General features: G+C 43.4%; 4 protein-coding genes and 1 long non-coding RNA gene across 9 annotated transcripts; 2 read left to right on the forward strand and 3 right to left on the reverse strand.

The window, feature by feature from the left end:
* The first annotated feature begins 10,306 nt into the window (after positions 1-10,306).
* Positions 10,307-18,278, forward strand: LOC125545121 (pentatricopeptide repeat-containing protein At2g02980, chloroplastic). 4 transcript variants are annotated; one of them, XR_015619409.1, is made up of 4 exons: positions 10,307-12,197; positions 15,697-16,671; positions 17,266-17,374; positions 17,713-18,278. XR_015619409.1 is itself a non-coding variant. In XM_048708995.2 (2 exons), exons 1-2 carry the CDS (start codon positions 11,229-11,231, stop codon positions 16,522-16,524), a joined length of 1,797 nt encoding a protein of 598 aa, XP_048564952.1. In that variant the 5' UTR covers positions 10,307-11,228; the 3' UTR covers positions 16,525-17,611. The 4 variants fall into 4 exon arrangements, 1 of the variants encoding a protein (XP_048564952.1); XR_007299907.2 differs by lacking the exon at positions 17,266-17,374; XR_015619408.1 differs by lacking the exon at positions 17,713-18,278 and having other exon boundaries at positions 17,266-17,611.
* A 30-nt stretch (positions 18,279-18,308) lies between these two features.
* Positions 18,309-21,289, reverse strand: LOC125545122 (uncharacterized). The gene is made up of 3 exons (XM_048708996.2): positions 20,649-21,289; positions 19,783-20,219; positions 18,309-19,248 (listed from the first exon to the last, which is right to left on the reverse strand). Exons 2-3 carry the CDS (start codon positions 20,182-20,184, stop codon positions 18,589-18,591), a joined length of 1,062 nt encoding a protein of 353 aa, XP_048564953.2. The 5' UTR covers positions 20,185-20,219; positions 20,649-21,289; the 3' UTR covers positions 18,309-18,588.
* Positions 21,290-23,278: 1,989 nt separating this feature from the next.
* LOC125545124 (F-box family protein) lies at positions 23,279-31,659 on the reverse strand. The gene is made up of 5 exons (XM_048708999.2): positions 31,219-31,659; positions 30,965-31,138; positions 24,601-24,763; positions 24,348-24,517; positions 23,279-24,091 (listed from the first exon to the last, which is right to left on the reverse strand). Exons 1-4 carry the CDS (start codon positions 31,458-31,460, stop codon positions 24,386-24,388), a joined length of 711 nt encoding a protein of 236 aa, XP_048564956.1. The 5' UTR covers positions 31,461-31,659; the 3' UTR covers positions 23,279-24,091; positions 24,348-24,385.
* Positions 31,660-33,223: 1,564 nt separating this feature from the next.
* On the reverse strand, positions 33,224-36,429 carry LOC125545123 (cysteine synthase). Its single transcript, XM_048708998.2, has 10 exons — positions 36,108-36,429; positions 35,704-35,813; positions 35,577-35,634; positions 35,229-35,492; positions 34,975-35,112; positions 34,273-34,324; positions 34,127-34,176; positions 33,979-34,038; positions 33,822-33,902; positions 33,224-33,712 (listed from the first exon to the last, which is right to left on the reverse strand). Exons 1-10 carry the CDS (start codon positions 36,342-36,344, stop codon positions 33,623-33,625), a joined length of 1,140 nt encoding a protein of 379 aa, XP_048564955.1. The 5' UTR covers positions 36,345-36,429; the 3' UTR covers positions 33,224-33,622.
* Positions 36,430-50,062: 13,633 nt separating this feature from the next.
* On the forward strand, positions 50,063-57,843 carry LOC147980553 (uncharacterized). Of its 2 annotated transcripts, XR_015619412.1 has the most exons (6): positions 50,063-50,438; positions 50,564-50,644; positions 50,856-51,041; positions 51,181-52,144; positions 56,450-56,672; positions 56,752-57,843. It is a non-coding gene; the product is annotated as an uncharacterized LOC147980553 (long non-coding RNA). The 2 variants fall into 2 exon arrangements; XR_015619411.1 differs by having other exon boundaries at positions 50,856-52,144.
* The last annotated feature ends 14,025 nt before the right edge of the window (positions 57,844-71,868 follow it).

Consider the following 71,868-nt stretch of genomic DNA (forward strand, 5'->3'; position numbering starts at 1 on the left):
ATCTGCTTAGTTTAGACATGCTTTGTGTCAATGCCATCTGTTTAGTTTCTTTATCGTATATGTGAATCAAGCAATGCCATCTTGTCTAGCCAGGCATCATATATGTGAATTTTGCAATGCCACCCTGGTTAGCCAGTCATCTTATATGTGAATTATATCATGCCATCATTTTTTTATTACGTGTTAAATTTGTCAACAATTTTAGTACATTTAATTACTCTTCCTGTGCATCAGCCATTCGACACGGTCATGGAAAAATCTGGAGTGGAAACAAGGTCTTCAGAGCAGACAATGCTATCTGACAAAGCACATGTCTTGCTGGTTACCGATAGCTCCTCAGAGGAGGATTCAGAGACAGATGAGCAGTCATATCCCCCCCCCCCCGAGGTGCATGCCCTAACTTGGCAGGGTTATGTTGCTCATATCGTGCGTATGGTATATTGCATTGCTATGTCATTTGCTTAGTTTAGACATGCTTTGTGTGAATGCCACCTGTTTAGTGTCTAATTACCATATATGTGAATTATGCAATGTCATCTTGTTACAAGACATTATGTATGTGAATTATGCAATGTTATCTTGTTGCAAGGCATTATATATATGAATTATGCAATGCCATGCTGTTTAGGCAAGCGTCATATATGTGAATTATATCATGCCGTCCTTTTTTTGTATTTGTCATTGCTTTTGTCGACAATATTTGTATATTCAACTGCTCTTCCTGTGCATCAGCCATTTGAATTGGTGATGGAGAAATCTAGAGTGAAAACAAGGTCTTCAGAGCAGACAATGCTACCTGCTGAAGCAGATATCTTGCTGGTTACAGATAGCTCTTCAGAGGAGGATTTAGAGGCAGATGACCAGTCCTATTATCCCCCTGAGGTGTATGCTCAAACTTGGCAGAGTTATATTACTCATATAATGCATATGTTGTATTGCAATGCTTAGTTTTCACATCATATACACAATATTGAATGCCATCTCCTTAGTTGACACATCATATATGCGATTTCCCTCTGCTCACTTCCTTAATATATAAATCATATATTTGAATTATGTCATGCCATGATGTTTACATAGACAGCATGTATCTGAATTATAGCATGCCAACCCATTTTCTAAAGACATAATATAGTTATATCATCTCATCCTGTTTACATAGTCATCATATTTTAAATTATGTCATTCTATCCATGAATTATATCATGCCATCATGTTTCCATCGACGACATGTTTGTGATTTATGGCATGCCAACCACTTTAATAGACACATCGTATAGTTATATCATGTCATCATGTTTACATAGTCATCATATTTTGAAGTATGTCATTCTATCCTGTTTAGTTATCCATCATACATGTGAAATTGTGTCATGCTATCCTGTTTAATTAGCCATCATATATGTGAAATTATGTCCTGCTATTCTGTTTGCTTAGACAACATAAATATGAATTATTTCATGCCATGTTTTCTTCCCTACTATCCATTGCACCTGTCTATCTTACAATGTCTGTACATTCAATTACTTTTCTTGTTTATCAGCCATTTCAATTGGAGGGAGTGATGGCAGTATCTGTGGGAGTAAAAACACGGTCTTCAGAAAAGATCTTGCTACCTGTCGATGCAGATAGAACCACGGTTGTACTTGCCCAAGAACCAGCCCCACCACACATAACCCACACTCATGCAGATTGTGCCCCTACCCAGTTGGACAGAGAACCAGCTACACCCCTTCTAACCCCAACCACAGCAGATAGACACCCAGTTCCCGTTGACACAGCACCGTCTCCACCACAGAGCACCCAAACACGAGCAGTTAGTAAGGCAACTACAGTGCCCAAATCACGAGGACCACCACTCCGAACCCGAAGTCAACGCTTAAAGCAGAAGAAGAAGAAGAAGAAGAAGAAGAAGAAGAAGAAGAAGAAGAAGAATTGTTCTCAGGTCAGGTTCCGTAGCTATGGTTCATACTACTTTGCTCTTGCATCACTGTATTTACTGATACCAACTAATTTCAAATTTAAAGGATGCAACTGCAACTCCAATGGCGCAACAGGTATGTTTTACACCTGTTTCTTCAACATGTTTGGCTGTTTGCTGTTGTAACTTGCTCTATGTTGATTTCAGTTTCAATTGAATAAACAGTTATGTTCTCATGCCATGCACATTACAAGTGTTGTTATTGCTGTGTAGTTTCCCACACTTATATTCTGTCTATGCTGCTTTGTCTTAAATAGATATGATTCGAACTGTATCTATCTTGATTTGGCAACATAAACTAGAATGATATAGACCATACAGCGACCATACTACATAGATATATGTTTGTTTCATGCTGTTATCCTGTCCACCTTACTACTGAACTGATTTACCAAAATGAGTTTCATATACTACATTGTAAACCTGAGATGTGTTTGTTTGTTTCTCTTTTAGAACGAGGATAAAATATTGGAGAAGAGTACCCTGTTATGCAATGGTAAAGGAAGTAATGCAGATAAGGTTCAAGATAGTGAGACATCCCTGTTGGTCTCCAAGAAAGCTGGTAAAAACTATATTGAAGACACTGAGACAACCCCAAAGTCCTGTCTTGATGTAGTGTTCGAGTTACTGGCTACCACTGCTGGCACCAGCTCTTCGAACTCGTTGCCTGAATCAGTTTGGCTTCTTGAGTCTCAACTTCAAGTTGAAAGACACCGATCAGATGTTATGCGACAGGAAGCCAAAGGACTGAGGAAGTCCCTACAGAATTCAGTTGCATACTTTCTGGTGCAACAGCAAGCGCTGGAGGACTTAAGCGCCAAACAAGAGAAATTAATAAGCTTGCTAAGCATCTTGCCAGCATTATGGGTACCCAGGATATTGTTTCTTGAGCTCTTCTGAAGTGGTTTCAGTTCTGGACTTGTTTTGCTGCGGCGTTTATATGCTGCTGTGTTCCCTATATTTGCACTGGTGGCGAACTTTGATGCCAAGTGGATGTAATATGTGTAATAGCCGTGATAGCCTAGTGTAAGTTGCTTGCTTATTTATTTCCTTGTTGTCTTGTTTATTTGTTTGCTTGTAGTCAGTGCAGTTCTTTTTCTGCGGTTTGCTAGTGGCTGCAATAACCTATTTTTTAAAACTAGGCCACAATAACCATGGGCTAATATTTACTGTAGTGACACTGGGCCTCCTACGGGCCATAGAAACAGTGGGCCTTCTATGGGCCGTATAAACAGTGGGCCTTCTACGGACCGTAGAAACAGTGGGCCTTTTACGGGCCGTAGAAACAATGGGCCTTCTACGAGCCGTATGATCGATTGGCCAAATATGGGCCAAATAGACCGCATTCTGGCCGTAAATGGGCTAGAGTTGGAATCGTCCATTCATGGGCCGACCATAACGGGCCATCATTAATAGGCCGTATTTGATGACGCTATGAAAACGGCCTAACGTATTAATGGACCACAAACGGGCCGACTGTAACCACGGGCTGAATTTGGCCCACAAGTAGAAAATGACAGTAATGGGCCGTAAGTAAACGAATGCTGGAAAATAGCCCAAGCATAAATGAGCTCTGAGAAGGCCGAAAGATAACATGGGCTGGAAACGGCCCAACGGAATAACGGGCCGTTAATGGGTATAAAGTGATACACTGTTCTTTACAGGCCAGTTTCACCACGGGCCGTTAATGGGTGTAAAGTGATACACTGTTCATTACGGGCCATTTTCACCACGGGCCGTTAATAGGCCAAGAGTTACATAGGGCCTCATATGGGCCGAAAGATGTCATGGGCCATACATGGGCCAGAAGTGAAAATGGGCTGGAATCATATTGGATGGGCCAGATGATGCTACTGGGCCTAATTCGAATAGGGCATAACAGGCCTTGGGTTAGTGGGCTGTAAATGGGCTATATGCGAACAGGCCGTTAACAGGCTTTCCATGGGCCGGCCCGCCACCTTTTGACCAAGTCAAACGGGCCGGCCTTTTCACAGGAATGGGCCTCTGTTGGGCCATGCCACGTGTCGACGTATCATAGGCGCCTTCTGACCAATGAGTGGATAACATCTGCCCCAGCGATGAGCCGACACGTGTTTCCTCCAGCCAATGATGATTTTACACGTGGAAAATCCCCATTGGCCGGGGCTGTTAACGGGTTATCGGATCCAAAACCCGACCCAATAGCTTAACGGCGTTCCGTTACGGTGGATGCCACGTGTCGGTCACCCTTGACGAAAGCACTTCTGTGACGCGCGATTTATCATCATGGAAGTGGACACTTCCGTGATGATAATTTTGGTAATGTCATGGAACACTTCTACAACAGCACAGGTATGACTATCTTGATTATGTCATAAAATCGTCATGGATGTACATGCATGACAGAAAAATCAACCTACTGTGACAAACACGTATCATCACGGAAGTGTATTTTTTGTAGTGTAAATCCACCCTCCATGATACCAAGGGTTGCATGATATGCACAATCCTCTATGCCTTAGTTAAGCACAATTCATTTTGTTGTTGTTGCAAAAACTGAATGAGGAGTCACTAAAAAACAATACAAATGGGTCATAGAGTTGTGTTGTCATACTAACCTTTAGGGTTTGATTCCCAATCTCAAATTTGTGGGCATGTTGCGCGATTTCCGTTTCTTTCACCACAAGTGATCAAAAGTGGATATAAAATAAAATAATAGATGAAACCGTATAAAAATATATAGAGTGCAATAGCTCAAAACATTTTTCAAACAATCCTCGACTCTAGATAAATTAAAATGAGTGGTCTTCTGTTTATGCTAAACTTTTTTACTTCATAGCAAAATATGTAATATTAAAAATTTAGCAGAGTGAGTGACAATTTAGTTTCACTAAAATATTAGCCACATAATTACTTGTTATACAATTTTGATCTCTATCATTGCAAAAACACTTCTACTCAATTCGAACTTCATACTACAAAAGTTTTTATATTATTTTTAGACGTTATATCTTAAAAATTATCCACTAAACCTAGTCGTATATTTTGGACGATAAAAAATGGCACGCACATATAAATTATGCTTTGTCACTCAAAGAATTTATGGTGTATATGTATGTGACATGGTCCATTTTAGTGTCCTTAAATATCCTGAGTGAAAGATATAATAGTTTGTCATCTAAAAAATATATTGGCTGGTTTTCAGACCTAGTACAACTGTCTATCATAGTTGTAAGCAAGTAGAAATTCCTAGGGTGCAAAATATTAAATAGAAAACGTTCCGCCAGAAAAGAATTCACACAAAGTTTATAGAATCAAGCGGTTAGTCTGCGTAGAAGTACATAGATATTGCTTCATGGTATATTATGATAAAAAAGAATGGCCTATAATATATATTTTTCTCCTTTTCTTTTCCTTATGCCACATAATTTCTTTTTTGCTATATGATTTCGAATGTGGGAAAGGATGCTAGAAAAGACAACGTTCGTTATGCAAAGGTGCATTCCCTAACATTGACAACATACATGATAGGGCGGAAGGATGTCATATATGAAAGAAAAGAGAAAACTAGGATTGAACATTTGTCCTTGGTCTTAGGGACTAAATATTCATTTGTCATTGGACCAGGAGGATTTCAGCAGTGGTAGAAGGACATAACTAGAGGGGGTGAGTTGTGGGAGGAGAAAACAAGAGGAGGAGAGTGATGACCACCAGCGAGGTGGAAACAAGGGAGGTAGCTAAGACAAGAAAGAATCGACAAAGAGGTGGGTGACTATGGGTGCGGGAAGGATATATGAAGAAACTTCAGAGTTTGCTATGTAAGACATCTTACATGTTCTAACTCTCCACACTATGTTCTAACTTCAGAGTTATCAGTTCTTTCTATTTGTGGAGTAGCACTTGGCAATGTTACCATTCCCCTAAAAACCTTTAAATCCCTACACAATCCAGTATGTTTTTATAAGTGGGCGGAGTCAAGTGCAAAATACGTGCATACATGTAGCGGCCACATATCACACACGTCACCACCGTTCCTCCCCACATTCATGTTACGGCAACTATGATTAAGGGTCTCCTCATGGACGTGGCCGATTGGCGGTCTCCGTTATTCCCCTATCCAAGGTCCGCGGAGTCTCAAGGATTGACATAGCTTTTGTCACCTCAATACCTCATGTCCCCGCTTCACCCGGATAGTAATAGCTCAAGAAGAAATATCAGAAATAGCTTCAAAGACAGATGCTATATCTGCAAAAAGAGCATCACTGCAAGAAGAGAAGGAGAAGAGATCACTTGACGCACTAGTAACAAAAGCAGAGGTTGCATTGAGAATAACAGAAGAGGTGAAGGCAAAGGTATATCTTCAAAAAGGGCATCATTGCAAGAAGAGAATGAGAAGAGATCTGATGCGGCTTGAAGCTACATCGGTATTTCCCCAAAGAGGAAGTGATGATGCAGCACAGCGACGGTAGGTATTTCCCTCAGTGATGAAACCAAGGTTATCAAACCAGTAGGAGAACCAAGCAACAACACATAAACGGCACCTGCACACAAATAACAAATACTTGCAACCCGACGTATTAAAGGGGCTGTCAATCCCTTTCGGGTAACGGCGTCAGAAATTGGCAAACGGACGTGAATAAATTATAGTAGATTGATAGATCGAAAGCCTAATAAAATAAATAAGAATAAATTGCAGTAAGGTATTTTTTGTATTTTTGATTTAATAGATCTGAAAATAAAAGGCAAATAAAATAGACCGCAAAGGCAAATAATATGATAAAGAGACCCGGGGGCCGTAGGTTTCACTAGTGGCTTCTCTCGAGAAAAATAGCAAACGGTGGGTAAACGAATTACTGTTGGGCAATTGATAGAACTTCAAATAATCATGACGATATCCAGGCAATGATCATTATATAGGCATCACGTCCAAGATTAGTAGATCGACTCCTGCCTGCATCTACTACTATTACTCCACACATCAACCGCTATCCAGCATGCATCTAGTGTATTAAGTTCATGGAGAAACATAGTAATGCAATAAGAATGATGACATGATGTAGACAAGATCTATTTATGTAGAAATAGACCCTATCATTTTATCCATAGTAGCAGCGATACATACGTATCGGTTCCCCTTCTGTCACTGGGATAAAGTACCGTAAGATCGAACCCACTACAAAGCACTTCTTCCCATTGCAAGATAAATAGATCAAGTTGGCCAAACAAAACCCAAATATCGGAGAAGAAATACGAGGCTATAAGCAATCATGCATATAAGAGATCAAAGAAACTCAAATAACTTTCATGGATAAAAAGGGATAGATCTGATTATAAACTCAAAGTTCATCAGATCCCAAAAAACACACAACAAAAGAGTTACATCATATGGATCTCCAAGATACCATTGTATTGAGAATCAAACGAGAGAGAGGAAACCATTTAGCTACTAACTACGGACCCGAAGGTCTACAAAGAACTACTCACATATCATCGGAGAGGCACCAATGAAAGTGATGAACCCCTCTGTGATGGTGTCTAGATTGATCTGGTGGTTCTGGACTCTGCGGCGGCTGGAATTGATTTTCGTCAACTCCCCTAGGGTTTTTGGAATATTGGGGTATTTATAGAGTAAAGAGGCGGTCCGGGGGGGCACCCGAGGTGGGCACAACCCACCGGGGCGCGCCTGGGCCTCCAGGCGCGCCCTGGTGGGTTTTGCTCCCCTCGAAGCAGCCCCCAGGTGCTTCTTCGACCCATTGGTTATCTTCTGGTCCAAAAAATGCACAAAAAGTTTCACTTCATTTGGACTCCGTTTGGTATTGATTATCTACGATGTAAAAAAACATGCAAAAAACAGCAACTGACACTTGGCACTATATCAATAGGTTAGTACAAAAAAATGATATAAAATAATTATAAAACATTCAAAATTGATAATATAACAGCATGGAACAAAAAAATTATAGATACGTTGAAGACGTATCAAGATCAGTTGAAGCACTAGTAACAAAAGCAGAGCCTGCATTGAGAAGAAAGAAGAAGCAAATGCAAACACACTTGTTCATACGCGCCAAAGCACACTTGCAACTTTGCAACTTAATCTTGTTCATCACTACATAGTCTTAGCAAAAGATAAGATCCCAAAGCACACTTGCCATCATCACTTACAACTAGGGCATCATTTTGCCAGAAGTAAGAATGCACACAACACCATGACACTTGCCATTATCAACTTCGTCACCACAAGGATTTCTCTCCCTAAACCCAACAATGCAATTGCCATGTGCTTAGTCATGGTAGCTGCATGCCCAAAATTTTCTCTGATTGGATACCATTTCCTCTGGTACCTCCATTTCCTTTGTTGCTAGTTACATTCATTCCCTTCTCATCTCTTGCACGCTGAAGCTCTTCTCTTCTCTTCTCTCCTCTATTGTGCTTAGTGCATCAACCACGTCATTACCAACGAGGATCTCGTGATCAACCAGATAACCCACATGCTCCAACTCCTAGTGCCAGAAATTACATGTATGTTATCAACCAAAAAATGAAAAATATCGATTTTCCTGCAGGACATGGAGCAAATTCCTTCAATTCAAACAAAGCACGTCGCTAGGGACTTGCACCATGTTTGGCAAACTTGTAGATCACCCACCTGACATGGTCGTCCAGAGTCAAAATATAGAACTTCACTAGCAATGCCATAGCCAGGGCATCCGACGAGAGGCACCCCAAATTCCCAATGGCGGAGACCTGAGCAGATCGAGCTCGAGGTAGACATGGTGAGGATGGATGTGGAGAGGTAAGCGATGGCGAGGATGGACACGGCGGTTGGCAATGGCGATGATGGAAGAGTCGATGGCCGGCGGCAGGGGATTCGAGAATTTGGGATTTGGGGAATTTTTTCACTCATTTATACATTCCCTTGGAAAGAAATATGGACTCCTCTAGACAACGCATACCCCACTTCTATTTCTCTACAAGCAGACGTGGTCCCCATCCTAGTTCACATGTTAAAATCAACAGTGAAGCGAGCATCCAAATAGAAATCCCTTTTATCATTGTGTTCCTCGTGATGAGATTTTCAAAATTAGATCTCACATGAATTTATTTTGTTATATCAAAGGGCGGGTCAGAGCGCACTATAATTAGAACACGCTTAGAATTAGTTTAGCAAGCCTATATATATAGTTTGTGACAGGTTTATACTAAATCTTGTTTTTCGACACGGTAGTTGCTTTTCAAGAATATCCAGCGGAACGTGTCTCTGCACGACGAGAAACATTCAAATGCAAGAAACATCATGTGGGATTTAGTGTTTCTCAAAATTTCTCAACGGAATGTGTCTATGTAGAAACATCATGTCGGATTTAGTTTAGAAACTTGCTTTTCGGGGAAAAAGGTGAAAGCAGAATTTGATTTGGACGCTAGGTTTGTAAGCAATGCATTTTCGAGTTTTAGGAATAGGTTTGCATGTCAATGACGTCATCTCGTTTGCGTGTATATGATATTATTTACTGCTCATACTACGTAAAAGAATGTATTTATATCCGTGGGCGCTCTTGAAATGAAAAGCCACACGGTCTTTGTAGCATATTGTTAGAAATATTGGTATGCTGAAATCGACTCATTAGTGCATGTATAATGGTTGATATGGCCGTTTTATCTTAATTCTGCCATGCAATTTGGAGAAGGTAATAAAGTTTATGTACAATGGATGATCTCTTAGGGTATCTTCAACGCTGATCCCTAAACTGGACACCACATCCAACCGTAGCCGCAAATCTCCGGTTATGTTTTTGAAGAATTTTAATGAAAGTGAACAAATTTGATGCATATTTAAACAACCCGGACGATATTCATTCATACTTGGATATTTTTTACATAAAACCAGAAGCTTTTCATCTAAACCGGAGCAAATTCATTATATTTTGACATATTTCATCTAAATTGTACTCTAAACCTAGCATGACCGCCGGCGCCCGTTTCTCATGTCCAGTGGGCAGTGAGCCTTGAAAAAAGAAGCTCCGCCTCCACAGCCTCCCGTTTCTCATGTCCAGTGGGCAGTGAGTCTCGAAAAAAGAAGCTCCGCCTCCGCAGCCTGCTTACAGCTAATCAGCCAACGATGATGAGCCCGCTAAGTTTGGCTTCAACGAAAGGGGAGGAGTGGTGGCCTCTCCTCGAGGGCCGAGCATCGGTCGCCTCCCATGCTCTACTCTTTCTCGCTGCCAGCGGTGCCCGCGGATGTGCCGACATCGTCCTCATGGCCGCGGTGCGCGGAGGAGGTGGCGATGTCATCCTCATCCTTGTCCTTGCCATTCACCTCATTCGCCGCCTTGTCAATCTCCTTGAAGGTGGTTTTCTAACTCCGCTTGATGGACGTGGTACCACCAGCAGCCATGGTGGATTTCACAGGCGGTGCAGAAGGATTGGACTCGCCCACATCCACGTCTGGCACAATGACCGTGTCGGTGTCGAGTTGCTCCCCCGCGCGCCGGTGCTCGCCGAGGAGGCGGATGTTGTAGGCCTAGTCGGCCTGCACCTGCCGGAACGCGACCCACTGCTCTTCTAACAACATCTCGGTGTAGTGAGCACATGCCTCACGCATGGTGATGCTGGCATTGGCCGATGAGGACAGTGGTGCCGGCTCGTCGTCAGCCGCCTCTTTCATTGGGGTGTCCGCGGCACTGACCTCCGGTGAGCTCGTCCATCTGTCAGCGTGCTAGCCGGCTACAATGGCGACGATCTCCTTCTTTTGCTCAGACGAGAGGCTATCCCAGAGGGCTTTGGAGGTCGAGGAGGCCATGGGGGTGTGGTGCTGAGAGGAGATAGGTATCGAAGGAGGTTGGATGCGGCTATTGTCAGGCTTGAAGTTTATATAGCGGGCGGATGGCAGACCCTATCCCGATTGATCATTTTTCTCCCTTTGATTGAGCCCTTAAAATTGAGAATATGCTCCACTTGCCGGTCGATTTCCTCTTATATGCTCATGAGCATGATCATATTCACTTCTTTGTCCGAATCTGACAAATCAAAGAACCCATCTTCAATCATTTTAGTAAGCTCCATCGGTCGGAAGCATCGGAATTCACCGTTTTTCCCTATAAAAAATCACAAAAAAACGGGATAGACAATATGTGACCCGGACCAACCACAACATGTGATCAACCACCGGCCCAGTCCATCAGAGCAAGCTCACCACGCCGGCGCACGCATCGTGAGAAGAAAAGAAAAAGCTCGCTCGCTCTTTTGGGGGAGGATCCATTTTCCCCGCATGCATCACCAGCTCAAACCGCCCGAGGCCGCCACGCTCCCGCGCCACCTCCTTGAAGACCACGTCGTGTCGCTGGTCTGCCAATGCCGCAGCCTCCGCGCGCTCCGCGGCGCCCACGCGCGCCTGCTCAGGCTCCGCCTCCCGCGCCTCACCTACGCCTTCGCGTTCTCCAAGCTGCTCGCCTCCTGCGCCGCCTCCGCCACGACCGCCGCGGCGGCCTCGTACGCGCGCAGCCTGTTCGACCAAATCCCCGAGCCAACCGCCTTCTGCTACAACTCCCTCATCCGCGCGCTCGCCACCCCCACCAACCCCACCGCGGACGCCTTCCTGCTCTACCGCCGCATGCTGCGCGCGGGCTCCCCGCCCCCCAACAGCTTCACGGTCGCGTTCGCGCTCAAGGCGTGCGCCGCGGTGCCGGCTCTTGGTGAGGGCCTGCAGCTGCACTCGCAGGCCTTCCGCCAGGGGCTGGAACCGAGCCCCTACGTGCAGACCGGGCTGCTTAACCTCTATGCCAGGTGTGAGGAGGTTGCGCTGGCCAGGAGCGTGTTTGATGGCATGGCCGAGGACAGAAATCTGGTCGCGTGGAGCTCCATGATCGGCGGGTACTCCAGAGTGGGGATGGTTAACGAAGCGTTGGACCTGTTTCGGGACATGCAGGCTGCTGGGGTGCACCCAGATGAGGTCACAATGGTTAGTGTAATCTCGGCATGCACCAAGGCGGGCGCTCTTGATTTGGGCAGGTGGGTGCATGCTTTTATAGACAGGAAGGGGATCACGGTCGATCTTGAGCTGAGCACCGCGTTGATTGACATGTATGCAAAGTGCGGTCTGATAGAGCGGGCAAGGTTGGTTTTTGATGCGATGGTGGAGAGGGATACCAAGGCATGGAGTGCAATGATAGTTGGACTGGCGATGCATGGGCTTGCAGAGGATGCGTTGGGCCTTTTCTCAAGAATGCTCCAGCTTAAGGTAAATGTTGCACTGATGTGTTTATAGTTCTGTTTACCCGGTCAACTTTTCGTGATAACCTGGCTATATGCATTAATCTGCACGGGAGAAATGCACTGACAGTTCATCTTTGTTTAGCTTCAGATTTGTAATGTGCTACCATAAACTTGACTCATGATTCTTGATGATGACTGCACTTAAGTAATTCTATACAAGATATTTGCCAAGACTGTAAAACTGCTCCACATAAAGCTTGGTTCATAATAGGGGTCTGTCCATCGATTCTATACAAGATATTTTCCAAGGTTGTGGCATTTCCCCCCTAAAAGGTGCATCCATCGTTCCCTCATCTAGTGCAATGCTCTGTTCAGAGACCAAGGAAGCTATTAGTTTGAGTCCCTGATTTCCCTGTTGCAGACTATTGCTTACCGACTTTCATGATGGAAGAAGATACCGACTTGAGGGAAGGCAGTATAGAGCAGCAGCCTAGGGATAAGCAGGAATTCAGGTTAGCTTTTCTCTTTTCCGAATCTTAGCCGCCTGAGAGTCCTAGTCTCGAGAGGGCGCCTTGACCATCCAGCCTTATCAAAGAATTGATCCAAAAGTTGTGGGCCAATAGAAGGGGAAAGATAGCAGGTTTCAGAAAGGAAATATTCCAATGGTTAGATTACCTCCATCCCAGTCAACGATGGGGATTTGTGAAGGTATCAAACTTAAGCTATCTATAGGATGGCAATTTTTTATGTAGCTTCACGCCTACCTATACCAAAGGGTTTCTATAAACAGTATCTGATGGTCAATGCCTACCTCAAAAGTTTGCATCTATAGAGTTACGAACTGCCTACGGTGAATGTTCCTTCTGCCCAATGGTCTACCAAAACTGAAATGTCTTCCATAAGATGATGAAATTGCTTTTCTACCTTCTGCCTCTGAGGTTTCCCTTCTCTTCCAGCATTCTTGAATCTGACAATCAAACTATTGCATATGGAGGACAAATCAAAAGTAGATTCATTCCATCGTCAAAATTAAACCACTAAAATTGCATCCAAGGTCAAGTATTGGGAAAGGTACAAGGTGTTTTGGCCACCCTCAATTCCGGAGAAAGAGTAAATTGGATCAAGAAAAAAATTCCTTGTTCCTATCTTTTTATCCAACTTGAGTGATTAAAGGGAAAGTAGTGGCATCCTATTACTCTAAAGGGTAAGTTGTGTTCAAGTCAATCAAAGGTTGAAGTGCAGTTACCCTTTCATTCACCTAGAATTTTGGCTTGCTCTTAGGGTGGACCACATCAGAGGTATTGGAGCTACGTTTCGCATATCCTTTTTTCTTATGATATGCTATGATCCAGTAGCTATAAATAGAAAGCAGAACCTCCTTATGTCTATACATAGGAAGGAGTCCCAGGACCGAGTCATTGACTGTGCTAACTTCATGCATAGTGTAGGAGATGGATGGGGGAAAAGGCGTCACAGGAAGGAATGATGCAATAAATCCGGATAGCCAAGAAAAGACGCTTTTCTCGATCTGTCTCTGCCCTCCCATACCTCCTAAAACAACAGTAATTTGCTTCTTTTCATTCAATTGTACCTGGACCAAGCGCCTATTTGTTTAGTACTTTCGAGTACCGCGCAACAACTTTCGAGTAAGAAAGCAACTTGGCATTATGATTCCCGGGAAGAGGATTCATATTATAGTAGGTTTGTTTTACATTTCCAAGTTCCATATTTTTTTGGAATTTTTTTCATTTTCTCATCGGCCTAGAATTGCCTTTGATTCTCCTTTTTTTGACTATTCTTTGCTGCTCCTTTTGATTTTTGTATCATTATTATTTCTTTGGCTTCTTCGTTGGGGGAATGGGTTATTATTACTTGTTGGGGAGACGGGTTACACGATGAATCATCCCCCTATTAAGTAACCAAAGTAATAATAATACGAGAATCAAAGGGAGAAGGAAAGGCAATTCTAGGCCGATGGGAAAATGAAAAAAACTATTTCCCGAAAAAAAGGATGGGACCTAGAAGTGGAAAATAAACCTACTATAATATGAATCCTCTTCTCGGGGATCATAATGTCAAGTTGCTTTCTTACTCAAAGTTGTTGCGTGATACTCGAAAGTACTAAATAGATAAGCGCTTGGGCTAGGTACAATTCAACGAAAAGAAGCAAACTACCGTTGTTTTAGGAGGTACGGGAGGACGGAGACCAATCGAGAGAAGTGTCTTTTCTTGGCTATCTGGATGTATTGGATCATTCCTTCCTATGACGCCTTTTCCCCCATCCATCTCCTAAGCTACGCATGGAGTTAGCACAGTCTATGAATCGGTCCTTGGACTCCTTCTTTCTATGCATAGACATTAGGAGGTTCTGCTTTCTATTTATAGCTACTGGATCGTAGTATTTCCTAAGAAAAAAAAGGATATGTGAAACGTAGTTCCAATACCTCTGATGTGGTCCACCCTAAGAGCAAGCAAAAATTCTAGGTGAATGAAAGGGCAACTGTAGTTCAGCCTTTGATTGACTTCAACACAACTTACCCTTTAGGGTAATAGGATGCCACTACTTTCCATTTAATCATTCAAGTAAAAAGATAGGAACAGGGATTTTTTTCTTGATTCAATCAGTACTCTTCTCTTGAATTGAGGGGTGGCCAAAACACCTTGTACCTTTCCCAATACTTGACATTCGATGCAATTGTTTACTGGTCTAGTTTTGGCGATGGAATGAATCTACTTGTGACTTGTCCTTCATATGTAATAGTTTGATTGTCATGTTTCAAGAATGTTGGAAGAGAAGGGAAACCTCAGAGGCAGAAGGTAGAAAAACGATTTCATCATCTTATGGAAGGCATTTCCGTTTTGGTAGACCATTGGGGCAGAAGGAACACTCACCGTAGGCAATTCGTAACTCTATAGATGCAAACCTTTGAGGTAGGCATTGACCATTTGGTACTGTCACTAGTTCGGCATACTATAGAAACCCTTTAGTGTAGGTAGACGTGAAGCTACATCAAAACTTGTCATTCTATAGATAGCTTAAGTTTGATACCTTCACAAATCCCCGTCATTGACCGGGATGGAGGTAATGTAACCATTGGAATATTTCCTTTCTGAAACCTGCTATCTTTCCCCTTCTGTCGGCTCACAACTTTTGGATCAGTTCTTCGATAAGGCTGTATGGCCAAGGCGCCCTTTCGGGACTAGGACTCTCAGATGGGTAAAATTCAGAAAACAGAAAAGCTAACTTGAATTCCTGTTTATCCCTAGGCTGCTGCTCTGTACTGCCCTCCCTCAAGTCGGTAAGCAATCTAGTCGGCATCAGGGAAATCAGGAACTCAAACTAATAGCTTCCTTGGTCTCTGAACAGAGCACTACAATAGATGAGGGAATCGATGGATGTGCACCTTTTAGGGGAAGAATGCCACAACCCTTCTCTACTTCATTTCGCAAGAAATCATCATAGCACTCAGTCTTTGCAAACCATTATAATAGCTATTTCCTAAATTCTCATGTTTATATTTCAGATTAGACCCAATAATGTCACCTTTATAGGTGTGTTGTCAGCCTGTGCTCACAATGGGTTAGTTGATGATGGCCGGCGATATTGGTCTACTATGCAAGAAATGGGAATTAAAGCTTCAATGGAGAACTATGGTTGCATGGTTGACCTTCTCTGCCGTTCTGGCCTTTTGGATGAAGCTTATTCATTTGTTACAGGCATGCCCATCTTACCAAATTCAGTAATTTGGAGGAATCTTCTTGTGGCGAGTCAAAGCTCGAACAGAACTGATATAGTAGGATTGGCTTCTAAAAAGCTCTTTGAGTTGGAACCGCGGAATCCAGAGAACTATGTTCTCCTATCCAATTTGTATGCGTTGAACTCCCAGTGGGACAGAGTGAGGTATATGAGGAAAAAGATGAAGGACAACAATGTTACTGTCGTTGCTGGCTGTAGTTCAATTGAAATAAATGGCTATCTGCACAAATTTGTGGTGAGTGATGGTTCACACCCTGAAATAAAGGAGATAAGAGTGGTACTGAGGGAAATAGCTGACCAGGTTCTACGATCTGGCCACAAGCCTTGGACTGCAGCCGTTCTACATGATGTTGGTGAAGAGGAAAAAGAAATTGCACTTTGTGAGCATAGTGAGAGGCTAGCCATCGCATATGGGTTGCTGAAGACAAAGGCACCTCATGTCATTCGGGTGGTAAAGAACTTGAGATTTTGTCCGGATTGCCATGAAGTGACAAAAATTATAAGTAAATCATATGGCCGAGAAATCATTGTCAGGGACCGTGTACGTTTCCATAGGTTTATTGGAGGAAATTGTTCTTGCAAGGACTTTTGGTGATTGCTTAACGTACTGAATCACTGACATTTGATTATCCAAAGCCGGAGATGTGATACCTTGAAAAGAATTTTGTTTAGAAGTGGTGAAAGGGACTTGTGCAGATACCTGGGGTTCTGATGTTACTGGAATAAACTTTATATCATTGAGGTAAATGTTTTTTTACCAGAACTAGATGTTGCGTCCTGTCATCTCCAGTGCTAGTGCATAGTGTTATCTAACCAGAAAACAAGCTACATTAATGATAGAGTGGATGTTGTATCAACCTAAAAGAAAAGGCGACTGCATTGCTGTCATAGCTTTTATAAATGTCTCTGTCCATGCATTATCGAAGATTGGTTGCGTCGCTGATTACACCATCTATACATATTGGTCAATTTTGAAACTACCATTGGATGCATTAGGCATTTAAAATGTTTGGTTAATGTTTACCCGCTTCTTTATGGTGAGTGATGGTTCACTCCCTGAAATCAAGGAGATAAGATTGGTGCGGGAGCTGACTGGGTACAGTCTGACCACGAGCCTGATGTTGGTGAAGAGGAAAAGAAGTTGAGCATAGTGAAAGAACTTGAGATTTTGCCCAGATTGCCCTGAAGTGACAAAAATAACAAGCAAATCATATGACCAAGAAATCATTCTGAGGGGCCGTGTTCGTTCCCATAGATTTATTGGCGAAAGTTTTTTCTTGCTAGGACTTTTGGTGATTGCGTAACGTACTTAATCACCTATATCTGATTATACAAGGCCCTGGGGATGTGATGCCTTCAATGGAAAACTGTTCCAGAAATGATGAAAGGGACTTCTCATATCACGGGGGTTCCAATGTTACCGAAACATATTTTACATCGTCGAGGTACTCCTCTTCTCACCAGAATTCGATGTTGCGTCCTGTCGTCTGCATCTCCAGTGCTAGTGCCTTGTATTATCTAACTAGAAAACAAGCTACATTAGTGATAGACTGGACGTTGTATCAACCTAAAAGAGAGAGAGAGAGAGAGAGAGAGAGAGAGAAGGCGACTGCATTGCTGTCATGGCTTGTTTAAATGTCTCTGTCCATTGCGTTAATAAAGGCCGGTTGCGTTACTCATTACACCATTTATAAGTCAAATCTGGAACTATCATTGGATGCACATGCACCTAAATGTTTGATTAATGTTTACTTGTTTCTTTATGTCAATATGGCCACTTCAGGGGCACCATGATGCTCAGTCCTACACCCTCCACATGGTGTGCTCCCAGCCCCAGCAGGCAACAGGGGTCCCAAAGGTCCAACACTGTGCAAGAACGGGCTTGTTCGGGCTACCCAAGGTCGGCATACTGGAACATGTCGTGTTTGCCAGGCAAAGGTGACCGAGGAACATGTCGTGTTTGCCAGGCAAAGGTGGCGGAGGAACATGTCGTGGTCCAAAGCTCTCGTGCCGTCGGTTGACCGGAACTGGAAGCAACGATCAAAAGTTCGTAACCTTATTACTTGGCTTTGACGGCACGATTGAGCTTTTCATGTCGGCACGATTGAGCTTCTCATGTGGATGGAGACGGTCAGAGATGACAGCTTGGCGCAGCAAGAGCAGACAAGAACCGAAGCTAAGATTACTGAAATGTTGTGTTTTCATTTTACACTGGGGAAGTGGTTACATCCACAGATACATTGTTACCATGGGTTACATACATCCCTCCATGTGTTACTTTACTTCAGTCATTATCTGATCCATGAAGGAATCGGCTCTTTTTTTGCAGGGCATGAAGGAATCAGCTTAACTGATGTAATAATGCCCAAACTCAAAACAGAAAACAGAATACACACGCATAGCATGCTTATTACAGAAATTACACACATAACATGCTTATATATTACATAAATAAATGAGCAAAACAGTTTTTATTTTAATAATAAGGAAAGACAGGTTAAAATCTCAAGGTCGTGCATACGTCAACCAAAGAATTTTCAAAACCATGTCCACTGATGTCCAAACAAAAGTTCACAGATCAAAACACCATCCAACATGAAAGCTTTGCTGATAACCAGAAGCGCGCCTGTGAATAGCGCAGGAGGCCCCCGCCATATGCTCAAGAAGCAAGTTGGTTCTGACTCAAGAAAGAAAACATCCCTTTGTACTTGTTAGCCACGAATTGGCGTGATAGCATGCTTATCGGCGGCTCCTTGCAGCAGCTGGAGCTACGCTTGATCTGTTCCATGGCCTTCATGCTTATCGGCGGCTCCTTGCAGCAGCTGGAGCTACGCTTGATCTGTTCCATGGCCTTCAGAACAGGTACAGGGGGCATGGCTTCTTCCACTGCGGCACTAGCCGGTGGCTGCCACGGCGATAACTTATGATATTCAGGAACACTAGTATCAGTTCTACTGGTAATGCTGCTGCCATATGCCTTCCGATGGTGAGGATCACTAGTGTCAGTTCTGCTGCTGCCACCATTGCTACTGCGGTGGGAAGGTTTCTTATCTCTTTTACTGCTGCTGCTGCTGCTGTGGTGAGAATGCTTCTTGTCCTTTTTGCTGCCACTGCTAGTGCGGCTGCTGCTGCTGCTGCCCTTTGGGGGCTTGTATTTGTAGTGGCTCTTCCTTGAACTTCTCTGGTGCGGCTTCACTGTGTGTGAGTCAGAAGTAACAGGAGGATCATATACGTCAGGGGCCCATGAAACACTCAACTTTGTCACAATTCCCCGCTTTGCACGGCTTCCTTTCATTGCAGAAACCAACAGTTCAGTCCCCTGCATATACAGTATGTTACAAATCACCATCCAAGTAGAGAACAGAACATTTAACACAAGCAATAACACTATGGGGTCATACTCATTTTCAGAATTCAGAGCAACAGCCGGACAATAATGAATGAAAAATATATTAAGAAATAAGAGTAGAAAAAAAATAACAACATCATTCTCGGGTCAATTCAAACAAATATCGAAGATGACAAGATCGTATCAACACAATCAATTTACCCATACAATGACAAGCTATGATACCTCCTAACAGGTAGAAAAAGGAGCAGCCAATCATAAGAGCAGAATTACATTTAGCTACCCGAAATTCTAAACAGGTAATAATATGTTCTAAGAAGCAAGAGTCAATATGTTAAAAACTAAGCGTCCAACACTTAAAAGTACATTTTTATATGAGGAGCCGCATAGCTATTGGCCTACTGCCAATCTTTTTGGCAAAAAGATGACAAGAAGAAACGCTTTGGCTAGCAAGATAAGACAGATTAGGAAGAGTCCATGCGTGTACTGCAATCAAATACTTACATTGGTTGAGGAATTTCCAATCTCTGAATTTCCAGTTGATGATTCAGACGCATTCCCAGCAGTTAAGGCTGACGATGTGACCACCTCAGTGTCAATATCAACCAAATCATCAGCCGAATCTGATTCTACAGAAAGTGAATCCCCATTTTCGTCAGAGTCTTCACTCAGATCTGTCTCTTCATCATCATTGTCATTATAGACACGCATCACCTCAGCAAGAGCCAAACTGATTTCCTTGACAACCAAATCATCTTTCACAGATGCTATTCCAGCTTCAGACTTTTCATCTTCAGGTAGAGCACAAGAGCTGTGCTCAAAACCTGCTTTTTCGCAGGTGCTGCGGCTGAGACATGAGCTGCTGCTCACACCTTCGGCACTGCGGTCTACCAAAGGTCCGCCCATCCACAAGCTAAATCCGAAGTTCAGAAGACAACTTCCTGCTTAGCAGGGAAAAACAAAAATTAGAATAGAACAAGTAAAGGACTTCTTAAGGACCACACCCTAGATTACTAGATGAAGTTAAGAAGCCCATACGATAGAAATAGGTGCACATATATTGCTCATATTTAAGTTCATTCGATCTAAGTCAACATTTCTGGCAAAGTAGGTAAACCAAATATTAATTGTTGTACTAAAGCAGCGAAAATTAATATGGATCAAGCGAGTAGTATTTTATTAAGCAACTAAAGCATTCACTCCATGATATAATTAACGAGTATAACTGCATAAGACAATAAATATTCGAAAGAATCGTAATTCCATCATTGATATGGACACAATTTCATTGCATTTGCAATTCCACCAGAAGAGTAAACTGGCATATTTTCACATATACTAGAAAAAATGACCAGGCAAATTTCCCATACCTCTTTCCTTGGAGAGACAGCAATCACCACCTCCAACAGACCAAATCTCTTTCGATCGGACCTGCTGATCGAAATCGAACACAGACACCAAACCCGCGCAAACGCAAAAGGCAGAGATGTAGCACCTAGCCCTCACAACCGGACAATCCTCAGGACGAGCACAAGGAGCGGATCGAACCGAAGGTCGTGGGCGACGAGGGGGAGGCAAACGTCAGAGGCAATTACTACGATTGCCAATACTACTACTACTAAAACGATGCGAGGAGGAAAGCTTGAGGCGGTGCGAGCAGGGGAAGAAGGAGTTCCCGGACGCGACGGCGCGGAGGCTGGTGGTGGGGTACGCGGCTGGCGCCGCAGACATGGTGTCCGCGCGGTGGGCGCCGCAACGCTGCGGTGCCTCCTAGATATCCAACTTGTCGGGTTCCGGCGACCGGGACGACGGCGGGCGGAGAGGAGGGAGCGGCGGGCGGGAGGGAGGGCGGGCGCGCCGAGGTCACGCCCTGCTAATGGGTCGGCCTCACCGGAGCTGAGATTCGGGGCGTCGACGGCGAGGGATTTGGGGATCGGATCAGGGCGAGCGAGGCTTGCGGGACGGGAGCGGGTGTGCGTGGATTGGCTATTGGTGCGGCGAGAGGGCGGAGCGGGTCGGGTCCCGGGGTTATATACCGTGCCGCCTGACGGGTGGGGCCAGGGTACGGGCGAAGGGAAGTGGGTGACAGGCTGGGCGCCAGCGCGTGGGGCCCGGGTGCAGCGGGGGGCGGCCGGGTCAACAGGTACAGCGCGGCGGGAAGAAGGTGCGGCACGGAAGGCGCGCCACGTCGGCCGGACGCCCGGGGAAAATTCAGACGGGGGTGGCGGGAGGGGGGGAGGCGGTTGTCGTACTCCGACTCGTCCTGTTTTGGACCGGGGAGGGGAGTGATCAAGCCGGCGGGTACGATCGGCACGGCTATTTTGCGATCGGGATCTTTTCCTGCCCTGTTTTGGGGTCACCGCTCAAATCTGTCTCGTACATTCGGACGGGTCGTCCAGTCACGTTTTTTCAATCTCAAACGGACGTCTTAAACGAGTCTCAAATGTTCGGTCTAACCGGCACTTTTTATATTCAGTCTAAATATGAGGCGGATATGGGTGACCCGGGCATGTCCGGTCGCGTCCGTCTGACAAGCCCGGCCCACCACCGCCCCATGGATGTCCCATAAGAAACCCCATCGGCCTCGTTGATTCAAAACCATATCTCACCCATTCTCCTCTCGTGCTCCGTCCTCTCCTCTCTCCTCACCGATTCCGATCGAATCTGGCCAATGTCGAGCTCCAGCAACCGCTCCGACAACGAGGTGGATCTGGAGTACGAGCTTGCCCTCCGCATCGCCTTGGAGCGGTCCAAGGTGGACACCGGGGGCAACTCTAGATCTGCAGCCTCGCCGCAGCCGCCGCTTCCCCGTTGGCGCATCTCGGACACCGGCGCTGGCCCCTCCTGGCCCATGGGCAGCTCCGACAGGCGGCCGGCGCTATCCGTGCCTCCCCTACGCCGTCCTCTCGCCCCGCCGGCTGCCCCCTTCGTGGGCAGCTGTGGGTGCTTGTGCATGCCCCGCCGGCTCGCACGCGCACGCCGGAGTTGGAGGTGCTCGCCGCCTGCCGCGAGAGACGGCGGGCAAGGGAGAGGGATGCTGTGGAGAGCTCTGTCTGTCGCCGGCGTGGGCCGGCGGAGCCCGACGAGGACGAGCGGCTCCTCCAGTGGGTCTACCGACGATCGCTTACGGCGGCGGAGAAGGACGCTCGGCGGCTCCGCCGGAAGAATGCGAAGGCTCTCCGGCTTGCCATCGAGCAGTCCGAGCGGGAGGCGACAGAGAAGGCAGCGGAGGCGGCTCGGTTGGCCAAGCTCAGACGCCAGCAGGACCGAGTCATCCAGCGCCTCAAGGGCCTCGTCATCGTCAACTCCTCCTCCTCCTCCTCCGACGACCACGTCTCCTCATCCGACGAATCGAACGATCCTCCATCAGCCATGGACTCCTACAGCAGCGCCAGAGATCGGAAGGGCAAAGAGCCGGCGGCAAGGAAGTGGTGAAGAAGGTCTCTATTTATGTTTGATTATCGTTTTTACTGTTTGAACTTGTCCGACGATGAACTGTGCCGATCTTTTGGATGATGTAAAGTGAGTTTATGTGCATTTCATTCTTCGTTTCATGCCAATTTCTTTGTACGTTGTTTGATCACGTAGAGTAGTTCATCACGTGCATGCGTAGTATGGACATAGAATATTGGATATGAGATACACGGATGTAAAGAGGCAAATTTAAGACGTGCTAGGTCAGTGTCCGCGGGCGTATGAGGGGTCAGGGCGCTGTAGATGCTCTCACGTCCGACGCGTGACGAGTGATTATTTCGGCTTTGCTGTGCCTGACAGCAACTGCTTCGTGGCCTTCGGCATCGCTACCGGGAGCGTGCTATGCCGGCCTTGCCGCCTCACGCGGCCTCGAACGCGACCGGCGACCCTTCTCCGCCGCCGCCTCGCACGAGGACATGTGTGGAACGTTGTACGTGCACCGTCTATTGTTTTTCTAGTTAATTGAGGCTCTTTGGTCAACTGGCTGACATATTCTAATAACTTCTCAGATGGTATCGAGACCGAGTGAATGATGAATCTTAAGTCAAAAATCCAAATTAAGAGTCACAAAAGGTTTACAGAGGCTGCTCATCACTCGTCATGGACGAGGATGCTTTTAAGAGTAGCTGACCGCTTAGTACTAGGATACAAATGAATGAGTTATACCACCTCCATTCCTAAATATAAGTCTTTATAGGATTTCAATACAAACTACATACAGATGTATATAGACATGTTTTAGAGTGTAGATTCATCCATTTTGCTCCGCATGTAGTCCTTAGTAAAATCTCTAAAAAGACTTATATTTAGAAACAGAGGGAGTACTTAACACACATCTCCAAACCCGAAACGCAAGGCAACATGAAGAGCACCGAGCCAACAGTTTCATACAGCACGCTCTCTAGAAACCAACGGTCAGCTGAAGAAATCCAATCGGACCAGTCGTCCTTCTTCTGTAGATAGAATAGTCGACCGCCCACAATTTCGTGACGGGCAAGCACCAGGGCCGGACTATTCTGCTCTGAAAATAGCTGGCGTCCACACGGAGTAGCTGGCGGCTGCACGGTACACATTCGATGGGAATAACATTCTTTCGGCAGCAATTGGTGGGGAAATAGCCTTTTTGCCGCCAAAAGAAAAGGATAAGATTCTTTCGGCAATTGGAAGGGATCAGTCGAGCTTCATTCGTTCATTCTGCCTGGAAAGGAACAATGCCACGTACTACATCATGTGCGCACACATGCCCAAACAAATGAACCGACGAAGAATCCACAGTGCATTTGGACTCTTTTCCCCGAAACGAATATCTTGACACTTGCTGCACTGCGGATGCCTTTATCTGCACAAAAAGTTGGAAAAAAAACTGATACTGTGAACAGTTCCGAAAGGCCACATATCTTCCTCGTTGCCGGTTATCCATTCGAACTATGCTAATAATGAACTATGTACGTGCAAGTGAGACACGATGCTCTTCTATCTTGAAAGCAAAATGTGCCGAGGGTGAACGCGAATGCAAATTCTAATAAGAAATGGCATAAAAGGAAACATAATATGGCCGAGGCTATCAAGAGCTACGGACAGCTACTTAGCGGTACCTTGAGGCAAATGAAGATCCGATGGTGAACAATGGGTCTTACTTCAGTCTCTTCCGCTTTGCTTGTGGCTCATTACCAGATGCGCTTGTATCACTACTATTCTGCATAGGATGATATTTAACTCGTCTCAATGCTTCCTCATACTCATTCAACTTGAGCTTCTCCTTGTTCTAGCAAAGAACCAAAAGCACAACTATGGTGAGGGCTAGCCTTGTCAACCATTTGCAATTTTACCAAAATCAAGATGACATACGTAAGCATTCTTGTAAGTTGCTATTTGTTGCTTACAAACTTTCAGCTCCATGTGTAGAGCACTAAGACGAGAATCAACAGGAACAGTGCATTGCTGAACCAACTGTTTCTGACGCCCATGAACAACTTGTGGTTGCCACACGTTTAATGCCACCGAAGCTCTTCTGTCAACATCTCACGACAACAATAAATTGGACTATCAGTATATACTGATGAGGAGTGCTGAAACATACCAGAATAAGTAAAAAATCGCGAAAAAGATGTATTCTTATACTGATGTCTAAACCTTCAGTTTCCCTGGCTGAGAAGGATTGCAGAGATTATTTGTTTTTGTCAGGTGAGCAGATAATGGAGTATTTTGTATAGCTTATTGCCTGCTGAACTATAAATAAACCTTGTTTTTTAACTCTGTACAAGCATGTTAAGACATCAATACTTAAAAGTTAAAACAAACCCGATTGCATTCATAAGCATTGTCCATTATCCTAAATTCCTAATGAGCTGCTTCACAAGTTTGTATTTGTCTTGTCTCCTTCATACGACAGGACGGTTGCTCGAGCCACTGAAGCAACACCTTTAACAAAAACCTAAATAAACAACAACAGCGGCGGCAACAGGAGCAACAACAAAGCCTCTAGTCCCAAACAAGTTGGGGTAGGTTTAACAAAAACCTAAATGCATGTAAGAAATGGTGAAGGGGTCACTGCAGTCTAGTTTGTCAGATATGGTTGTATTGGACTGAATATCTACATGTTTCTTGGTGTTCTACTTTGTCAGATATGGTTGTATTGGACTGAATGTTGAGTTGTCACGTTCCGTATATGTGTTGTAACTTCACGTCCTAGCCTTTAGGCCTTACCCTGAGCGTGATCCATGCATGTAGGATCCATGTCTCTCTCCCATGCATATGTACCATGGCACTCACGGAATACAAGGTGTGCGTGAATCATTCTTCAACTTGGTAATCAGAGCAATGTCGACCAGTCCCACTCACTCCTCTGAGACCCTTCCCATCACCAGCGAGGACGGCGAGCTCCCCGCCATGGACCTTTCCGCTAGTGATGCTAATGCTCGCCCTCTTGCTCCAACTACCGATGATCTTTCCCAAACGGCTAGTCTTCCACTTTCTGCCCTCCGACCAAACCCCTCCAGCCCGCTTCCTCTTGTGTCGCTCCCTGCTGCCGCCGGTCCATCCCTTCCATCCACGGGCTAAACATCACCGGACTTCAAGCTGGCTCTCGACAACATCAATTTCTCCCGCTAGCATTCCTTCATCAATATGTTGCTCACCCGCTACCATTTACACAACCACATCCAGGTAGACGATGCTGACCTACTCTCTGATCCGGTCTGGCGTGAGGACGACAACACCATAGTGATGTGTTTTCTTAGCCGCCATTGTCGAGGACCTCCTCGACATCATCGCTCCGGCTGAGTCGACGGCGTACACGATCTGGAGTCACCTCCACAAGTACTAGTACTTCTTCGATAGCGACGCTAGCCTCACCATGCACCTCGAGCAGGAGTTCTGGGCGACTGTCCACTGTGATTTGTCCATCAACGAGTATTGCCGATGCCTACAAGGTATCACCACGGCTCTTTTTGACGTCCAGTCGCCGGTCAACGACCGCACGCTTACACTGCGGATGCTCGAGCCCATTCATCTGCCTGCCTTCGCTCAAGCCTATTCATGCCTCATCATTGCCAAAAATCTCCATCTACAAGCGTGCCCATGCGGAGGGCTCGCAATCCACTCCAACGACGATCGTGGTGGTGCTTCGACAGGGTGACCGGCCTCCCAACAGCGGCTGTGGCGGCCAGCTCAGTGCAAACTGTGGCGGCGGCCCTGGTCACAGCGCTGGGCAGCAACCCTGGCTCGGCTACTTCGTTCATATGGGGATGCCCTTCCCTCTGCCCCGCGCTCCATATTCATCGCCTAACTCTGTCAGGGTCCTCGATCCTTGCCCAGGCATCCAACACCACGCCTATCCGGTGATGTACCCCAATCCATCAGTTCCACTTATGCCTGCTCCCTACAGATGGGACCATGCCGCCATGTTCCATGCTGCACCAAGACATGGCTCGGCCTTTCCTCCTCAACCCGAGTGGTTCATGGACAGGGGGTGGCCTCACACGCCGCCAACAACCCAGGTATATTAACCTCGTCTTATTCCCCTTTAGCTCGCTTTGCTAGTCATATCATGGCCGGCAATGGGGCACACCTTTCCCCCCTCCCCTCCCTGACCGTTCCATCCTCATCTCTCCCAATCTTGTCAAAATAATAATTTTCTATTCGCAAATTTACTCATGATAATATACGTTCAGTTGAGTTTGATCCTTTTGGCTTTTGCGAGAAGGACCTAGCAACCAGGGCAATTCTTCTGAGGTGCAATATCCACGGCGACTTGTATCCCTTCTTCGGCAATAACGGTGGCGCACCATCAACATCACTCACCGTCTCATCGTAGGACCTATGGCACCAAGGGAAAATGAGCCATAGTAGCATCACCGGGATGGCCGAGCCATCGGGACTATAGGTGTCCTACGAGGAGGTGAGTGCTGCTGATGATGCGTCTTGCTTTTGCTAGAGAAGGGTTACAAGTCGCCGTGGCTATTGCCCCTCAGAAGAATTGCCCTGGTTGCTAGGTCCATCACGCAAAAGACAAAAGGATCAAACTCAACTGACCATAGATCGTCACCAGTAAATTTGCGAACATAAACTAAGTTTCTAACAAGATTGGGAGAGGTGGGTATATGGGAGAGATGGAACGGTCAAGGAGGGATTGAGCATTGCCGGTAGCAATGACTGGAAGCCATTTTGCCGACAACAATATGACTAGCAGAATGAGCTAAGGGAATAAGACTAGGTCAATATACCTGGGTAGTTGGCGACATGCAAGCCCACCCCCGTTTCCACGAACCACTCGTGATTAGGAGAGAAGGCCGAGCCGTGGCTTGGTGGAACATGGAATATGACAACGTGGTCCTATAGGGAGCGGGCGTAGGCGGAGCCGATGCACCGGGATACATCACCAGATAGGCGTGGTGTTGGACGCCGGGGCGAGGACCAAAGACCCCAACAGAGTTGGGCGGTTTGGAGGGCATCCCATAGGAGCGAAGTAGCAGCGCGACCGAGCTCCCAACGGCGGCGGTGGTCGTGCTCACGGTGATCGCAACACTGGGCAACAACCCTGGCTCGACTACTTTGTTCATATGGGGATGCCCTTCCCTCCACCCCATGCTCCATGGATACTGCCCAACTCTGTCGGGTCCTTGCCCAAGCGTCCAGCACCACGCCTATCTGGTGATGTACCGCGATGCATCAGCTCCACCTACGCCCGCTTCCTACGGATGGGACCACGCCACCATGTTCCATGCTGCACCAAGCCATGGCTCGGCCTTTCCTCCTCAACTTGAGTGGTTCATGGACAAGGGGGCGGCCTCGCACGTCGTCAGGCCCAGGTATATTGACCTCATCTTATTCTCCTTTAGCTCGCTCTGCTAGTCATATCGCAATCGGCAATGGGGCATGCCTCACCCCCCTTTTCCATCCTCATCTTTCCCAGTCTTGTGAAAAAAAACTAATTTTAGTTCGCAAATTTCCTCATGACAATCTACGTTCAATTGAGTGGCTTTTGTGAGAAGGCATAAGTGAGAAGGCATCGGTTCCACTTGAGCCATAGTAGCAGAACCGAGAAGGCCGAGCCATCGGTGCCATAGGCCCTACGAGGAGACGGTGAGTGCTAATGATGATGCACCGTTATTATTGTTGAAGAAGAAATATAAGTCGCCGTGGCTATTGAAGATTTGCCCTGGTTGGTAGATCCATCACGCAAAAGCTAAAAGGATGACACTCAACTGACATAGATTGTCACGAGTAAATTTGCGAGCATAAACTAATTTTTTGACAAGATTGGGAGAGATGGAACGGTCGCGGCGGGGGGGGGGGGGAGGGGGTGAGCATTGCCGGTACCAATGATTGGAAGACGTTTTGCCAACAACGATATGACTAGTAGAACGAGCTAAAGGGGAATAAGACAAGGTCAATATACCTGGGTTGTTACCGGCGTGTGAGGCCACCCCCATGTCCATGAACCACTCGGGTTGAGGAGGAAAGGGCAAGTCGTGGCTTGGTGCAACATGGAACATGGCGGCGTGGTCCTGTAGGGAGCGAGCGTAGGCAGAGCCGGTGCACCGGGTACATCACCGGATAGGCGTGTTGGATGCCAGGTCTGAGGACCGAAGACCCTAGTAGAGTTGGATCATATCTAGGGTGCGCGGGGTGGAGGGAAGGGCATCCTATATGAGCAAAGTAACCGAGCGAGGGCTGCTGCCCAGCGCTGCGACCACCGGGAGCATCTCCGTGACCATGCCCAAGGCCACCGTCACCGTTGGGAGCCCGGTCGCCCTATCGAGCACCGCCACAATCGGCGCCACAATCGCCGCGGTCATCGTCGGAGTGGACGGCAAGGAACTGCGAGCCCTCTGCACGGGCGCGCTTGTTGATGGAGATTCCGGCGAGAACAAGGCATGAACAGTCTTGAACAAAGGTAGGCAGGGGGCGGTCGATTGGAGAATCGCGGCCTGCATCTCGAATTTCTTTTCGAGTTCGTCAAGCATCTGCAATGTAAGTGTGCAGTAGCTGATCGATGACTGGATGTCGGAAAGAGCCATAGAGATGCCTTATAGGCGTCCACAATACTCGTTGATGGACAAATAGCCGCAGACAGTCGGCCGTAACTCCTGCTTCAAAGTACTCGTGGAGGAGAGTCCAAATTGTGTACGCCGCCGAGTCAACCGGGGCGACAATGTCGAGGTCCCCGAAAATGGTGGTGAAGAACCACATCACTATGGTGTCGTCGTCGTCTCTCCAGATCGGATTAGAGAGCCGGTCAGCAGTGCCCACCTGGACGTGGTTGCGTGCATGGTAGCGGCTGAGTAACATGTTGATGAAAGAACGCCATCGGGAGAAATTGGTGCTGTTAAGAGCCAACGTGAAGTCAATAACACCAATGATGTTCAGCCCGTAGATGGACGGGATGGAGGAGGAAGGGTCGGCGGCAGCAGAGAGCAACCGAAGAGGAGGCGGCCTGGAGGGAGGGCAGAAAGTGGAAGACTAACCGTCTGGGAAAGATCCTCGGTAGCCGGAGCGCATGGGCGCACAGCAGCGTCAGCAGAAAGGTCTGCGGCGGGAAGCTCGCCGCCCTCGCTGGTGACAGGAAGGAAGGGTCTCAAAGGAGGAGTGAGTGGGGCTGGTTGACATGGTTCTAATTACCAAGTTGAAGAATGATTGACGCACACCTTATATTCACTGAGTGCCATGGTACATATACATGGGAGAGAGACGTGGATCCTGCATGCTTGGATCATGCTCAGGATAATAAGGCCTAAAGACTAGGATGTGAAGTTACAACAGAAACAATGAGAACACATGTGCAGAACGTGACAACTCAACACTACCCATTATTTATAATAGGTATCATTTAACTTTGTTTTCATGTTAATGCACAACCAGAACAGGCCAGAATGTTGCCAAATAAGGTACTTCCTCCATTCCTAAAATATAAGTCTTTCTAGAGATTCCACTATGGACTACATACGGAGCAAAATGAGTGAACCTACACTCTAAAATATGTCTATATACATCCGTATGTAATTTGTAGTGGAATCTCTAAAAAGACTTATATTTAGGAACGGAGGGAGTACAATTGTTCCGCACTCCGTCAACTAAAATTGTAAACAGTGGTTTTTTACCCTGATACATACAACCAAATAAAAAAGATGTCTAAATTTAATGGATCATTCCAAGTTATAACAACCATAGAGCATTGATGTGAGATAATTTTCCCTTTTCAGGTCTAAAGGCAGCAAAAGCAGCTGTTTATTGTTGAATGTTTGAGCCAAGAGACTACGTCGGACCAGCTCTTGCACAGATAAGCAGCTCAAATAAACATGGAAGCTATCGCTCCGACTTCAGAGCAAGTCTTGGCTGCTAGACAGGGGTACAAGGGGCTGTTTGATAATGGGTGGCGTATAAGAGGCCTTAAATTGGAAGGGCGGGACAATCTCAGTCCAGCTTATGTGTAGAGAAGTAGCTCAATGGATCATGCCAGCATCTGTCTTGAGCAATACCTACTGTTGCCTATACATGCTACGGCCAGTTCAGGACCAATTATATTAGGGGATAATTGGATAATTGTCATTCCCAACGTGCCAACTTCAGATAATACCAAGCGTCTTTCTACCCTCTGCATTAGCTACTCAGGTAATTTGCTGTTTCCGGTTACCACATCGCATATGATTTATAGCATCAAGAGCGAAATTCACTCTAGAAGAGAAAACACAGGTGAGGAATCAGAACCAACCTGACCCTCTCGAGGCTGTCCAGCTCCTGCGCGGTGGCCTTCATCCTATCCCCCTCGGCGCACATCGACTCCTCCAGCTCCGTGAGACGCCTCCGGCACGCCACCACCCGCCCCTCCGCCTCGTACACCGCCCGCCGCCTCGCCTCCGCCATCCGCAGCTTGTGCCTCTCGAACCTGCAGCGGAGCACAAGTCACGCGCTCAGACGGGGGAATAAATAAATAATCTGAACGAAGAGGCGGGGACGGGAAACTACTTGGTCCTGTAGAGGGATTTGGGATCGGGCTGCTGCTGCTGCGAAGAGGAGGAAGGCTGGGATTGGGAGGGGAAGTCGCGGGAGAGGAGCGCCGACCAGAGGGAGGGGTGGAGGGAGAGGCGGCGGAGGCGGCGCGAGGCGATGGCGAGGCAGCAGAGGTCGCGGAACCCCAGCGCGGCGGAGGCGGCGCCGAGCTCCAGGACGCGCGCCCACAGCTCGTCGGGCATATCGGACGCCGACATGTTCGGCTCGACCGAATCACCGCTGGCGAGTTGCGGGGCGGGTGCAGCGACAGAGGCGGCCGCGCGGGCGTAGGAAGGTAGGTAGTCTATGCCGTCGCCGGGGCCTTCGCTGCGGTAGTGGCTGGCTTTGCTGCAGGGTGCAGGCCTTCGTCGGCGCCTCGGCGAGCTAGAGAAATCAGGAACCCGCGCCGCCAAATCGGTCCCTGCCGATGGGTCCCACGAATGAGCGTTTGGACTTTGGATTATTTTGTTATATCTGCAGTACTACTGGGTTTGTTCGTTTCTTTCTTAAAAATAAAAATAGAAATTCATTCATCTCTTTTATTTCAGAAACTTTCTATCCATCAACTGTCCTGCTGAGAACATCAGAAGTAAAAAAATGTCCAGTTCCATATACCACCTAGCAATATCTATAGTCACTACAGCGAGTCGAAGGCGCGCCGCCGTCATCACCTCTTCATCACTGGAGCTGGGCAAACCTTGTTTAGTAGACAGTCGAGAAATTATCGTGCTAGAATCCCATAGAATCAGCGCACCAGAATAGCAATATGCAGGCACACGAATGTAGACAAATGAAGCCCGAATGTAAGCAGATCCACTGAAGACAAACACCAACCAAATCCTATGGGTTCCACCGGAGACACATCTCAACATGCCCTCCGGTGAGGCTAGCCGCACCGCCGAGGCCGGGGCTAGGCAGAGAGAACATTATTTCATCTTCGGAGAACTGTTGTTGTCTCGTCTTCCTGAGCGAAATATAAAGTCTAAACAAACAAAAAAAGGACACCTAAAACAGAGTTGGAGCCTTTCTACCGGCAAGGGGCTGAGATCCATCGCGTCCCATGGCCTAAGGCCACAGGAGACAGGATAGATCCTAAGATGGCGCCGATTGGAGGCGAGCAACCTAGTTGCCTTAACTTGCAGCGGAAGGGTATGCGTGTACGTGTTTACAACAAATGTTCAATCTATTAATCAACTGTCATTATAAACCTGCCGTGCCGCCGACAGGAGGCAAACAACCCTAATTGCCTTAAGCCGCAGCCGAAGGAAATGCGTGCACGTATTTACTACTCCCTTCGTTCTAAATTATTTATCTTAGATTTGTCTAGATATGGAGGTATTTAGCACTAAAATAAGTCTAGATACATCCATATCTAGACAAATCCAAGACAAGTAATTCGGAACGGAGGGAGTACAAATGTTCAATCTATTAACTGTCATTATAGTACAAAGAACTTAACTGTTACTATAGTACAAAGAACACATTACAATACAAAGAACGTAAATACAAATGTTCAATCTATCAACTGTCATTACAGTACAAAGAACTTTACTGTCACTATAGTACAAAGAACACATTACAATACAAAGAACAGCAGAGGTAACAGAAATCACTCGTATTCAATATCGTTAGTTTGACAGAACAAAATGCAAGTTATATATCACAACAACAAAAAACACCATTAAAATTTTCAAATGTTAGATTTTTTTTACCGATATAACCTTGGTGGCTGTCCCAAAATAACTGTCTTTGATTTAGTAGTTGGGACGGAGGGAGTACGATTCATACTACAAACCGCAAAGGAGAGAGTATGCAATATTCAGAACCATTTGTTTGAACCCAAAAACGTACTCCCTCCGTCCGGAAATACTTGTCCTAGAAATTGAATAAAATTGATGTATCTATAACTAAAATAAGTCTAGATACAATCATTTCGAGGACAAGTATTTCCAGACGGATGGAGTAACTCACGAGCTCAATCTGAACGAACCAATCACCAACTAAGATAGGAGACCATTTAGTGAGATCAGTCAAATATCAGATGACAAGTCTGTTTTGTTCCAGGCCCTAGACTACTCAAACAAAGATCCTAAGCGAACTACCGCATCTAGCTCTGCATGTTTCACCGAGTTCCAAACGTTTGAGGCAGATAATACAGTATACAACAACTCATGATTTTCCCTTCCCTCGGGTTTTTATGGAACCAAGTTCATGCAGTCCTGCAGCCCACTCGGCAGCAACTCCGCCCATATTTCAAACTTCTACGACCCGTGCCCTTCTGCTGCCGGAGCATTCTACACCTCAGCCCTGCTTGATGTGTTATGTTTGTCATGCTGTGGAAACCTGTCGGATTCGTCTTTCTTGGAGTGGGTGAAGTCAGTCATCTCTTCCTCATTCTTCGAACAGAGTTGTATATCGGCCGGAACAAAATGCTAGAGATATATCTTTCTCCAAAGCTGGGGAAGATAACCTGCAAATTCATGTCATTAACCATCTGGTGAGTGGGTTATAGGAGGACATCTATAAACCGGTAGCCATGCCAGAATGGCAACATGTTCAAATCAACGGAAATATCTCACCGCAATCAGCTTTCCAGCATTTTCAGGTCTTTTGGCCACGTTTATAGCAGCAATTGCTGCAGCACCTGACGAAATGCCAACCTGTGAAAACAAACAACCCATGTGAATGCCAAACTGATAACTCGATAATAATCTATTTGGTTGTGCACTTCCTTACCAGCAAGCCCTCTTTTAGTGCAAGTAGCCTTGCAACATCAACTGCCTCTGCAGTGGTAACCTGCAAGTTCAACAACCATAATCAACATAACAGCTGACAAGAACTGTGAAGAGTCAACTAAACAGAATACTAGAGTTGCATTCCAGACCTTCACAACCTCATCAAGGAGCTGAACATCTAGTATGCTTGGAATATAACCTGTTGTTGTGACATTAAGGCGTCAATTCCAAGGAAGTTGTATTCAATAAGCTCATATCTCAAATACATCCATTTGTTAAGTGCTATTAAATTTACCTGGCTTGTCGCCAGAAATCACACTAGTTTCAGCAGGTTCTACCCCGATGACCTGATAATGACAGGACAACACAAATGTTATAATATATTAAATTTGACTACAAAATACATGAACACTGTCAAACAATTTCAGGTTATGGAATGTTAGGCCATATGCTAAATCTGTAGATCATATGAATCATGGATATATTGATATCAGCCTTGTACGCTCATGTAAGTTAAATAGTAGTGCATGCAAATTCACCTAAATTCCAAAATATGCAAATGGTAAAGCAGTACATTTAGTAGCAGACCGGTGAGCTATTTCCAACTAAGGCCTGGGATGTGTGAGCACGGGTGCCTCTAGCCAATGGAGCAACACTCAGATCTCAAGTGTAGACATATACTAGTTCCATGTATAGGATATCATATTAAACATTGTTATAAGGGGGTTTGTGTATACTTCTGCCTGTACTTTGTATATTTATACTGGCCCTTGGCCTCCAGGAAACACGAGCTGCATATCTCCTCACATTAAGCACTTCACAAAGTTAAAGCATGGAGTAAACGAGAGCATCCACCAACGACAGCAGAAGAATTAAGATGTAATGCGACAATATTGGAAAAATATGCAGAAAATGGGTGAAGTTGTTGACACAATAACATTTTAATGCAATTTTCTTAAAATCTGAAACTACTTGATGAGAGAGTAAGATTAGAAACCTTAATATCTCTATTCATCATTTTTAAGTAGCGCCCAGTGCCGGTGATAGTGCCGCCAGTCCCAATGCTCGCAACAAGTATGTCAACAGTACCCAGTGTGTCCTCCCATATTTCTGGGCCTGTGGTTTGAAAGTGGATCTGTAATTACCCAAGTGGTTTCTCAATAGATCATTTAAAGAAGTTGGCAAATGAATTTCACATGTGCCGTGTCACAGATAGCATATGAGTAAATGATAATGGCCCGAAGTCTCAACCTCACTGTTAGCTGAATTGTTGAATTGCTGAAACATGTATGCATTCGGTGTCTTCGAAACTATTTCCTCAGCTTTGTCAACAGCTCCTTTTAGTCCTGTTGTAGGATCAGTTAACACAATATCTGCTCCAAATGCACGTACAAGGATGCGTCTCTCAACATCTATCGATGAAGGCATAGTTGCTATCATTTTGTATCCTCTAGCAGCAGCTACTGCAGCTAGTCCTATACCAGTATTCCCAGTAGTTGGTTCTACCAAAATGGTCTGCAAATGTATACAATATCTGCATAATTTAGTACCTTCATGGTGACAATACTCTTACAATTTAGCATATATGGACAATCAAACCTTGTTTGGAGAAATTAATCCTTTCTCTTCTGCATCACTAATCATGCTTAATGCAATCCTGGAAAACATATTGAGTGAGAAGCGGCACAAACAGCACTCCAATACATAGTGTGATAACGATGTATACCTGTCTTTGACGCTTCGGCAAGGCCCCATGTACTCGAGCTTTGCGGCAATGTTCGCAACACAACCTTCAACGACATTATTTAGGTATACCATTGGGGTCTTTCCAATTAGCTGATCAACAGGATAGACAGAATAAACTGGGATTTAGCCCAATATCCCTCACATAGATTGCTTCGGAGAGTAAAATAGGGCCTCTATCGATATTTAAAATCCATGTTTTTGGTGACCACAGAAGATGTTCACAGTCTAATCAAGTATTACAAAAATGTATCCAAATATTCCGTAACAATGCAGCGAACCCCCACTTCCCCTAGACCATAATACAAAATCTTAATGGCTTCAGTGGCCTCCCATACCACTCTGACGAAGCAGGAAACACAATCAGGATGGGAATAGACAGCGCACCTGAGTGACGTCCACCGCGATGTTCACCGCTTCGACATCATCCGCGTACTCCTCTGGGATCTCGATGGCGGCGGGCGCCGCGACCTTAGGTGAGGAGGCCGTGGGAAGGGGTCGGTGGGCCGTTACAGCGCGGGGGCAGGTGAGGAACCGGGGCGCTCGTGGGACACTAGCGTAGGCCGGCGCGGATGGAATGGCCGGGAGGAGGAGGGAGCAGGCTGGCGGCGACGCCATCGCCATTGCCGCTGTCTGCGCGAGGGGTTTTACAGAGGGGAAAGAGAGGGAGCCGCCTCTGGATAAGGGGAATGGGGAACGTGCCGTCGGGTTCTGGCGTTTTTTAGCCCCATTTCAACCAGTGCTGCACTGCCGCTCGAAATTTCTTTAAACAAAATGCTACTCCCTTCTTTCGGAAATAACTGGCCCGGTTTTATTTACTTCAAAGTAGAAACACGTCAGTTATTTCCGAAGTAGAGGAGTAAAACACGTATGTTTTTCTTTATTCAGAAAACAATGATTACCCCGGCCTCTATATCATTTTGGGGCGTGTTTGGTTCACATCTCTGTTTTTTAGCATTTTACATACTTGTCCCAGTTGAGCCTAGTTGGGCAAATGCATGCTAAAAACCAACATATGCATGTAGTTTGGTTGCCTACATTAGGTTTTCTGCATGAGGGAATCAACTAGTCAGCACGTTATTTGGTTGCCTGCACCGTTGTCGGTAAACAAGCAACACGTTTAGGGCTGCAACTCGCGAGCTAAACGAGTAGCTCGTGACTCGGCTCGAATTGACTTGAATTCGAAGAATAACGAGTTGAGCCGAGCTTTAGTTTAAGATCGTTTATAGAGCGAGTTAAACGAGTCAATCTTACGAGTACTCGTGTAACTCGTTAGGATCGGTACAAAAGATCGGCCACTCCCAATCCAAAAAGAGACCAGCCACTCAGCACCCCGCATCCCAGGCACACAACACATGGCCCTACCATTGAAGGCCCAGCCACCCAAGAGACTCCTGCGTTACAAGGAAATTACAATTGTTTGGCGATGTATATGTTTAATATATACATAATCATTTTTATCATATTTGAGGTTTTATGTTCATATCTTTAACAAGCTTAACAAGCTAAATGAGGCAGCTCGTGAGTTATACGAGTCGAGCCAATCTTGGATTTGAGCTCCTTATAGTAACGAGCCGAGTCGAGCTAGCTCGTTAACTAAACGAGCTCTAGCGAGTCGAGCCGAGCTGGCTCGACTCGGCTCGAATTTCAGCCCTAAACACGCTGTTTGGTTGCAAACGCCTAAAGATGTGATCACCACTTCTCATTAGTGGTGATCTTACCACACACTTAACATTGTTTTGTCCTAGCTAGGAAACAAATGGCAGTTTATCCTAGCTACTAGCAAATGACAGTACAGTACAAGTTATTAAGAGCCAACATGGTTGAATAAGGATAATTCAATGATACTAACTAGGTGATTCCTCTTCCTTGCTTCTGTTGCTCCCTCTATCTTCTTCCTCTTGTTCTTCTGCTTTAGATCCTTGTCTGACCTCTGTTATCCCACATTGCCTGAGGCCACTTCATCCTTTTGTTCTTCCATGCTTCTTTTCGAACGCCTCCACACCATGGTCGGAGCTAATCACCTCATCAGGAGTCACATCTTCCTCCTCCGGCACAAATTCATCAACTCCCCATTGCAAGATTCAATTCTGAATGATGCAACATGCAAGAACAAGCTTCACCTGGGTAGGGTAAGGGTGAAATGGCTTCTAATCCAGGATTTTAAACCTGTTCTTCAGAGCTCCAAAGCCCCTCTCAACAGTGATTCTAAGGCTGGGGTGTCTGAGATTAAACATTTTCTGAGGAGTCCTAGAATAGTTCCTACCAGCAAGCTCGTTCAGATGGTACCTGGTTTTCCCGAAGGATGGAAGAACACTTGGCCGACATGCATAGACAACATCTCCAAGGTAGAACTTGCCATCAGGGATGTTGATGCCACCAGGACGACTCATGTTGTCACTGAGAATGTTAGCATCATGTGCTGATCCTTCCCAGCCAACTAGCACATATGTGAACTTCAGATCGAAGTCAACAGCAGCTAGCACATTCTGGCTTGTGTGGTGCTTCCTCCCTCTATATGCTGCAACTTGTGAGCTCGGTACTCTGGTAGTGACATGAGTACCATCTATTGCTCCAATGCAATCCTGGAATGGCATTACAATATGTTGTTAGTCTACTACATAACAACATATCAAGGCATGAACTACAAGAACATATAAAGTGCTCACCTTGAAGTATGGATACTGTTGGGGAACGCAGTAATTTCAAAATTCTCCTATGCACACACAAGATCATGGTGGTGCATAGCAACGAGAGGGGAGAGTGTTGTCTACGTACCCTCGTAGACCGTAAGCGGAAGCGTTATGACAACGCGGTTGATGTAGTCGTACGTCTTCACGATCGACCGATCCTAGTACCCAAAGTACGGAACCTCCGCGATCTGCGCACGTTCGGCTCGGTGACGTCCCACGAACTCACGATCCAGTAGAGTGTTGAGGGAGAGCTTCTTCAGCACGGCGGCGTGATGACGGTGATGATGATTCTACCGGAACAGGGCTTCGCCTAAGCACCACTACGATATGACCGAGGTGGATTATGGTGGAGGGGGCACCGCACACGGCTAAGAGATCAATGATAAACTTGTGTGTCTATGGGGTGCCCCCTCCCCCATATATAAAGGAGTGGAGGAGGGGAGAGGGCCGACCTCCTAAGCGCGCCCAAGGGGGGATTCCCCTTTCCCTAGTTGGAGTAGGAGAGGGAAGGAATGGGGAGACGGAGAGGAGGAAAGGGGGGCCGGCCCCCTCCCAATTTGGATTCGGCTTGGGGGGCGCGCCTCCACCTTGGGCGCCTCCTCCTCCTTTCCACTATGGCCCATTAAGACCCATTGACTCCCCGAGGAGTATCGGTAACCCCACGGTACTCCGGTATATGCCCGAACTCTCTCGAAACCTTTCTGATGTCCAAACATAGTCATCCAATATATCGATCTTTATGTCTCAGCCATTTCGAGACTCCTCGTCATGTCCGTGATCACATTCGGGACTCCGAACTACCTTAGGTACATCAAAACACATAAACGCATAATACCGATCGTCACTGAACGTTAAGCGTGCGGACCCTACGGGTTCGAGAACTATGTAGACATGACCAAGACACGTCTCCGATCAATAACCAATAATGGAACCTGGATGTTCATATTGGCTCCCACATATTCTACGAAGATCTTTATCGGTCAAACTGCATAACAACATACATTGTTCCCTTTATCATCGGTATGTTACTTGCCCGAGATTTGATCGTCGGTATCTCAATACCTAGTTCAATCTTGTTACCGGCAAGTCTCTTTACTCGTTCCATAATGCATCATCCCGTAACCAACTCATTAGTTACATTGCTTGCAAGGCTTATAGTGATGTGCATTACCGAGAGGGCCCAGAGATACCTCTCTGATACTCGGAGTGACAAATCCTAATCTCGATCTATGCCAACTCAACAAACACCATCGGAGACACCCGTAGAGCATCTTTATAGTCACCCAGTTATGTTGTGACGTTTGATAGCACACTAAGTGTTCCTCCGATATTCGGGAGTTGCATGATCTCATAGTCATAGGAACATGTATAAGTTATGGAGAAAGCAATAGCAACAAACTAAACGATCATCGTGCTAAGCTAACGGATGGGTCAAGTCAATCACATCATTCTCTAATGATGTGATCCCGTTAATCAAGTGACAACTCATGTCTATGGTTAGGAAACATAACCATCATTGATTCAACGAGCTAGTCAAGTAGAGGCATACTAGTGATACTCTGTTTGTCTATGTATTCACACATGTACTAAGTTTCTGGTTAATACAATTCTAGCATGAATAATAAACATTAATCATGATATAAGGAAATATAAATAACAACTTTATTATTGCCTCTAGGGCATATTTTCTTCAGTCTCCCACTTGCACTAGAGTCATCAGAATGGAGTTTCTTCATGCGCTTTACACCAATATGACCCAAACGGCAGTGCCACAAATAAGTTGCACTATCATTATCAACTCTGCATCTTTTGGCTTCAATATTATGAACATGTGTATCACTACTACCAAGATTTAGTAAAAATAGACCACTCATCAAGGGTGCATGACCATAAGATATTACTCATATAAATAGAACAACCATTATTCTCTGATTTAAATGAATAACCGTCTCGCATCAAACAAGATCCAGATATAATGTTCATGCTCAACGATGGCACCAAATAACAATTATTTAGGTCTAAAACTAATCTCGAATGTAGATGTAGAGGTAGCGTGTCGACGGTGATCACATCGACTTTGGAGCCATTTCCCACGCGCATCGTCACCTCTTCCTTAGCCAATCTTCACATAATCCGTAGCCCCAGTTTCGAGTGGTAAATGTTAGCAACTGAATCAGTATCAAATACCCAGGCACTACTGCGAGCATTAGTAAGGTACACATCAATAACATGTATATCAAATATACCTTTCACTTTGCCATCCTTCTTCTCCGCCAAATACTTGGGGCAGTTCCGCTTCCAGTGACCAGTCCCTTTGCAGTAGAAGTACTCAGTCTCAGGCTTAGGTCCTGACTTGGGTTTCTTTACTTGAGCAGCAACTGGCTTGATATTCTTCTTGAAGTTCCCTTTCTTCCCTTTACCCTTTTTCTTGAAACTAGTGGTCTTGTTGACCATCAACACTTGATGCTCCTTCTTAATTTCTACCTCCGCAACCTTTAGCATTGTGAAGAGCTCAGGCATCGTCTTATCCATCCCTTGCATATTATAATTCATCATGAAGCTCTTGTATCTTGGTGGTAGTGATTGAAGAACTCTGTCAATGACACTATCATCAGGAAGATTAACTCCCAACTGAGTCAAGTGGTTATGGTACCCAGACAGTCTGAGTATATGTTCACTGACAGAACTATTCTCCTCCATCTTGCAGCTGTAGAACTTATTGGAGACTTCATATCTCTCAACCCGGGCATTTGCTTGAAATATTAACTTCAACTCCTGGAACATTTCATGTGCTCCATAACGTTCAAAACGTCGTTGAAGTCCCGGTTCTAAGCCTTAAAGCATGGCACACTGAACTATCGAGTAGTCATCAGCTTTGCTCTGCCAGGTGTTCACAACATCTGGCGTTGCTCCTGCAGTGGGTTTGTCACCTAGCGGTGCTTCCAAGATGTAATTCTTCTGTGCAGCAATGAGGATAATCCTCAAGTTACGGACCCAGTCTGTGTAGTTGCTACCATCATATTTCAAAATAGCTTTCTCTAGGAACGCATTAAAATTCAACGGAACAACAGCACGGGCCATCTATCTACAACAACATAGACATGCAAAATACTATCAGGTACTAAGTTCATAATAAATTAAAGTTCAGTTAATCAAATTACTTAAGAACTCCCACTTAGATAGGCATCTCTATAATTATCTAAGTGATCACGTGATCCATATCAACTAAACCATGTCCGACCATCACGTGAGATGGAGTAGTTTTCAATGGTGAACATCACTATGTTGATCATATCTACTATATGATTCACGCTTGACCTTTCGGTCTCAGTGTTCCGAGGCCATATCTGCATATGCTAGGCTCGTCAAGTTTAACCCGAGTATTCTGCGTGTGCAAAACTGGCTTGCACCCGTTGTATGTGAACGTAGAGCTTATCACAACACGTGGTGTCTCGGCACGACAAACTGTAGCAACGGTGCATACTCGGGGAGAACACTTATACCATGAAATTTAGTGAGAGGTCATCTTATAATGCTACCGCCGAACTAAGCAAAATAAGATGCATAAAGGATAAACATCACATGCAATCAATATAAGTGATATGATATGGCCATCATCATCTTGTGCCTTTGATCTCCATCTCCAAAGCACTGTCATGATCACCATCATCACCGGCTTGACACCTTGATCTCCATCGAAGCATCATTGTCGTCTCACCAACTATTGCTTCTACGACTATCGCTATCGCTTAATGATAAAGTAAATCAATTACATGGTGATTGCATTTCATACAATAAAGCGACAACCATATGGCTCCTGTCAGTTGCCGATAACCGTGTTACAAAACATGATCATCTCATACAATAAAATTTAGCATCATGTATTGACCATATCATATCACAACATGCCCTGCAAAAACAAGTTAGACGTCCTCTACTTTGTTGTTGCAAGTTTTACGTGGCTGCTACAGGCTGAGCAAGAACCGTTCTTACCTACGCATCAAAAACCACAACGCGGTATAGTGATTGCTTTTTGATCTTCAGAAAGAACCCTGTTCATTGAATCCGATTCAACTAAAGTTGGAGAAACTGACACCCACCAGCCACCTGTGTGCGAAGCACGTCGGTAGAACCAGTCTCGCGTAAGCATACGCGTAATGTCGGTCTGGGCCGCTTCATCCAACAATACCGTCGAATCAAGAAACAACTAGTGATGGCAAGAAATATGTATATACCCACGTCCACAACTCCTTTGTGTTCTACTCGTGCATATTACATCTACGCATAAACCTGTCTCGGATGCCACTGTTGGGGAACACAGTAATTTCAAATTTTTTCTACGCACACACAATATCATGGTGATGCATAGCAACGAGAGGGGAGAGTGTTGTCTACGTACCCTCGTAGACCGTAAGCAGAAGCGTTATGACAACGCGGTTGATGTAGTCATACGTCTTCACGATCGACCGATCCTAGTACCGAAAGTGCGACACCTCCGCGATCTGCACAAGTTCGGCTCGGTGACGTCCCACGAACTCACGGTCCAGCAGAGTGTCAAGGGAGAGCTTCGCCAGCACGACGGCGTGATGATGGTGATGATGATGCTACCGGAACAGGGCTTCGCCTAAGCACCGCTACGATATGACCGAGGTGGATTATGGTGGAGGGGGGCACCGCACACGGCTAAGAGATCAATGATCAACTTGTGTGTCTATGGGGTGCCCCCTTCCCCGTATATAAAGGAGTGGAGGAGGGGGAGAGGGCCGGCCTCCTAGGCGCGCCCAAGGGGGGAGTCCTACTCCCGATGGGAGTAGGATTCCCCCTTCCCTAGTTGGAGTAGGATAGGGAAGGAAGGGGGAGAAGGAGAGAAGGAAAGGGCGGCTGCCGGCCCCTCCCAATTCTGATTGGGATTGGGGGGGGGGCGCCCCCACCTTGGTCACCTCCTCCTCCTTTCCACTATGGCCCATTAAGGCCCATTGACTCCCCGGGGGGTTCCGGTAACCCCCCGGTACTCCGGTATATGCCCGAACTCTCTCGAAACCTTTCCGATGTCCAAACATAGTCATCCAATATATCGATCTTTATGTCTTGACCATTTCGAGACTCCTCGTCATGTCCGTGATCACATTCGGGACTCCGAACTACCTTAGGTACATCAAAACACATAAACTCATAATATCGATTGTCACCGAACGTTAAGCGTGCGGACCCTACGGGTTCGAGAACTATGTAGACATGACCGAGACACGTCTCTGGTCAATAACCAATAGCGGAACCTGGATGTTCATATTGGCTCCCACATATTCTACGAAGATCTTTATCTGTCAAACCGCATAACAACATACGTTGTTCCCTTTGTCATCGGTATGTTACTTGCCCTAGATTTGATCGTCGGTATCTCAATACCTAGTTCAATCTCGTTACCGGCAAGTCTCTTTACTTGTTCTGTAATGCATCATCTCGTAACCAACTCATTAATTACATTGCTTGCAAGGCTTATAGTGATGTGCATTACCGAGAGGGCCCAGAGATACCTCTCCGATACTCGGAGTGACAAATCCTAATCTCGATCTATGCCAACTCAACAAACACCATCAGAGACACCTGTAGAGCATATTTATAGTCACCCAGTTATGTTGTGACGTTTGATAGCACACTAAGTGTTCCTCCGGTATTCGGGAGTTGCATGATCTCATAGTCATAGGAACATGTATAAGTTATGGAGAAAGCAATAGCAACAAACTAAACGATCATCGTGCTAAGCTAACGGATGGGTCAAGTCAATCACATCATTTTCTAATGATGTTATCCCGTTAATCAAGTGACAACTCATGTCTATGGTTAGGAAACATAACCATCATTGATTCAACGAGCTAGTCAAGTAGAGGCATACTAGTGACACTTTGTTTGTCTATGTATTCACACATGTACTAAGTTTTCGGTTAATAAAATTCTAGCATGAATAATAAACATTTATCATGATATAAGGAAATATAAATAACAACTTCGTTATTGCCTCTAGGGCATATTTCCTTCAGATACCATCTTGGGCTAGTGCGAATCTTTGTAGGAGTCCAGTCAGTTGGTGACCTGATCATCTCTCCTATGAGCTCCCCAATAGCATACTGCACTTGCTTGAACCTCTGGTTATGACCAACAACACGGAGGAACATGGCCACTTGCTCTTTCATAGTGGTGTGGATGCTATCTTCTAGCAGCCCCTGCTCCTAAATGTCTGCTTAAGCCTGGCAAAAGGTGCTCTTTTCATTCGAAGCATCCATAGAGCCTCTTGATACCTCCCAACGTACCTATAATTTATGAAGTATTCATGCCATGTTTACAACAATTTTATATGGTTTTGGTATGATCTTATTAGAACTAACCCGGACTGATGTTGTTTTCAGCAAAACTACCGTGGTGTCGTTTTTTATGCAGAAATAAAAGTTCTCGGAATGGGCTTAAATTTTACGGTGATTTTTATGGACCAAAAGAGACCCCCGAGGCATCGGAGTTGGGCCAGAAGAGTCCTGAGGCGACGGCAAGGTAGGGGGCGCGCCCTACCCTCCCCCCGGAGGGTGCTCCTGTCTTGCCGATGCCTCGTGGACCCCCTTGACGTGAGACCGATGCCAAAAATTCCTATAAATACCAAAACCACCAGAAAGAAACCTAGATCGGAAGTTTCGCCACCGCAAGCCTCTATAGCCACGAAAAATCAATCTAGGCCCTCTCTGGCACCCTGCTGGAGGGGGCCATCATCACAGGAGGCCATGGAGGAGGAAGCCGGAAGGGGCCATCATCACCATGGAGGCCAAGAACCAGAGGGAGAACTTCTCTCCATCCAAGGGGAGGCCATGGAGGAGGAAGCACAAGGGGGAGACTCTCTCCCCTCTCTCTCGGTGGCGCCGGAGTGCCGTCGGGGGAACCATCGCCGCGGTGATCATATTCCTCATCTCTTTTAAGCGGTCCACTCTCCCGCACCCCACTGTAATCCCCTACTTGAACATGGTGCTTTATGCTGATACGTCTCCAACGTACCTATAATTTTTGATTGTTCCATGCTATTATATTACATGTTTTCGATGTTTTATATGCATTAATATGCTATTTTATATTATTTTTGGGACTAACCTATTAACCTAGAGCCCAGTGCCAGTTTATGTTTTTTCCTTGTTTTAGAGTTTCGCAGAAAAGGAATACCAAACGGAGTCCAAACGGAATAAAACTTTCGTGATGATTTTTCTTGGACTAGAATACATCCAGAGGACTTGGAGTGCAAGTCAGAGAAGCCACGAGGTGGCCACAAGGACGGAAGGCGTGCCCAGGGGGTAGGGCATGCCCCCACCCTTGTGGGCCCCTCATGACTCCACCGACTTATTTCTTCCGTCTATATATTCCCATATATCCCAAAAACAACCAGGGGAGCCACGAAAACACTTCTCCACCGCCGCAACCTTCTGTACCCGTGAGATCCCATCTAGGGGCCTTTTCCAGCGTCCTGCCAGAGGGGAATTCGATCATGGATGGCTTCTATATCAACACCATTGCCCTTCCGATGAAGCGTGAGTAGTTTACCACAGACCTACGGGTCCATAGCTAGTAGCTAGATGGCTTCTTCTCTCTCTTTCATTCTCAATACCATGTTCTCCTCGATGTTCTTGGAGATCTATTCGATGTAATACTTTTTTGCGGTGTGTTTGCCGAGATCCGATGAATTGTGGATTCATGATCAGCTTATCTACGAATATTATTTGAATCTCCTCTGAATTCTTATATGCATGATTTGATACCTTTGCAAGTCTCTTTGAACTATCGATTTGGTTTGGCCGACTAGGTTGGTTTTTCTTGCAATGGGATAAGTGCTTAGCTTTGGGTTTAATCTTGCGGTGTCCTTTCCCAGTGATAGTAGGAGCAACAAGGCACGTACTGTATTGTTGCCATCGAGGATAAAAATTTGGGGTTTACATCATATTGCTTGAGTTTATTCCTCTACATCATGTCATCTTACTTAATGCATTACTCTGTTCTTCATGAACTTAATACTCTAGATGCATACAGGAGTCAGTCGATGTGTCAAGTAATAGCAGTAGATGCAGGCAGGAGTCGGTCTACTTGACACAGACGTGATGAATATATTCATGATCATTGCCTTAGATATCGTCATAACTTCGTGCTTTTCTATCAATTGCTCAGCAGTAATTTGTTCACCCACCATAATATTTCATATCTTGAGAGAAGCCTCTAGTGAAACCTATGACCCCCGGGTCTATTTTCCATCATATAATCTTCTACTTTCCATCATATTAGTTTCCGATTTACTTTCTTTGCAATCTTTTACTTTCCGATCTATAAACCAAAAATACCAAAAATATTTACTTCACCGATTATATATATCTCTATCAGATCTCACTTTTGCAAGTAACCGCGAAGGGATTGATAACCCCTTTATTGCGTTGGGTGCAAGTTGTTGATTGTTTGTGCAGGTATTCGGTGACTTGTTCGTTGTCTCCTACTGGATTGATACCTTGGTTCTCAAAACTGAGGGAAATACTTACTCTACTTTGTTGCATCACCCTTTCCTCTTCAAGGGAAAAACCAACGCAAGCTCAAGAAGTAGCATATGCCACATATTATGATCCAGTGATGTGTTGCCATCCTATAATGTTTTGAGTAGATTTCTATTGTTTTTGTGTTGATTGATGATCTCGAATGGTTTGAGTTGTATGTATTATTTTGGTGCTGTCTTATGGTGCCTTCTGTGCCGCGCACACGTGAAGGATTCCCGCTGTAGGGTGTTGCAATATGCTCATGATTCGCTTATAGTGGTTTGCTAGAGTGATAGATTCTTAAACTCGAGTAAGGGGGTTGTTGCGTATGGGATAAATGGGACTTGATACTTTAACGCTATGGTTGGGTTTTACCTTAATAATCTTTAGTAGTTGCGGATGCTTGCTAGAGTTCCAATCATAAGTATATATGATCCAAGTAGAGAAAGTATGTTAGCTTATGCCTCTCCCTCATATGAAATTGCAATAATGATTACCGATCTTGTTAACAATTGCCTAGGACAATTCTGCACACCCCTCCATCATTATTCCACACTCACTATTTATAATATATAGTAATATATTCTAACTCTATGTTAATAGCACCTATTTTTATATTTTAGTTCTCCGATATCATGCAAAGCTATCCTCTTCATACCCACAACGTAGTTTTATTTCTCGTTTCTAGATGGAAGCAAATGTTCGATGTACGTAGAGTCGTATCAGTTGCAGATAGGACTTGAGAGAATATTGATCTTACCTTTAGCTCCTTGTGGGTTTAACACTCCATACTTATCACTTCCACCTTTGGAAATTGCTATGATGATTTCTTGCACTTGGAGATTATCAAGCTCTTTTCTGGCGCCGTTGCCGGGGAGCAATAGCGTGGGGTTGATATTCTCGTGTGTGCTTGTTTGCTTTCTTCACTAAGTAGATTTTGTTTTCTCTTTTGTTTTTGTTTTCTTTAGTTGTGGGTGAAACAAACAATTTTTTTTTTAAAATACAAAATACAAAAAATTACTTGCCTCTTATGCCTAAAAACTTTTTCAAAAAGAGAAGTGATTGGAAGGTTATGCATTGGAGAAGTGAGGGTCGACCTTGAACACTTGTGTTCATGCTCATGAAAACAATGTAGAATTTTTCATGGAAGTTTCTCAAAAATAATTATCCCCTTGTATATATCCATTGTATTATAAAAATAATGTGCCAAGATTTGGCTTTAGAATGTTTAAATTGCTTGTTTGGTGTGTGCAACAGAAAAAACAGAAACTTTTGTTGTAGTAATCGAATTTACATTTTTACTGGAGCATGATAAAATCTTGAAATTTTACACAGTACTTCTCTGCAAATTGTTTAGTTTGTCCTAATTTTTTATAATTTTTTGAGTTACAGAAGTATACTAAGTTTCCAGATTGTTACAGACTATCTTGTTTTTGACAAATTCTGTTTTCTATATGTTGTTCACTTATTTTGATGATTCTACGGGTTGTATCGGGGGGATATGAATCATGATGAAATTGGAATACAGTAGATATAATGCTAATATGAAAATGGAATGAGTTTACAACAGTACCTAAAGGTAGTGATTTGCTTTATTATACTAACGGATCTCACAAGCACTAGACCACGATCCACTATAGCTCACGGACCGTACGTTGGTAAAACTTTTCCTAATCCATAGAATAGTGCATCGGTAAAACTATTGACACTATGTATGTTAGCAAGAGTACGAATCATAAATGGACTATGTGTCAGCTAAGCTATTGACGCACGGTGTGTTGATAAAAGTACACACCGAGACAGCTTGTGTGTCAGTAAGCCTATAAATCGGTTACATGCAGTATGTTGGTAAATGTTTGGGAAGCAACTAGTTGACGAGCGCTCCTTCGGGAGCCTCGCAACGATCAACGCCACTTGGCGCGCTCTCAGCCATTCGCCACATGTCGCGCTCTGGACATTTCCTTCGGATTTTGTTTTTTATTTCTTCACACGCGTTTTCGGCCTTTTAAACGGTTTTTTCCCGGGTTTTTTCGACGTTTTGGTTTTCCCCCGGTCTTTCTTAGCTTTTCGATCAAAAAAAATTCAGAATTTTTTTTGCGCGAAAATACTTGTTTTTTTTCCATTTCGCAAAAGTCACGGTTTTTCTTCCACGAGAGGCACGGTTGTGCTTTATCAAGAGTCACGGCCGTGCCTTTCGGAAACGAAAAAAAACACGTTTTCTATTTTTTTCTTTTGCGAGAGTCACGTTTTTTCTTCCACGAGAGTCACGGTTGTGCTTTTGCGGGAGTCACGGCCGTGCCTCTCGGAAAGGGAAAAACAAAACGCGTTTTCTGTTTTTTTTTCTTTCGTGAGAGTCACGGTTTTGCTTCCGCGAGAGGCATGGTTGTGCTTACGCGAAAGTCACGGCCGTGCCTCTCGGAAAGGAAAAAAACACGCGTTTTCTGCTTTTTTTCACGAGAGTCACGGTTTTGCTTCCGCGAGAGGCACGATTGTGCTTTCGCGAGAGTCATGGTCGTGCCTCTCGAAAACGAAAAAAAACGCGTTTTCTGTTTTTTTCCTTCCACAAGAGTCACGGTTTTGCTTTCACGAGAGGCACGGTTGTGATTTCGCGAGAGGCACGGACGTGCCTCTTTCAGAAAGGGAAAAAACCGTGCTCCCGGTTCGGTTTTTTCGCCCAGTTTTTTTCGTCTGGTTTTTTCGTGAAAAAAAAGTTTGTCAAAATCTATCAACATGGGATCTAGTTTTGAAGATCTCGACGCGAGGAATTCAATGGTGAAAACGGTTCAAGATTTGGACGCACGGTTTAAGAGATAAAACGTTTTGAATAAACGGATCTACGAAAAAGGGGAAAACTCCCAGGTTGCGACAAGTGGCACGCTGCATGTGCGCCACTTGTCGTGATCTGGGAAAGTGAAGTGTTCTTTGCAACGAGTACTCCTTAATTAGTGATTTCGAAATGTTTGGGACAAATAGTCTGAGGCCAGTGAAAACGTTCGCGCCAAACTGAAAAAGAGGCGGGCTTTTTTGAGCGAAAAAATTGGATCTTGATAAAAGAAGCCACGCGGCCCCCTTTTCGCATCCCTAAATCAGAAATTCCCCACTCCTCACCCGTCTGCGCCGCCCGCATATTCTCACCCTGCCGCTGCCATCACTATCTCGCCTCTCGCCGGCACCGCGCTACCGCCGCCACTGCCCACTGCCGCCACCCTCTCGCTGGCACCGCCTATAGCACCTCATCGTCTCACCCCCTGCAACATCGTCCTCTCCTCACCCGTGTGTCGCCTGCATCTACTCACCCAAACTCCGTCACCACCTCGTCACCAGGACCGCCCACCGCCGCCCCACCACCTGCCTCTCCCCTCTACAGCAATTCATCCCTCACCCCCATGGGGGAACCTTCTCGCCTTGTCCCTTTGCTAGGTTTTGGTGGCGCATGTGAGAGGAAAACGACGCGCGTGTAGACCGAGTGAAGTTCAAGCTCGGTAGGTAATCCCCCACCCCTCCACCCCTCTCGGACAGGCGGGGGGTGACCGGTGGTGGATGCCCTCGGTCCCTGCCTCTGTCCTCTCTCTCCCCCCTTTTCCTAATTTGTTTCCTTTGACTGCAGTGTGATGAGGCAGATTCTAGTTCAAGTCGGCGACTAGGACGAACAACAGAGCAACGACCAACAGTTCTCTCCCGATTCTATGTATAACCAGCAAGTTTCAGTCATATGTTTGAGCATTATATAGGTTATGCACTCTAGTTTGTGATTATGTCATTGTGGTTTGTGGTAATCAAAATTAAATTGTATGATTTGTTGGTCAGCAAATACATTCTTGATTTATCCATGTTATTACATACTTTTTATTGCAAATACTAATTAGGTATTTCTGGCTGTGTATGTATGGCATGGTTAGCTACTGTTTGATACCAAGTTGGGGGTCGCAAGCCACCAGCTCACCCAACACTGCCATCAGCCTCACCCCAAGCTCTGGCCCGACTGTAGCTTCGACCCTATTCTCCACCAAGCAAAGCCGCCTTCCCCATCTTCCACCCTGCAGATCAGGAACTTGACTCCTTGTTCTCAGCAGCGCAGTGAGGAGGTAAATATTCAGAGCCACTCTCGGTGATTCGTGTGCTTTTCATTGTGATTGTTGTGCAGAGACAAAATACAATTTTAGATCGTGTTGTTTTTATCTGTTTATGTTAAGCAAAGTTGAAGTTTTTATTGATATATAATAGGATTCAAGAATGGATAGAGGATGGATGGGCTTGACTAGGTACAACAACCTATCATGATAATTAATGTCTTATGTTTCTGTAAATATATAATGATCAGTTTAAATGACTAGTAATGGTACATGTAGGACAACATCACTGTATGAAAACAGAGTCATTGGATTTCTAGAGTTTGCATTTGCCCATTCATCAAAAGGGAAAAGATCTTATGCCCTAGCAAGAGATGTAAGGGGTACTGTTTATGATTGATACGTCTCCGTCGTATCTATAATTTTTGATTGTTCCATGCCAATATTCTACAACTTTCATATACTTTTGGTAACTTTTTATACTATTTTTGGGACTAACATATTGATCCAGTGCCCAGTGCCAGTTCCTATTTGTTGTATGTTTTTTGTTTCGCAGAAAATCCATATCAAACGGAGTCCAAACCGAATAAAAACGGACGAAGAATATTTGTGATATATGGGAAGAAAATCAACGCGAGACGGTGCACGAGGGGGGCACGAGGCAGGGGGCGCGCCCCTGACCCTCGTGGGCCCCCCGTAAGGCGGTTACTGCTCTTCTTTGGTCGCAAGAAAGCTAATTTTCGGAGAAAAAAATCGGGGCGAAGGTTTCAATCCAATCGATGTTACGGATCTCCTGATATATAAGAAATGGTGAAAGGGCAGAATCCTAGAATGCAAAAACAAAGAGAGACAGAGAGACAAATCCAATCTCGGAGGGGCTCTCGCCCGTCCCATGCCATGGAGGCCATGGACCATATGGGAAACCCTTCTCCCATCCATGGAGAAGGTCAAGGAAGAAGAAGAAGGGGGGCTCTCTCCCCCTCTCTTCCGGTGGCGTCGGAACGCCGCTAGGGCCATCATCATCACCGCAATCTACACCAACACCTCCGCCATCTTCACCAACATCTCCATCACCTTCCCCCCTCTATCTACAGCGGTTCACTCTCCTGCAACCCACGGTACCATCTACTTGAACATGGTGCTTTATGCTTCATATTATTATCCAATGATGTGTTGTCATCCTATGATGTCTGAGTAGATTTTCGTTATCCTATCGGTGGTTGATGAATTGCTATGATTGATTTAATTTGCTTGTGGTTATGTTGTTGTCCTTTGGTGCCCATCATATGAGCGTGCACGTAGATCACACCATAGGGTTAGTTGTATGTTGATAGGACTATGTATTGGAGGGCAAGAGTGACAGAAAGTTCAACCTAGCATAGAAATTGATGCATACGGAATTGAAGGGGGACCAATATATCTTAATGCTATGGTTGGGTTTTACCTTAATGAATGTTAGTAGTTGCGGATGCTTGCTAATAGTTCCAATCATAAGTGCATAGAATTCCAAGTCAGGGATGACATGCTAGCAATGGCCTCTTTCCACATAAAACTTGCTATCGGTCTAGTAAAGTAGTCAATTGCTTAGGGACAATTTCGCAACTCCTACCACTACTTTTCCACACTCGCTATACTAACTTTATTGCTTCTTTACCTAAACAACCCCTACTTTTTATTTACGTGCACTTTATATTCTTGCAAACCTATCCAAAAACACCTACAAAGTACTTCTAGTTTCATACTTGATTTAGGTAAAGCGAACGTCAAACGTGCATAGAGTTGTATCGGTGGTCGATAGAACTTGAGGGAATATTTGTTCTACCTTTAGCTCATTGTTGGGTTCGACACTCTTACTTATCGAAAGATGCTACAATTAATCCCCTATACTTGTGGGTTATCAATGAACACCTCATATGTGAAGGATTTAAACATGGATACAAGTTGTGGATATTTCATGGGGAGTTATCATCCAGTTTTGCACGTCATACACATGAAGGATCATGTGAAGGGAAACAAGAAGAAGTTCATGATGAATTGCCTGAAATGCTTAGACATATAGGTTGCGGGTTTGGCGTCAGTGAGATGGGGGGTTTGGATGGTGATTTAAGGGATGATGTTGAAAGGGTTAATAATGATGCGTCCGTGGAGAACTTTTACAAGTTAATAGATGATGCTAGTCAAGATTTGTATACTGGGTGCCAATCTTTCTCAAAATTGAATTTCTTAGTTCGATTGCTCCACACTAAATTCCTCGAAGGATGGACTGACAAAAGCTTTGATATGTTACTAGACTTGCTTAGAGAGGCTTACCCTGATTCTAATATCCCAAAGAACTTCCATGAAGAAAAGAAACTAGTTAAATGTCTTGGTCTGGGATACATAACCATACATGCTTGTGAAAATGATTGCATACTATTTTGGAAAGACCACATAGACAAACAAATTTGCTCTGTATGTAATACTTCTAGGTGGAAAATGGAAAGGAGTAGTCTTGATGGGAGACGTGTCAACCATGTTCCTAGGAAGGTACTTAGATATTTTCCAATAAAGGAACGTCTCCAAAGGTTGTTCCTCAACCTAGATAAGGCAGCTAATATGAGGTGGCATTGTGAAAGCGAACAAAAGATGGATTTCTTAGACATCTAGAAGATTCTCCTAATTGGAAGAACATTGGTGCTAAACATCCAAAAAATGGTGGTGATAGTCGCAATGTTATGTTAGCATTAACAATTGATGGTTTCAATCCTTTTAGGTCTTCGAATTGTAGCCATAGCACTTGGCATGTTGTTCTGATTCCATATAACCTCTCACCTTGGATGCTAATGAAACAATCCAATTTCATCTCGTCCTCTTTCATTTCTGGGCCAAAATCTCCTGGTAATGATATTGATGTTTACCTAGAGCCATTGCTTGATGATCTAGAATTCTCATATCACAAAGGCATTTGGACCTATGATGCTTCCAAGCGTGAGTTATTCCAAATGCGAGCTGCACTATTATGCACCATCATCGACTTCCCATGATTAGGATATGTTCATGGATGTCCTACATCAGGAGACGTTGCTTGCCCTGAGTGCCATTCAGAAGCTGATTTTCTTAGGCCGAAGAATGGTACAAAAACTTGTTATATGGGACATCGTAGGTTCTTAGATGAAAACCATAGCTTTAGGACAGATAAAAAGCGGTTTGAAGCTCAGGGCAGCACCTTCTCCATGTTCTATAGAGGACATTATCAAAGAAACAGAGAATCTTAATGTTGTTTTCAGCAAGGATCCAAGTGGGAAGAAGTGTGCAAACAAGCGCAAGAAAGGAGATCCACCAATTCTATGGAAAGAAATCTATTTTCTTTAGGCTCCCTTACTAGAAGGATTTGCTTGTATGGCATAATTTTGATGTTATGCATATCGAGAAAATGTATGTGACAATATATTTAATACACTACTTGGAATTGATGGGAAAACCAAAGATAATTTGAATTCTCGGTATGATGTGAAGGAGCTGAATATAAGGAAAGATCTTCATCCTCTTGAAAAGAATGACAATCTTTATATTCCTCATGCCCCATACTACTTGACCTCTGAGCAGAAGAAGATGTTATGTGAATGGCTCAAAGGTGTTATGTTTCCAGATGGCTATGCATCAAATATAAGAAGTCGTGTAGATATTAATGCAAAGAAATTAATTGGGCTAAAAAGCAGTGATAATCACATCCTACTGTAGCAGTTGCTTCCACTAGCTATTCGGAGAATATTACCAGAAGAATTTTGTGTAGCACTTATCCGTGTGAGCAACTTCTTTAAGAGAATTTATTCTCCTATGGTGCGCATAAGTGATATGCAACATCTTGAGGAAGAAATAGCAGAGACACTATCCATTTTAGAGATAGTATTCCCACCGTCTTTTCTTACTTCCATGGTGCACTTGATGGTTCATCTTCCTAGCCAAGTTCGACTTGGTGGTACAGTGTTGTCTCACAATATGTACCCAGTGAAGAGGTACATTCCTTGAATAAACTCATCTAGATGACAAATGGCATTTAGTGTATGCATAACCTGACATACTCAATATGTATTCTGTAGGTTTTCTATGACATTGAAAAGATATGTTCGAACAAGAAGTCATCCTGAGGGGTCAGTAGCTGAGGGTTATATATTTGACGAGAGCCTTACGTTTTGCTCTCAGTATTTACATAGCTGTGAGACTCGTCATAACAGAAAAGCTAGAAATGATGATGGCAACGACGATAACAATCAGAACATGTTGTCGTACTTCTCTAAGAATATTGGTAGAGCTTTGGTTGGCAATTGTAATGTGACCTTAGAAAACCAGTCATGGCTTCAAGCTCACAACTATGTGTTATATAATTCTGAACACATGGAACCTTTCTTGAAGTAAGTAATCTATCTTGTTCCCTTGTAGGCTTGTAGGCTTGTTATAACCATGTAGTGACTGAAGTAACCTGCAGAAAGCACTGTGAATACCTTTCCTCACTTGGACACAAGTCTAATCAAGAAACCCGCCGTATACATCATGATACATTTCATGAGTGGTTCAAAAATCACGTAAGTAGATAAATAGTCCTTATCTGGTGTTGGCATCAACAAATACAATATAAATAGTTTTAACTAGTATTAACTTGTAATTACAGGTTGTTGCGTTACTTAGAAGTGGTGAACATGTTGAGGATGAAGTAATAGCTCTAGCTGAAGGCCCTTTAATGGTTGCCAAGAAGTATAGTAGTTATGCTATAAATGGATATATTTTCCACACAAACTATATGATGATGGTAGATCTGGCCAAAGCTCCGGAGTAGCTTTAGTTGCACAAAGCCTAAGTTATGATGGAACTTCTCAAACCTCTACAAATAAGGCATATTATGGCATTATTACTGAAATTTTGGAATTGAGCTATCACCGAAAAGGAAATATTATGCTTTTTAAATGTGCTTGGGCCGACAATAGGGTACAAGATCAATGGGTGAAAGTTCATTTCAGTGTAACTAGTGTGAACATGGCACACATGATCAACACCGGTGCAAAGCCCATGGATGATCCTTTCATTTTATCATCTCAAGCATGTCAAGTTTATTATGTTCCTGATCCAAATAATAAAGATTGGTTTGTTGTAAGGATATCACTGCCACGTGATCATTATGACATGGATGAAGTGAAAAATCAACATCTGGAGTTCTTACTGCATGAGCTAGTTATTCCTATAAATTTAAATGCAAATTTCAAGGTTCCTGGTGATGATATTCTGGTTAGAAAGGATATAGGTGAATCAAATGGGAAGGAGAAGTAAGTCTGATGTAACAATTCATTTGTTCAGTTTCTATATCTATTTGTTCTTTATTGTTATTCATATTGTTCCTGTTTATTATCTTGCATGCCAATAATATAACATATACATGTTCTGCATTTCAGGTGGAAAAAGGAAAAAATGTCAAAAAGAGGAAGAGACGCTCTTGAGGCCAAAGCCAAACAATATGAGCAGATTAGGGCTGATAGAATGAGAGAGATCGAACTCAAACAAAATGCTCTGGGTATAGAAACAAAGAAAAAAGCTCTAAATATAGAACACATTCTAGAAAATTGTGGGCTAAGGAAGGCCAAACCTAATCTAAAGCCTCGTAATAAAGTTCCTAAGGTGTGTTGAATCTTTGTTGTTTATTTTAATTCACTTGACTGTCCTGCATGCAATGATTAGTTTCTTTTATTTGTTGTAGACTGTACAAACTGATCTCATAATTGGACGTGAGAGTCTGCGACCTAGGGTAGCAAACACCCAGTCACACAATGATGAGAAAATTGCTAATCAGATTACAGAAAACAATGATCTGGAAGTGGTCACTGAAGGTACGCTTCTACCGCATGCAAAAATGCTTGATTAGTTTGTAGGTTTACATCTTATAGCATTGCAACATAGTTCTGTACCTGCTGTTACTTGTGCACTACTGAGAGGTCCCTTATTTCTAACATAGCTCTAAGCAGCATAGTTTTATACCAGTTTTTACTTGTGCGATTGATTATGAGGTTGTGTTGTATAGCTTGTTTCGATCTTTGTTTAGCTTAGAGACTAATATGTGTGTGTTTTTTTGTTATTTGTTGGCCTTGATACGTCTCCAACGTATCTATAATTTTTGATTGCTCCATGCTATATTATCTACTGTTTTTGGACATTATTGGGCTTTATTATACACTTTTATATTATTTTTGGGACTAATCTACTAATCGGAGGCCCAGCCCAGAATTGCTGTTTTTTCGCCTATTTTAGGGTTTCGAAGAAAAGGAATATCAAACGGAGTCCAAATGGAATGAAACCTTCGGGAACGTGATTTTCTCACCGAACATGATCCAGGAGACTTGGACCCTACGTCAAGCAACCAACAGGGAGGCCACGAGGTAGGAGGGCGCGCCTACCCCCCAGGCGCGCCCTCCACCCTCGTGGGCCCCCTGTCGCTCCACCGACGTATTTCTTCCTCCTATATATACCTACGTACCCCCAAACGATCAGATACGGAGCCAAAACCCTAATTCCACCGCCGTAACTTTCTGTATCCACGAGATCCCATCTTGGGGCGTGTTTCGGAGCTCCGCCGGAGGGGGAATCGATCACGGAGGGCTTCTACATCAACACCATAGCCTCTCTGATGAAGTGTGGGTAGTTTACCTCAGACCTACGGGTCCATAGTTATTAGCTAGATGGCTTCTTCTCTCTTTTTGGATCTCAATACAAAGTTCTCCCCCTCTCTTGTGGAGATCTATTCGATGTAATATTCTTTTGCGATGTGTTTGTTGAGACCGATGAATTGTGGGTTTATGATCAAGTTTATCTATGAACAATATTTGAATCTTCTCTGAATTCTTTTATGTATGATTGGTTATCTTTGCAAGTATCTTCGAATTATCAGTTTGGTTTGGCCTACTAGATTGATCTTTCTTGCAATGGGAGAAGTGTTTAGCTTTGGGTTCAATCTTGCAGTGTCCTTTCCCAGTGACAGTAGGGGCATCAAGGCACATATTGTAGTGTTGCCATAGAGGATAACAAGATGGGGTTTTGATCATATCGCATGAGTTTATCCCTCTACATCATGTCATCTTACTTAAAGCGTTACTCTGTTCTCTTGAACTTAATACTCTAGATGCATGTTGGATAGCGGTCGACGTGTGGAGTAATAGTAGTAGATGCAGGCAGGAGTCGGTCTACTTGTCTTGGACGTGATGCCTATATACATGATCATACCTAGATATTCTCATAACTATGCTCAATTCTGTCAATTGCTCAACAATAATTTGTTCACCCACCATAAAATACTTATGCTCTTGAGAGAAGCCACTAGTGAAACCTATGGCCCCCGGGTCTATCTTTATCATATTAATCTTCCAATACTTAGTTATTTTCATTGCTTTTATTTTACTTTGCATCTTTATCATAAAAATACCAAAAATATTATCTTATCATATCTATCAGATCTCACTCTCGTAAGTGACCGTGTAGGGATTGACAACCCCTTATCGCGTTGGTTGCGGGGATTTATTTGTTTTGTGTAGATGCGAGGGACTCGCGCGTAGCCTCCTACTGGATTGATACCTTGGTTCTCAAAAACTGAGGGAAATACTTATGCTACTTTGCTGCACCACCCTTTCCTCTTCAAGGGAAAAACCAACGCAAGTGCTCAAGAGGTAGCAAGAAGGATTTCTGGCGCCGTTGCCGGGGAGGTCTATGCAAAAGTCAAACATACCAAGTACCCATCACAAACCCTTATCTCCCGCATTACATTATTTGCCATTTGCCTCTCGTTTTTCTCTCCCCCACTTCACCCTTGCCATTTTATTCGCCCCCTCTCTCTATCCTCCCTCTCTTTCTCTATTTGCCTCTTTTTGCCCGTTTCTTGTTTGCTTGTGTGTTGAATTGCTTGATTGTCACGATGGCTCAAGATAACACTAAATTGTGTGATTTTACCAATACCAACAACAATGATTTTATTAGCACTCTGATTGCTCCTCTTACCGATGTTGAATCTTGTGAAATTAATGCTGCCTTGCTGAATCTTGTCATTAAAGATCCGTTTTCTGGCCTTCCTAGTGAAGATGCCGCTACTCATCTAAATAGCTTCATTGATTTGTGTGATATGCAAAAGAAGAAAGATGTGTATAATGATATTTTTAAATTGAATCTATTTCCTTTTTCGCTTAGAGATCGTGCTAAAGCTTGGTTTTCGTCTTTGCCTAAAAATAGTATTGATTCGTGGAATAAGTGCAAAGATGCTTTTATCTCTAAGTATTTTCCTCCCGCTAAGATCATCTCTCTTAGAAACGATATTATGAATTTTAAGCAACTTGATCATGAACATGTTGCACAAGCTTGGGAGAGGATGAAATTAATGATACGTAATTGCCCTACTCATGGTTTAAATTTGTGGATGATTATACAAATTTTTTATGCCGGATTGAATTTTGCTTTTAGAAATCTTTTAGATTCGGCCGCGGGAGGCACTTTTATGGAAATCACTTTAGGAGAAGCTACTAAACTCCTAGATAATATTATGGTTAATTATTCTCAATGGCACACTGAAAGATCCACTAATAAGAAAGTGTATGCGATAGAAGAAATTAATGTTTTGAGTGGAAAGATGGATGAACTTATGAAATTATTTGCTAATAAAAGTGTTTCTTATGATCCTAATGATATGCCTTTGTCTACTTTGATTGAGAATAATAATGAATCTATGGATGTGAATTTTGTTGGTAGGAACAATTTTGGTAACAACGCGTATAGAGGAAACTTTAATCCTAGGCCTTATCCTAGTAATTCCTCTAATAATTATGGTAATTCCTACAACAATTCTTATGTAAATTTTAATAAGATGCCCTCTGATTTTGAATCTAATATTAAAGAATTTATTACTTCGCAAAAGAATTTCAATGCTTTGATTGAAGAGAAATTGCTTAAGATTGATGAGTTGGCTAGGAACGTTGATAGAATTTCTCTTGATGTTGATTCTTTGAAACTTAGATCTATTCCACCTAAGCATTATATAAATGAGTCTCTCAAAGCCATGAGAATTTCCATTGATGAGTGCAAAGAAAGAACCGCTAGGATGCGTGCTAAGAAAGATTCCTTTATAAAAGCGTGTTCTTCTAGTTACCATGATAATAAAGATGAAGATCTAAAAGTTATTGATGTGTCCCCTATTAAATCTTTGTTTTGCAATATGAATCTTGATAATGATGGGACTGAATATGATCCACCTTTACCTAGAAGGCGTTCTAAAAATTCGGAGTTTTTAGATCTTGATGCTAAATTTGATAAAAGTGGTATTGAAGATATCAAAACTCTAGATGTTAATGAACCTACTATTTTGGATTTCAAGGGATTTAATTATGATAATTTCTCTTTGATATATTGTATTTCCTTGTTGCAATCCGTGCTAAATTCTCCTCATGCTTATAGCCAAAATAAAGCTTTTACCAAACATATCGTTGATGCTTTGATGCAATCTTATGAAGAAAAACTTGAGTTGTAAGTTTCTATCCCTATAAAACTTTATAATGAGTGGGAACCTACTATTAAAATTAAAATTAAAGATCATGAATGCCATGCTTTGTGTGATTTGGGTGCTAGTGTTTCCACGATTCCAAAGACTTTGTGTGATTTGTTAGGTTTCCGTGATTTTGATGATTTCTCTCTAAACTTGCACCTTGCAGATTCCACTATTAAGAAACCTATGGGAAGAATTAATGATGTTCTTATTTTTGCAAATAGGAATTATGTGCCCGTAGATTTTGTCGTTCTTGATATAGATTGCAATCCTTCATGTCCTATTATTCTTGGTAGACCTTTCCTTAGAACGATTGGTGCAATTATTGATATGAAGGAAGGAAATATTAGATTTCAATTTCCATTAAGGAAAGGCATGGAACACTTTCCTAGAAAGAAAATTAAATTACCTTATGAATCTATTATGAGAGCCACTTATGGATTGCCTACCAAAGATGGCAATACCTAGATCTATCCTTGCTTTTTATGCCTAGCTAGGGGCGTTAAACGATAGCGCTTGTTGGGAGGCAACCCAATTTTATTTGTATTCCTTGCTTTTTGCTCCGGTTTAGTAATAAATAATTTATCTAGCCTCTGTTTTGGTTGTGTTTTTTGTGTTTAATTAGTGTTTGTGCCAAGTAAAACCGTTGGGAAGACTTGGGGAAAGTCTTGTTAATCTTACTGTGAAAAACAGAAACTTTAGTACTCACGAGAACTGCTGCCATTTTTATTTGGAAAGTGATATTTAGTTAATTCTTTTTGCAGATGATTAATAGATAAATTCCTCACGTCCAAAAATTTATTTTAGAATTTTTGGGGTTCCAGATCTTGCGCTAGCTACAGATTACTACAGACTGATCCGTTTTTGACAGATTCTGTTTTTCGTGTGTTGTTTGCTTTTTTTGATGAATCTATGGCTAGTAAAATGGTTTATAAACTATAGAGAAGTTGGAATACAGTAGGTTTAACACCAATATAAATAAATAATGATTTCATTACAGTACCTTGAAGTGGTCTTTTGTTTTCTTTCGCTAACGGAGCTCACGAGATTTTCTACTTTCAGTTTTGTGTTGTGAAGTTTTCAAGTTTTGGGTAAAGATTTGATGTATTATGTAACAAGGAGTGGAAAGAGCCTAAGCTTGGGGATGCCCATGGCACCCCCAAGATAATCTAAGGACACCTAAAATCCAAAGCTTGGGGATGCCCCGGAAGGCATCCCCTCTTTTGTCTACTTCTATCGGTAACTTTACTTGGAGCTATATTTTTATTCACCACATGATATGTGTTTTGCTTGGAGCGTCTTGTATGATTTGAGTCTTTATTTGTTAGTTTACCACAATCATCCTTGCTGTACACACCTTTTGAGAGAGACACACATGATTCGGAAATTATTAGAATACTCTATGTGCTTCACTTATATCTTCTGAGTTATATAGTTTTGCTCTAGTGCTTCACTTATATCTTTTAGGTGGTGGATTTGTTTTATAGAAACTATTGATCTCTTTTGCTTCACTTAGATTATTTTGAGAGTCTTAAATAGCATGGTAATTTGCTTAAATAACCCTAATATGCTAGGTATACAAGATTATAATAAAATTCTCTTATGAGTGTGTTGAATACCATGAGAAGTTTGATACTTGATAATTGTTTTGAGATATGGAGATGATGATATTAAAGTTGTGCTAGTTGAGTAATTGTGAATTCGAGAAATACTTGTGTTAAAGTTTGTGATTCACGTAGCATGCACGTATGGTGAACTGTTATGTGATGAAGTCGGAGCATGATTTATTTATCGATTGTCTTCCTTATGAGTGGCGGTCGGGGACGAGCGATGGTCTTTTCCTACCAATCTATCCCCCTAGGAGCATGCGCGTAATACTTTGCTTTGATAACTTGTAGATTTTTGCAATAAGTATGTGAGTTGTTTATGACTAATGTTGAGTCCATGGATCATATGCACTCTCACCCTTCCACCATTGCTAGCCTCTCTAATACCGCACACCTTTCGCTGGTATCATACTGATAACCCACAAGTATAGGGGATCGCAACAGCTTTCGAGGGTAGAGTATTCAACCCAAATTTATTGATTCGACACAAGGGGAGCCAAAGAATATTCTCAAGTATTAGTAGCTGAGTTGTCAATTCAACCACACCTGGAAACTTAGTATCTGCAGCAAAGTGTTTAGTAGAAAAGTAATATGATAGTGGTGGTAGCAGCAACAAAAGTAAAGACAACAAAAGTAATGTTTTTGGTATTTTGTAGTGATTGTAACAGTAGCGGCGGAAAGTAAATAAGCGAGAACCAGTATATGGAAAACTCGTAGGCACCGGATCAGTGATGGATAATTATGCCGGATGCGGTTCATCATGTAACAGTCATAACATAGGGTGACACAGAACTAGCTCCAATTCATCAATGTAATGTAGGCATGTATTCCGTATATAGTCATACGTGCTTATGGAAAAGAACTTGCATGACATCTTTTATCCTACCCTCCCGTGGCAGCGGGGTACTATTGGAAACTAAGAGATATTAAGGCCTCCTTTTAATAGAGAACCGGAACAAAGCATTAGCACATAGTGAATACATGAACTCCTCAAACTATGGTCATCACCGGTAGTGGTCCCGATTATTGTCACTTCGGGGTTGCCGGATCATAACACATAGTAGGTGACTATAGACTTGCAAGATCGGATCAAGAACTCACATATATTCATGAAAACATAATAGGTTCAGATCTGAAATCATGACACTCGGGCCCTAGTGACAAGCATTAAGCATAGCAAAGTCATAGCAACATCAATCTCAGAACATAGTGGATACTAGGGATCAAACCCTAACAAAACTAACTCGATTACATGATAAATCTCATCCAACCCATCACTGTCCAACAAGCCTACGATGAAATTACTCACACACGGCGGTGAGCATCATGAAATTGGTGATGGAGGATGGTTGATGATGACGACGGCGACGAATCCCCCTCTCTGGAGCCCCAAACAGACTCCAGATCAGCCCTCCCGAGAGGTTTTAGGGCTTGGCGGCGGCTCCATATCGTAAAACGTGATGATTTCTTCTCTCCAAAAGCAAATATATAGAGTTGGAGTTGGCGTCGGAGGGTTTCTAGGGGGCCCACGAGGTAGGGGGCGCGCCCTAGGGGGGGCCCACCCTCGTGAGAAGGGTGTGGGCCCCCTGGTCTTCATCTTTGGCGAGGATTTTTTATTGGTTTTTCTAAGATGTTCCGTGGAGTTTCAGGTCATTCCGAGAATATTTGTTTTCTGCACATAAAAGAACACCATGGTAATTCTGCTGAAAACAGCGTTAGTCCAGGTTAGTTCCATTCAAATCATACAAGTTAGAGTCCAAAACAAGGGTAAAAGTGTTTGGAAAAGTAGATACGACAGAGACGTATCAACTCCCCCAAGCTTAAACTCTTGCTTGTCCTCAAGCAATTCAGTTGACAAACTGAAAGAAAGAAAAACTTTTACAAACTCTGTTTGCTCTTGTTGTTGTAACTATGTCAAGCCAGCATTCAAGTTTTTAGCATAGATCATAACTAACCACATTTGCAATAATTCTCAGGTCTCACAATTACTCATATCAATAGCATAATCAACTAGCAAGCCATAATAATAAATCTCGGATGACAACACTTTCTCAAAACAATCATAATATGATATAACAAGATGGTATCTCGCTAGCCCTTTCTGAGACCGCAAAACATAAATGCAGAGCACCTTTAAAGATCAAGGACTGACTAGACATTGTAATTCATGGTAAAAGAGATCCAATCATAGTCGTACCCAATATAAATTAACAGTGATGAATGCAAATGACAGCTGTGCTCTCCAGCTAGTGCTTTTTAATAAGAGGGTGATGACTCAACATAAAAGTAAATGGATAGGCCCTTCGCAGAGGGAAGCAGGGATTCATAGAGGTGCCAGAGCTCGGTTTTGAAATAGAGATAAATTGTATTTTGAGCGGTATACTTTCATTGTCAATGTAACAACTAAGAGATGGCGATATCTTCCATGCTAAACACATTATAGGCAGTTCCCAAACAGAATGGTAAAGTTTATACTCCCCCTCCACCAACAAGCATCAATCCATGGCTTGCTCGATACAACGAGTGCCTCCAACATACATCAGGTCCCAGGGGGAGTTTCGTTTGCAATTAATTTTGATTTAGTTTGCATAAAGTATGGGACTGGGCATCCCGGTGACCAGCCATTTTCTCGTGAGTGAGGAGCAGAGTCCACTCCTCTTGAGAATAACCCGCCTAACACGGAAGATAAGGACAGCCTTTGTTGATACATGAGCTATTCAAGCATACAAAACAGAATGTTTATTTGAAGGTTTAGAGTTTGTCACATACAAATTTACTTGGAACGACAGGTAGATACCGCATATAGGAACGTATGGTGGACTCATCTGGAATAACTTTGGGGTTTAAGGGATTGGATGCACAAGTAGTATTCCCGCTTAGTACAAGTGAAGGCTAGCAAAAGACTGGGAAGCGACGAACTAGAGAGCGACAACAACCATGTACATGCATTAAAATTAATAAACATTGGATGCAAGCATGAGTAGGATATAATCCACCATGAACATAAATATCGTGAAGGCTATGTTGATTTGTTTCAACTACATGCGTGAACATGTGCCAAGTCAAGTCACTTAAATCATTCAAAAGAGGATACCACCCCATCATACCACATCATAATCATCTCAATAGCATGTTGGCATACAAGGTAAATCATTATAACTCATAGCTAATCAAGCATGGCACAAGCAACTATGATCTCTAATTGTCATTGCAAACATGTTTATTCATAATAAGCTGAATCAAGAATGAGGGACTCATCATATTTACAAAAACAAAAGAGGTCGAGTTCATACCAGCTTTTCTCATCTCAGTCAGTCCATCATATATCATCATAATTGCCTTTCACTTGCACAACCGAACGGTGTGAATAATAATAAGAGTGCACGTGCATTGGACTAAGCTGGAATCTGTGAGCATTCAATAAACAGGAGAAGAAAAGGCAATATGGGCTCTTGGTTAAATCAACAATAATTCATATAAGAGCCACTTCAACAATTTAACTATGGTCTTCTCCTACTGACCCCCAAAGAAAAGAAAAGAAATAAAACTATTTACACGGGAAAGCTCCCAACAAGCAAAAGAAGAACGGGAAATATTTTTGAGTTTTCTTTTTAATTATTACTACTACAGCAGAAAAATAAACTACTAGTAAATTTTTTTGGTTTTCATAAGGTTTAACAAACACACAAGAAGAAAGCAAGAAAAAGAAAATAAACTAGCATGGATATTACAGTGAAAAAGTATGAGCACCGACATCTAGCAATGAGTGTGTGTGAGCATAAATGTAATGTCGGTGAGAAAAACGTACTCCCCCAAGCTTAGGCTTTTGGCCTACGTTGGTCTATGGCCACGGCTGGCCTGGCGGATATCCATAATAATAGTTGTTGGGGTCGTACTATGATGAGGAGGAATAGTTGGGATCATACTGTGATGAAGAAGAAGACTCTGACTGCCACTGGCTGACAGTCATCTCTGGATCCCAAGAATAAACAGATTGTCGTGGAGGCTCATCTTGTGGTTCCTGTTCCAGGGCTGGTGCATGATTCTTGTAAGCTTGGACGGCAACCCACATAACGAGGTAGGGTCCTACAAAATTAAACAAAGAAGGAGCAGGCAGGGTAATAGTCTCAGGATGATGTTTGTTAAAGAGCAATTGATATTTAAGCTCTCCTGCCCTATTCTTAACAATAAAATCGTGTGCCACCATACTTTTATGATCTAGATAAACACGGGGCAGCACCTTTTCTTCCTTCTCAGCATGCCTAATAGGTATGTTAAAATGTGCAGCTAGGCATGTGGCATAGACGCCTCCAAAGATGGGACCCTTAGTACGGTTCATACTTAACCATCTAGCAATAATAACACCCATACTAAAAGTTTTATCACTGTATAAACCGTGGTGCAGAATAATTATATCAGGGATACTAAGCTTTCCACTGTTTCCGCGTCCAATTAAACAACGACTAGCAAATAATGCAAAGTAACGTAAAACAGGAAAATGTATGCTAGTGATTCGTGCATCGGAAACCTTTCTAGTTTCTCCTACAGTGATAGTATCAATAAACCTAGCCACATCATCGTGATGTGGTTCTTCTGTCTTGCCCTCAAAAGGGATTAAACAAATCCGACAGAAATCATAAAGTGACATCTCCTTATGCTCATCATATAAATGAAACTCCACCGTAGGTGGTGAGTTCCTAGAATGAAAATGAAAGTTTTGCACAAAAGTATTTGTGAGTAAGAGATACTGATCGCATTGGTCGTGGAGGAAAGCGGTGAGGCCTGCATTGTGAGCCAATTCATGAAAATCTTCATAGATACCGGCTGCTCTCAAGAAATCTTCAGAAGGCCATTCACACGCCCGAATCTCCGCGGTGCGTGGCAAATTATACTTAGGCTTCAGTGCCTTTTCCTTCGAGCTTTGGCTCGACGAGCCCCTCAAAAATCTCCTCATTATTTTTCTGAAACAATCTGAAATTTTTAGTAACTTCAAACAAAAATGAACCAACTTCAATAATATTGATAGCAACTACTCCTACAAGTGCCTAGAGCCTATATCAAGCATTAGAACTACTTGGAACCATATAAATTTGACATGCAAGCTCAAGAACATGGTCACCTATGCAGCACAAATTTGCAAAGAATAAAGCACTAGAACAAAAACTAATTGGACCAATGGAGGAGTCACATACCAAGGAACAATCTCCCCAAGGAGTTTTCCGAGAGGTGCTTTGAGCAAGGAGATCGAAAATCACAGCAAAAGTGGCTGGAACTCATGCTTGAGTTGGTTTTTCGGGTTTGTGTGAGACAGAGGAAGAAGATGGGTGCTGGGATAAGTGGAGGAGGGCCACCATGGGCCCACGAGGCAGGGGGGCGCGCCCTATGGGGGGGGCACCCACCACCCTCGTGGCCAGGTGGCAGCTCCTCCCGTGGTAATTTTTGCACAGTAAATCCTCAAATATTCCCGAAAAAATCATATTAAATTGGCATGGCATTTTGAGGACTTTTATTTTCGGGATATTTTTATATTGCACGGATAAGTCAGGAAACAGACAGAAAATACTATTTTTACTTTATTTAATATAAATAACAGAAAGTAAAAGTGGGGTACAGAAGGTTGTGCTTCTAGTTTCATCCATCTCATGCTCATCAAAAAGAATCCACTAACAAGGTTGATCAAGTCTTGTTAACAAACTCATTCCGATAATCATGAAACCGGAGAAATTTCGAATAACACTAAGTTACCTCAACGGGGATATGCACATCCCCAATAATAAGTATATCATATTTCTTCTTGACAGTAGGAAGAGGAAATTCAAAACCTCCAAATATAATCGATGGAAGTTTTCCAATAGAGTTGATACTATGAACTTGAGGTTGTTTCCTCGGAAAGTGTACCGTATGCTCATTACCATTAACATGAAAAGTGACATTGCCTTTGTTGCAATCAATAACAGCCCCTGCAGTATTAAGAAAGGTCTTCCAAGAATAATAGACATACTATCATCCTTGGGAATATTAAGTATAACAAAGTCCGTTAAAATAGTAACGTTTGCAACCACAACATGCACATCCTCACAAATACCGACAGGTATAGCAGTTGATTTATCAGCCATTTGCAAAGATATTTCAGTAGGTGTTAGCTTATTCAAGTCAAGTCTACGATATAAAGAGAGATGCATAACACTAACACCGGCTCCAAGATCACATAAAGCAGTTTTAATATAATTTCTTTTAATGGAGCAAGGTATAATAGGTACTCCGGGGTCTCCAAGTTTCTTTGGTATTCCACCCTTAAAAGTATAATTAGCAAGCATGGTGGAAATTTCAGCTTCCGGTATCTTTCTTTTATTAGTAATGACATCCTTCATATATTTAGCATAAGGATTTGTTTTGAGCACATTAGTTAATCTCATACGCAAAAAGATAGGCCTAATCATTTCAGCAAAGCGCTCAAAATCCTCATCATCCTTTTTCTTGGATGGTTTCGGAGGAAAAGGCATGGGTTTCTGAACCCAAGGTTCCCTTTCTTTACCATGTTTCCTAGCAACAAAGTCTCTTTTATCATAATGTTGATTCTTTAATTGTGGGTTATCAAGATCAACGACAGGTTCAATTTCTACATCTTTATCATTACTAGGTTGAGCATCTTCATGAACATCATCATTAATATTTTTACTAGGTTCATGTTCATTACCAGATTGTGTTTCAGCATCAGACATAGATATATCATTTGGATTATTAGGTGGTTCAGCAATAGGTTCACTAGAAGTTTGCACAGTTCTATCATTTTTCTTCTTCTTCTTTTTAGAAGAACTAGGAACATCAATATTATTTCTTTGAGAATCTTGCTCGATTCTCTTAGGGTGGCCTTGAGGATACAAAGGTTCCTGAGTCATTCTACCAGTTCTAGTAGCCAATCTAACAACATAATCATTTTTCTTACTATTCATTTCATCACGCACTTCTTTTTGAGCCTTAAGTACTTGTTCTACTTGAGTGGTAACCATAGAAGCATGTTTGCTAACAAGTTTAAGTTCACCTTTAATATCAGCCATATAATCACCCAAGCATCTAATCATATAAGCATTTTCTTTTAATTGTCTACCAAAATAAGCATTGAAGTCGTCTTGCTTAAACATAAAGTTATCAAACTCATCCAAGCACTGGCTATCAATTTTAGTAGGAGGGACTTCAGCTTTATCATATCTATAGAGAGAATTTACCTTTACTACCTGTGTCGGGATATCGGGATCAGGAGGTTCTTCAGTAAATAAAGAATTGAGATCATATGTTTCTTCAATAGGCGGTGAATTAAGACCATGTATTTCTTCAATAGGAGGTAAATTCTTAACGTCTTCAGCTTTAATACCTTTTTCTTTCATAGATTTCTTTGCCTCTTGCATATCTTCGGGACTGAGAAATAGAACACCTCTCTTCTTCGGAGTTAGTTTAGGAATAGGCTCAGTAATTGGAGCAGGAGATGGCTCAGGAGCTGGCTCAGGAGGTGCCCAATTATTTTCATTTGTCAACATATTATTCAATAGAATTTCAGCTTCATCCGGTGTTCTTTCCCTGAAAAGAGAACCAGCACAACTATCCAGGTAATCTCTGGAAGCATCGGTTAGTCCATTATAAAAGATATCAACTATTTCAGGTTTTTTATGAGAATGATCAGGCAAAGCATTAAGTAACTTGATAAGCCTCCCCCAAGCTTGTGGGAGACTCTCTTCTTTAATTTTCACAAAGTTGTATATTTCCCTCATAGCAGCTTGTTTCCTATGAGCAGGGAAATATTTAGCAGAGAAGTAATAAATCATATCCTGGGGACTACACACACAACCAGGATCAAGAGAATTAAACCATATCTTAGCATCACCCTTTTAATGAGAACGGAAATATTTTGAGTATATAAAAGTAACGCGATCTCTCATCATTAGTGAACAGGGCAGCTATATCATTTAATTTAGTAAGATGTGCCACAACAGTTTCAGATTCATAGCCATAAAACGGATCAGATTCAACCAAAGTAATTATATCAGGATCAACAGAGAATTCATAATCCTTATCAGGAACACATATAGGTGAAGTAGCAAAAGCAGGGTCAGGTTTCATTTTATTTCTAAGTGATTCTTTGTTCCATTGAATTAATAACCTCTTAAGCTCATATCTATCTTTGCAAGCTAAAATAGCAGCAGAAGATTCTATATCAAAAAGATAGCCCTCATGGATAATAGTCATATTTTCATCATCACTATCATCATCGTATTTAGATTCAATAATTTCTTTTTCTCTAGCCCTAGCAATTTGTTCATCAAGAAATTCACTAAGAGGCACAGTAGTATCAGTCATAGAAGCAGTTTCATCATAAGTATCATGCATAGCAGAAGTGGCATCATCAATAACATGCGACATATCAGAACGAATAGCAGAAGCAGATGTAGGTGTCGCTAGCTTACTCATAACAGAAGGTGAATCAAGTGCAGAGCTAGATGGCAGTTCCTTACCTCCCCTCGTAGTTGAGGGATAGATCTTGGTTTTTGGATCTCTCAAGTTCTTCATAATGATAAGCAGATATAAATCCCAAGTGACTCAAAGAATAGAGCTATGCTCCCCGGCAACGGCGCCAGAAATTGGTCTTGATAACCCACAAGTATAGGGGATCGCAACAGCTTTCAAGGGTAGAGTATTCAACCCAAATTTATTGATCTGACACAAGGGGAGCCAAAGAATATTCTCAAGTATTAGTAGCTGAGTTGTCAATTCAACCACACCTGGAAACTTAGTATCTGCAGCAAAGTGTTTAGTAGCAAAGTAATATGATAGTGGTGGTAGCAGCAACAAAAGTAATGATTTTGGTATTTTGTAGTGATTGTAACAGTAGCAGCGGAAAGTAAATAAGCGAGAACCAGTATATGGAAAACTCGTAGGCACCGGATCAGTGATGGATAATTATGCCGGATGCGGTTCATCATGTAACAGTCATAACATAGGGTGACACAGAACTAGCTCCAATTCATCAATGTAATGTAGGCATGTATTCCGTATATAGTCACACGTGCTTATGGAAAAGAACTAGCATGACATCTTTTGTCCTACCCTCCCGTGGCAGCGGGGTCCTATTGGAAACTAAGGGATATTAAGGCCTCCTTTTAATAGAGAACCGGAACAAAGCATTAGCACATAGTGAATACATGAACTCCTCAAACTATGGTCATCACCGGGAGTGGTCCCGATTATTGTCACTTCGGGGTTGCCGGATCATAACACATAGTAGGTGACTATAGACTTGCAAGATCGGATCAAGAACTCACATATATTCATGAAAACGTAATAGGTTCAGATCTGAAATCATGGCACTCGGGCCCTAGTGACAAGCATTAAGCATAGCAAAGTCATAGCAACATCAATCTCAGAACATAGTGGATACTAGGGATCAAACCCTAACAAAACTAACTCGATTACATGATAAATCTCATCCAACCCATCACCGTCCAGCAAGCCTACGATGGAATTACTCACGCACGGCGGTGAGCATCATGAAATTGGTCATGGAGGATGGTTGATGATGATGACGACGATGAATCCCCCTCTCCGGAGCCCCGAACGGACTCCAGATCAGCCCTCCCGAGAGGTTTTAGGGCTTGGCGGCGGCTCCATATCGTAAAACGCGATGATTTCTTCTCTCTTATTT

The sequence above is a fragment of the Triticum urartu genome, chromosome 3A (assembly GCF_056163025.1).
Source record: "Triticum urartu cultivar PI428250 chromosome 3A, HENAU_Tu73, whole genome shotgun sequence".
In the NCBI taxonomy this organism is placed as follows: domain Eukaryota; kingdom Viridiplantae; phylum Streptophyta; class Magnoliopsida; order Poales; family Poaceae; genus Triticum; species Triticum urartu.

Coding starts and splice junctions, on each gene's coding strand:
- LOC125545121 (XM_048708995.2), top strand. CDS start 11,229: ATGCATCACCAGCTCAAACCGCCCGAGGCCGCCACGCTCCCGCGCCAC. Junction 12,198..15,696: donor CAAGAATGCTCCAGCTTAAG/GTAAATGTTGCA, acceptor TTTATATTTCAG/ATTAGACCCAATAATGTCAC.
- LOC125545122 (XM_048708996.2), bottom strand. CDS start 20,184: ATGGGCGGACCTTTGGTAGACCGCAGTGCCGAAGGTGTGAGCAGCAGC. Junction 19,249..19,782: donor TTGGAAATTCCTCAACCAAT/GTAAGTATTTGA, acceptor CTGTATATGCAG/GGGACTGAACTGTTGGTTTC.
- LOC125545124 (XM_048708999.2), bottom strand. CDS start 31,460: ATGTCGGCGTCCGATATGCCCGACGAGCTGTGGGCGCGCGTCCTGGAG. Junction 24,764..30,964: donor GACAGCCTCGAGAGGGTCAG/GTTGGTTCTGAT, acceptor AGATGTTGACAG/AAGAGCTTCGGTGGCATTAA. Junction 24,518..24,600: donor CAACTTACAAGAATGCTTAC/GTATGTCATCTT, acceptor GTTCTTTGCTAG/AACAAGGAGAAGCTCAAGTT.
- LOC125545123 (XM_048708998.2), bottom strand. CDS start 36,344: ATGGCGATGGCGTCGCCGCCAGCCTGCTCCCTCCTCCTCCCGGCCATT. Junction 34,177..34,272: donor GATTTCTGGCGACAAGCCAG/GTAAATTTAATA, acceptor TCACAACAACAG/GTTATATTCCAAGCATACTA. Junction 34,039..34,126: donor TCCTTGATGAGGTTGTGAAG/GTCTGGAATGCA, acceptor TTGAACTTGCAG/GTTACCACTGCAGAGGCAGT.